General features: G+C 30.5%; 5 protein-coding genes and 1 long non-coding RNA gene across 8 annotated transcripts; 2 read left to right on the top strand and 4 right to left on the bottom strand.

The window, feature by feature from the left end:
- Positions 1-3,567: 3,567 nt before the first annotated feature.
- LOC140955254 (homogentisate 1,2-dioxygenase) lies at positions 3,568-6,958 on the bottom strand. The gene is given in 12 exon segments (XM_073407375.1): positions 3,568-3,651; positions 3,796-3,825; positions 3,910-3,975; positions 4,178-4,285; positions 4,287-4,348; positions 4,677-4,734; positions 4,864-5,013; positions 5,087-5,179; positions 6,095-6,173; positions 6,249-6,371; positions 6,451-6,509; positions 6,598-6,958. Coding segments are annotated over 12 exon segments (1,134 nt in total). The 5' UTR covers positions 6,820-6,958.
- A 14,470-nt stretch (positions 6,959-21,428) lies between these two features.
- On the top strand, positions 21,429-24,219 carry LOC118056916 (ras-related protein RABA1f). Its single transcript, XM_035069349.2, has 2 exons — positions 21,429-21,760; positions 23,436-24,219. The coding sequence occupies exons 1-2, from the start codon at positions 21,540-21,542 to the stop codon at positions 23,860-23,862; spliced, it is 648 nt and encodes a 215-aa protein (XP_034925240.1). The 5' UTR covers positions 21,429-21,539; the 3' UTR covers positions 23,863-24,219.
- Positions 24,220-37,042: 12,823 nt separating this feature from the next.
- LOC118056917 (probable E3 ubiquitin-protein ligase ZFP1) lies at positions 37,043-41,713 on the bottom strand. Of its 3 annotated transcripts, none has more exons than XM_035069353.2 (7): positions 41,413-41,713; positions 39,962-40,065; positions 38,852-39,712; positions 38,313-38,713; positions 38,019-38,117; positions 37,633-37,797; positions 37,043-37,461 (listed from the first exon to the last, which is right to left on the bottom strand). In XM_035069353.2, the coding sequence occupies exons 3-7, from the start codon at positions 39,693-39,695 to the stop codon at positions 37,315-37,317; spliced, it is 1,656 nt and encodes a 551-aa protein (XP_034925244.1). In that variant the 5' UTR covers positions 39,696-39,712; positions 39,962-40,065; positions 41,413-41,713; the 3' UTR covers positions 37,043-37,314. The 3 variants fall into 3 exon arrangements, with proteins under 3 accessions (XP_034925244.1, XP_034925242.1, XP_034925241.1); XM_035069351.2 differs by having other exon boundaries at positions 38,852-39,709; XM_035069350.2 differs by lacking the exon at positions 39,962-40,065 and having other exon boundaries at positions 38,852-39,709.
- A 5,852-nt stretch (positions 41,714-47,565) lies between these two features.
- On the bottom strand, positions 47,566-50,548 carry LOC140955199 (uncharacterized). The gene is made up of 2 exons (XR_012168968.1): positions 48,016-50,548; positions 47,566-47,868 (listed from the first exon to the last, which is right to left on the bottom strand). It is a non-coding gene; the product is annotated as an uncharacterized lncRNA (long non-coding RNA).
- A 3,565-nt stretch (positions 50,549-54,113) lies between these two features.
- LOC118056918 (uncharacterized) lies at positions 54,114-58,780 on the bottom strand. The gene is made up of 8 exons (XM_035069355.2): positions 58,385-58,780; positions 58,140-58,180; positions 57,478-57,537; positions 57,311-57,394; positions 57,185-57,219; positions 55,896-55,981; positions 54,601-54,666; positions 54,114-54,425 (listed from the first exon to the last, which is right to left on the bottom strand). Exons 1-8 carry the CDS (start codon positions 58,449-58,451, stop codon positions 54,418-54,420), a joined length of 447 nt encoding a protein of 148 aa, XP_034925246.1. The 5' UTR covers positions 58,452-58,780; the 3' UTR covers positions 54,114-54,417.
- Positions 58,781-66,120: 7,340 nt separating this feature from the next.
- Positions 66,121-71,856, top strand: LOC118056919 (RNA exonuclease 4). The gene is made up of 9 exons (XM_035069357.1): positions 66,121-66,360; positions 66,479-66,545; positions 67,243-67,321; positions 67,776-67,857; positions 68,615-68,723; positions 70,386-70,474; positions 70,571-70,635; positions 70,734-70,812; positions 71,282-71,856. The coding sequence occupies exons 1-9, from the start codon at positions 66,136-66,138 to the stop codon at positions 71,450-71,452; spliced, it is 966 nt and encodes a 321-aa protein (XP_034925248.1). The 5' UTR covers positions 66,121-66,135; the 3' UTR covers positions 71,453-71,856.
- Positions 71,857-72,089: the final 233 nt, after the last annotated feature.

Here is a 72,089-nt window from a genome sequence, read left to right as displayed (position 1 = left end):
TTTATATTTTTTTTTAATTCCTAAGTTTTGCTTTCATTAATATATTGTTTATGCTTTTCATTTCCTTTCCTTTCCTTAGTTAACTTGTATCTTATTTATGTTCTTGTTTTGTTTATTTATGTTTCTCTTCTTCATTATGTTTAGCTAAGTTTATTATGTCAAGGTGACAAGGTTACACTGATGGTGTAAGAATAAGTATAGTGTAAACTCAACATGGACCTTAATGTTTAATATTAACATGTCTTATCTTTTTATCTTACTAATTCTTAATACCTTGCTTGTTAAATAGTTAATCTATATTTGTGTTACATAACACTTGGTACAGCAAATGTTTGGCACTCTCATAGTCCAACCGTATGGTATTACCTACACTTGTGCTATGAAAAGAACTTGATTTGTTGTTAACATAAGTTAGCATCATGAATTCCTGACAATATTTAAAAGTTTGGTGTTACTTCAATAAAATAATTAATATAATCATGTTAATAATTTATAAGGAGCTATCAATAACAAATCATACGATTGGAACCTCCTTTGTGTGTGGTTTTCAGTTGAGTAATAAGAGTTTATATTATACTTGTTTGAAATACCATTAGTGGATCCTATAACCTTGACACTTGTTTTTATTATTGTTTAATTCTCACATTGATCTTCCATATTAAAATTCTCATCAACTTCTTCCTCTTCCTCTTCCTCTTCCTCTTCTTTATTATTATTATTATTATTACTACTACTACTACTACTACTATTATTATTAGTATTATTATAACTATTACTATTATTATTGTTGTTGTTATTGTTGTTGTTGTATTATTATTTTTTATATAATTTATACAATTAACCTCCCTATGGTTCGACCCCCGGTTTTGCCGGTTATTTTTACTTCAACACTCCTGCACTTGGGAGAAAACATCAATCTTTAGTCGTTGTCAAGTTTTTTGGCACCGTTGCCGGGGAGGTAAATTTCTGTACAAATTATAAATTTTGTTATATTTTTCTCCTTTCACTTTTCTTTTATCTAACTTTTGTTTCTTGTGTTTCATCTCCTTTTCTTTTTCTTCTCTTTTTTTTATTCTTTTCCTACACGTGCATGAGAGTTTGGTCGTACATTAAATGATAAACTTTGTAGGGTATCCTTATCTTTTTTAGAAAACATGGATGAAGAGGATAATCAGTCGCTTTATAATGAGAATAATCAGGTTAGAACACTTAGAGACTACATGAATCCAACAAGAACAATTGCGCGATCATGTATATTTTTTCCTCCTGATGCATCTCATTTTAATTTTAAGCCAGGCATTATTCAACTTTTACCTTTTTTTCATGGCTTAGATCTAGAAAATCCATACTTGCATTTAAGAGAATTTGAAGAAGTTTGTAATGCTTATAATGACTCAAATTGTAGCATGAACACCATTAGATTAAAGCTTTTTCTTTTTTCTTTAAAAGATAAAGCTAAAACATGGCTATAAGATTTGAAACCAGGATCTATTCGTGTTTGGGATGAAATGCAACAACAATTTTTAAAGAAGTTTTTTTCTCATTTACAGAACAAACTCTTTCAAAAGAACAACCCATCACTTTCACTCAAAAATCAGGAGAAAAATTTTATCAATGTTGGGATAGGTATCGAGACTTGCTTTATACTTGCCCTCATCATAGTTTTGAAACATGGAGATTGGTTTTATATTTTTATAAAGGATTAACACCTAAAGATAGGCAAATGGTGGAATTGATGTGCAATGAAACTTTTAAAGATAAAGATCCCGATGAAGCAATGAGTACCTAGACTTACTAGCTGAAAACGCTCAAAATTGGGACACTAAGGGCACTGATGAGGCACCGGGTAAAACTCAACCTCATACATCTAGTAGAGGTATATATACTTAGGGAAGATCAATGACCTCAAGCTAAATTTGCATCTTTAACTAGAAAAGTCAAAGCACTTGAATGTAAAAAGAGTGGTCAATTAAAATCTATTCAAGACATTGTGTGTCAAATCTGTGAAACAAATGAACATGCAACCAATGACTATCCAACTTTGCCTTCTTTTAAGAATGTTCATGAAACAAGCCATGCTTTAAATAGTTTCCAAATGCCCAATCATAACCTATACTCGCAAACATACAACCTTGGTTGGAGAAAATCACCTAAATTTTCAGTTGGAAGAGTGATAACAATATGCATAAACTTCACAGCCACCATTCAAGCATACCATAATTTTCAAAATTCTCATAGATATGCACCTCATTATGCTCTACCTCCTAGAAAATATCTTGAGGAAACATTGCATGCATTCATTGAAAAGCAAGAGATAATCAACACTCAACTTGCTTTGACTTATTTGTAAAGTAATGAATAAAATATAAATTTAATAAAAAAACTAATTCATGAAATTAAATGTATCCTTAATCTCAAATCAAATTCAATTTAGAATTAAGGCCTTACTCTCTCTAAAAACAAGTCTATTCGAAGACAATATTATAGCTAAGAAATTATACCTACATTTATGTAAGTTAATTAATTTATTGTGGTAAAAAAACAAAAAATTTCACATGCCACATCATTTATTTAGTAACTCACCTATGATTAATGCATACTGAACGCAAAACTTGTTAGTTTAATATTAAAATTGTGGCAAATAATAATTTAATTGAAATTGGCTTGCATTTTGACAAAGAAGATTGCTTTAAGGCGAACGTATTTTTCTCAGCATATAGAGAAGAAACCTTCTTAGCTTTTTTCCATTTACATTTTTTTAAAAAAGATTTGGTCACTTTTATTATCAAGAATATTAGGACAATGATGTATTCTCAAGCAAGTATTTTATATGTGGTTTAAAATTAACGATCATATTAAGATCTTTAATGAATAACCTGAAATGTGTAAAGAACTTAAAACTATAATAACGTTATTAAAAGAGATGGAAAAAAGAAAAAAAATAAGGAAGAAAAAGAAAAAAAAGAGGAAAAGTCAATTAACTAATTACTTGTATACCCTTAAAATTAATTAAAACACATTTACCTTTCTTCAAGGTGCACAAACACGAACGCTCCCAAAATACGCATTAAAAAACGGATCTTAACAAAAAAAAAATTTGTAGAGGAAAATTAAGACAAGTGCGTCTTTTAGCTGTTCGTGGGGATTAATCCTCCAACTTTGATTGGCTAGTGAACAAAGTAACAAGTGTGCCGGCCAGACAACCAATGTGCACACGTTAGACAAATGTCATTATTGGATAGTGTTGATACATTAAGATAAAAGGCCTACATTTTCCCCGATTTTGAATATTTTCTATTATTTATATATTCACTTTTTTTATACGTACAAATCTAAGTGTCAAGTTCACCGAATAAAGGCTCAGCATGCCCAAGGTTTATATTAAGCCAAATCAGAATCTGAGTTACCCTCCGCTTCGGGTTCCTTGGGTCATTCTATACCACGATCATTTGCCTTTGCTATCTGCTCCTCGCCGGAAAAATGGGATTTGATCACAGTCCAGCATTGGTAGTAAATCAATTATCCATAACGGTGACTTAAGAGCACACAAGGCTGATCTCTGGCGAATTAAACATCGATTCTAATACCATGAACCAGTGTATTAGTGATTTTGGATGAGTTCCCTGCATCATGCCCCCTCTCACATGTAGCCTGGAAACAAAATAAAATAAAGTGTTAGAACTAAGGACCGTCAATCATATCAATTGCAGCATAGAGTGGTTAGACAGCCAATCATTGGTCCGATTAGCAATGTAACACTTAATTACAAAGATTTCCAGCACAAAAAATGCTTACCAGTGCGTTTTGACCCCGATCACATGTGTTCTATAATATGGAGAATTAAGCAAGTAGGCACACAGAAACCAGAGTGCACACGGCGGTAAAAATTGCCTACACAAAAAAAGATACCTCGTATGTCTTTTGTATCAGGACCATGTTGGAGATCATGCAGCTAAATGAGCTTGCACCAGCGTCCTGGGAGAAGCGTCACGCTTTTGCCTGAAATACAAAAAATTTAGGACCGGGAACATTTACAGGGAGAGGGAACAAAATGGATAAAGAATTTCCTTCTCTTAATTTAAGCAGGAAATTGAGCCAAGGTTTAGCATATATCAAATGACCTGAATTATGAGACTATTAACTCAAACTAAAACTTAAAGGTGTGCAACAAAGTTACCTCATATCCACCATAAATCAGGCCCATAAATTGCACTTCATACAATTGCGCATGGTAGTGATGAGGTCGGAACGTATGCACTTCAGCAACCAACCATTCGGAGGAGGAAAAATAAACAAAACTCAAGCAATGCCACGCCAGAGTTTATATCGAGTTGAGTGCAGTTCAAAACTGCAAATCATTACAGAAAATGCAAATTAAGGAAAAGAAACATCACAAGACATGCATGGTATTTTAATTTCAATTAACAAAACATAAAAAAAAATATTGGAAGGGTGGAGATTGGTGTACACCTCCCTAACCCTACTCAATATGGTAGTGCTCACCTGTTGTCAAACTAAGACACCCCCACACCAACACAGTATATTTGCAAGGTGACGAAATACGTTATTGAGATCATACTGCAGAAAAGACAGATGCCCAATTACTAAAAAGCCAAATTTGCAGGCTAATATGTCATTCAACCAGAACAAAGTGCTATACATGAAGCTAGACTTACCTCTATATGGAACATTAATTACCATGCCAAGCAACCACATTGAAGGGAGAGAACAAATCTTGTTTTTGCAACAACAAAAGTTCCCAACACAAAATTTTTTGAACCGACAGTGTATCCTGTCTGGAACATCTTCAACCAGGCCTTGGGAACAAGAAAATCCTTGGAGCATTCAAGACCATTATATTACCTTAAAAGTAACCAAAGACATAAGATGTCTGTTGCTCTCAGCAAAATAGCGACGATTTGATATAAACTTCCACACTTTATCATCAGAAAGGGCGACGAAAGAGATATCAGAGTACCTATATGGCTCCAAGATCAGGATAAGTTGAAATGGCTAGTTTTCCCCAAAAATCTCAGAACATAACCAGTACGGGCCATCTGCAAATTCTACAGCAAAACGGAATTACTTGATATAACAACCATTCACCAGGAGGAGAGACTTGCAATTTCCCACCATTCCAAGTAGTGATCCACAATTCCTCCACACCAACCAGACCTCTCTCAAAAAATAATATGAAATCATTAATCATGATTCAATGCAATACTAATAAACATAACAAAAATACATTAGAACAGCAACAGAAATACTAATTATCAGATAAACATGAGTTCAAACAACTTAAGGTGCATCTTTTTTTAGTTTTCTCTGGTAATGCCTCTTGCGCCACGTGTAAAAAATACACTTGACAATCTGCTTTATTTCTATGTAAGTGTAAGTCCCTTACGCGTGTGAGAAACCAAGTGTTAAATCAAAACTTATTTTATTTTTTTCGTTTAAAGTTGAATTTGATTAAAAATCAAATTTAAAAGCCAGATAATACTATTATTATTGGTGAAAACAAAAATTATCTTAAAGTAAAAATAAAATGACAAAAAAACATATTGTAGTTTCTAGTTTCATGCAATTTGATAAATCATACTTTTTATCAAAATAAATTTATTTTTTAATTTTTATATTTTAAACCTTATAAAATCAAATTAAAAAGTCAATAAACTAAAATTAAGTGACAATAGTTGTGATAACAATTCAAGAATTCAATTAAAAAATGAAAAAAGCATTATTGCCATGCTTTTCGGCGGCACGAAAAGACTATTTGAAAAGCAACCGCTTACCACACTTCTCAAACACCCTAATTAAGTAGCAAATATGTACTGAGTTGTTACGATATGAATTGAGAGTTCTAAAAGCAGCATTAAAATTGCACAATAGCGAGGTGTTCGAAGAGAGATAACTCAATCTGAAAAAAACAGATATAACACTCTTCAAAAGCATCAACGGGAGACACAGATCTCGTAAATACATGAATTTACTTGTATGCCCGTCCAATGGTCCAAAGTTTTTTTTTAGAAAAGAAGAAGTAAGAAAGAAGAGAAAGCAATCGTTACATGGATTCCTAATTGAATAACTCACTCACTTCCTTTTTGTGAGAACAAATCAAGAAATCGCATCGCATTGCAAAAAGCACAATCATCCATGATTTATTGGCGGTATACCTAAACAAAAAAACAAATTAAGATCCAATACACCATTGTAACGGAAAAATGATTGGTAAAACTATACATGCGTACATGTGAATAGCAAATCCATGGCGGAGGAAGGAGCTGCCAGCTCCACAAACTGTATACAAGCCCTCAACAAAATCAATTGGTGCTGATTCTTCAACACGTATCTCTGCGCTTTTGGCTTTCCACCTAGTTGCAGTGCGGCGTTGATATAAACTAGTTTGATTTTATCAAATTACACTCCACAGAGTATCGTGCTTTGGGAAACCTTGCCTGAAACGGTTGCGGTGAGTGACCGAACTGGCCCTTGATTCTCATATAAACCAACTGATTACCAAAACAAAACAAAAAACAAAATTAAGAATTGGTAATCAAATGATTAATCTACATGATCTACGGAACAATTGATGGGAACCCTGCGTTGTTGAGTTTGTGATGGGGAAGTGAAAGAAGGTGCCGGAGATCTGTTACTGCGTAGAGACCGTAGGGGCAATAAGAGAGGGCTGTTCTCGTCCACCGATGGCAATGATCCAGGGATGGATTCGGATTCGTAGGTGTTGCCGAATCCCGATAGATAATCATGATCGTCGGAGGGGAAATCATTGGTTTTGGTGATCTGCTGCTGCTCCTGCTCCATTGGAATATCTCTTCGATTGATTTGTGGGGAAGAGTAAGGCCATCAACGGAATTAATTTTATAGCTCTTGTCTCTTGCAGAGAAGAGGATGGGATGGACGGTATTGACGTGGCATCATAATCTATTTGTTTTTGCGTTCAAATTATCTTAAAACCTCTGACTTAAGTTGGTTAAGCTGTCATCTCCACTTCTCCACAACCAAGTTATGAATTATATTATCATATTTACGCATTAATAATAATTTTTATTTTAAATATAAAGTTAGATTTTAAGTTTTTTAAATTTGGCTAATCCAATATTTTTAGGTCTAACTTGATTTCTAGACCTAATATTTTTGAGTCCTGCTTTTTTAATCTATCATCACATCAAAAATATAAAAAATATTAAAATATATTAATTTAAAATAAAAAAAAAATTAAAAAAAATCAATTTTTTTTAAACACAAAAACAAACATATTTTAGTAACAAAATTCAACTAAATCTAAAATGATAAAAAAATTATCATCATCCAATTTTTATACAATATAAAAAGTCACATCAATTTATTTTCTCTTTATAATAAAAAAAAATCAATGAGAGAAAAGAAAAACAAATTAAGAGAAAAAAAATAAAATTAGAAATATCTTAAAAGGAAAAAAATAAAGGGAAAGAAATTAGTTGTTGTTGTATTGAGCATTGCTTTGCTATGCGTTATTTATAGCGCTACTATAAAAAATATTTTATTTGAAAATGGTAATGATGTAAATATATTCCATACTTTTAACTCAACTCGGCATTTTTACATTTGAAAAAAAAATTGTTGTTAGCCTACTGCGGAGCGCAAGCCAATATGTTAGCTATTATATCATTATGTAATGATTATTTTTTTAAAATATTTTAAAAACAACATATGTATTGAGATAAAACAATTTTATTTTTTAAAATTTATTTTTTATATCATTACATCAAAATAATACAAAAACATCATAAAAAGATTAATTTGAATTAAACAAAAAAAAAATCAATTTTTTAAAAGCATTTTTAAAAGGTAAAAACAAATATATTTTAATAAAGAAATTCAACCTAATCTCAAATGAAAAACAAATTATCATCATCTAACTTTTATACAATATAAATTAAGTCTCATCAATTTATTTTCTCTTTACCATACAAAAACAAAATATGAAAAAAGAAAAAAAAATCTAAAAAGGCAAAAAAATAAATTAAAAATATTCGGCTGCTCAATTAAACCCAATAGCATTGGGTCCAGCTACCCAGCCAGACCCAAAATCAGTGGGTCTGGCTGAAAGGCGGACCTAAGAGTCTTAGGTCTGGCTACGATTCAGATCCAATAACATTGGGTCTAGTGGTCAAGCCAGACCTAGTAGTACTTTTTTACTAATAAACAGAAAAGACAACGCCCTTCAGATGCTATAGTGTCGTCCACAATATAAACATTTTATATCTACAGTGTAGTCCACAGTGCAATGAGTTATATTATTACGTAATGGTTATTTAAAAAATATATATAATGAGATAATATTTTTTTATTTTTTAACATTGATTTTTTATATCATCACATCAAAATAATACACAAACATTAAAAAAAATATTAATTTGAAATAATAAAATTTAATTTTTAAAAGTATTTTTGAAACACAAAAACAAACATGTTTTAATAAGGAAATTTAATTCAACCTCAAATGAAAAACAAATATCAACAATATAAAAAAAGTCACATCAATTAATTTCTTATTTACTATACGAAAAACAATTAAGTAAGAGGAAAGAAAAAAAATCTAAAGAGACAAAAAAAAATAATATTAAAAATATATTGCTCAGCTAGACCTAATAGCGTTGGGTGTGGCTGTCTAGCCAGACCCAAGATCAATGAGTCCAGTTGAAATTTAGACCCAACAACACTTTTTGACTACTAAATAGAAAAGACAGCGCCCCTCAGGTACTATAGCGTCATCTATAGTGTAAACACTCTATGTTTATAATGTAGTTCATAATGCAATGAGACTATGTCAACAGTACATACATAGTTTTTTTCCATGCTTTTTAAAGTGTAGAATAATAAATCAAATTAATTTATTTTATTTTATTATATCATAAAAAATATAAAAATTAATTTATCATGAATCCAATATTAAATAATAAAATTCCTCCATTAAATAATAGAATTGACAACAACAAAAAAAAAAAGCAAAAAAAAATAAAGTGCAAAAAAATCTCAACTCAACTTTTTGATTAATATTTAATCAACTTGTCAAACCCACAACTTAGATTATAGACTCCATTTAGTCAATTTAATTTTTTTTATTTATTATATGATATACAAAAAATATTTGGCATCAACTTAATAATGAAGAATAAACTTGAATAAAAAACCCCTCTAAGTAGTGGACTTGGAAAAAAATTAAAATAAAGTTGAAAAAGACAAAATGGCTAAGAAGAAAAGGCTTAACCGCCCTAGGCTAGGCTTTGCTTGAGGCCCTAGTGTTTGGCTCATCTCTTCTTCTTTTTTTTTGTTGCCCACCCCTTTCTTTTTTCTAAAAAAACAAACAAACAAACAAATAAAGACAAATAATTCATTTGTGTTTGTTTAAATCAAATAATGTGTCTTGCATGACTCAAGCTCGCAATCTTCTAAGTGCATTACATGTTTCAACCAGTTGAGTTAAGACACCACTTTGTTCTAAGATGCTTAAAATAATATGCTAATTGTTTTTTTTTTTTTTATGGTTGAGAAAAAAACATGGTGCCCTAAGTCTCAAACTTATGACCTTAGGTTACTTCCACCCGTTAACTAATGAGTTATGACACAAAGCTTGTAAACAAATGATTAAAAATATATATTAACATGGTTTGTTGTTCAAATGAACAATCAAATTGACTCTCAACTTTCTTAATTATTAGTATAATGGTGTTAGTTACTAGCTTCCTATTAGTTATTTCCTTAACTCAATTGAAAAAATAGATAAATAAAAGTATGAAAGAAATATAATAAATTAAGATATTCTTATTACTTGTGGTGGGTTATGAATTTTATTATTTCTCTATTTATGTTTGTTTTTTTCTTTACAATGCACCCATTAAACAACTAATATGATATCACTAGTTACCTGAACATCCTAAATTTTTCTGAAAAAATTAAGGATAAGATAAAGATAGAAAACAAAGATGAAATTGCGTTTAATATTGGTATACAACACATGATGAATATTCTTATGTTTTATTTGATTGATAAGAAAAAAGATAAAATAAATTACATAAAGTTTTTTATTATTGATATGTATTATTATTAAACTTATAATATTTAAAATAATAAATAGAGATTATTATTTTCATTTTAGTTTATAATGAGTATTGATTAATTTTTTAACTAATTTAAAATTAATAATTTCTTTACTAGTCAAAATCATGCTAAAAAGAATTTGTAATCATTGTAAAAAAAAGATAATTGACTGCTAAGAATATAATATAATTATAATTTAAATAATCATTAATTTTTGTTTCTAAATAAATTTAATAATTAAATGAATAATTAAACCAACCATATATCAAATAAAATATTTGTACCAACACAAAGTTAAAATCTAATATAATTAGAAATGCAAGACAATAATTTCTTCACAAATACATATTTTTGTTTTCATTCGACCCTTATATCTTATGTTAGCCCAAAAGTCTTTAATCATCTAATTGATTATTTGTTTCGATGATAACAAATATTATTGCATTTAATGTGTATGCTAGAGTATTATTGTTATAGGTGTTTTTCTATATTAAATTGAAGCTATTGATTCTTTGGATGCAAACCTAACTTGAAGATTCTCAAACTTATATGCTTTTATAACCAAGTCTTTATAGGATTTAATTTGATATCATAAAATAAATTTTATTCATAAATATCTTAATTGCCGAATTTCATCAATCCCAAATGATTTTATTGCCAAAACCTATACTTAGTGGAAAAATATCTTATTAGAAATTACTCATCATATGCTTTAGTATTTATCATTAAAATACTTTTTAATGGATAATATATATTTGGTCAATCATGTTCATGAACTTTTAACCACCTTAAAAGTTTTATATCTATTTTTAGCTATGTGGCACTGTTTTAATTTTGAAAGAAGTGTGCTAAATACTCCAGAGCTATTTTACCTAAGATATCAACTCATCTTTTTAGCATACTCTTACAATAACTTATTTAATTTCTTCCAAAAACACCTCTTAATTGTTTCCCATGGAGGGGAAAATTACTTGGAAGAGCATAACTTTTTTTCTTTTAAAAACACCTCGAAAAGCACAAATTTTATTTATTTCTTCAAGTATATGTAACGCCTAGTTTTGAGTTTTCCATATAAATACCCAATTGATTTCAATGTAATATTACTCTCAACTCTATAACTCTTCAATCCTTTAATCTTACATGTTGGTACTTTGATTTTGTTTTTCTCATTTCGAAAGCTTTGATCATTCTCTTGAAAAAACTTTGAATTTTAATTGCATCAAAGTCCCTATTTCACCTTTGTGAGTTAGATTATATTTTTATAGTGACTTCAGTTTACTATTTGTACTTCTTTTATAAGGAGTGATCATTTTTGTGTGAAAGATAAAGACATTGTAAAAGTGTAAGTGACATTTGAATCACTTGGGTATGTATCCTTTGGTATATAGACAAAGAGAGGTTTACAATCTTGAGCCTTGAAAAAAATTATATGTAAGGTTTTCTAATCTTGAGCCTATAAAAAGATTAGTTGATATGTCTGATCTTAAAGTTGTAAAAGGAGTGGATTTGATCCTAAGCTCATAAAAGGATTAGATTTGATCTTTAATCGTAAAAGGATTGGGTTAAATCTTAAACCTAGAAAAGAATTGAGAAAGGATTTCAATCTTAAATCTTTGAAAAGAAATTATGTAAGGGTTTGGTTTCACCCATTAAGAAGATTGAATGTGATAGTTAATACTTGAATAGAGTTTTAAGGAATGGAGTAGGTGAGTGTTAAAACTACTATAAATTTGGTGTATCTCTTTCCCTGTATCTTAATGTACTTACGTGTTGGTTAATAATCGTTTATTGTTATTGTTGTGGAATTTGAAGGGATAAAATTGCTCTTAAATATTGTTCGTGGATTTCAACATTCTTGAAGAAATTAGGATTAATTTTTAAAATACCATAAAATTAGATTAAGACCAAAATCACCTCCTCCATTTTAGACCCCGTTTGGGGTTGTAGTGCAACTCGCTTTTCATCAAAATTTAATTTTTTAAAAACTAATTTTTTAATATATTTAGATCATTTTAATGTGTTGATATATATATATATATATATATATATATATATATGAAAAATATTTTATGTATTCCCAAGTGAAAAATACTTTAAAAAGTAACCTCTACCATACTCTGAACCACTCCCTTAGTCTTTTTAAGTCTTTTGATTGGTATCAGAGCTTGAACTTCTTGTATGAGGTTTAATCGCCTATGAGAAAAAATCATGGCACAAGAGGGTCAATGTTTAACTAGGGCTCCCTACTTTAAAGGTAAAAACTATGCCTAGTGGGATATTGTTGAGAATGGTTATATTCGACCCACTAATATTGACTTAAATGAAGAACTTATTCAAACACAAATAAATGAGTGAGATGATAAACAAAAGAAAAGTCATAGTTATAATTCTAAGACAATGGATGCATTTTTTTATGCTCTCAATTATGTGGAGTTCACTAGGGTTAAGAATTGCAAATGGTTTATGAAACTTGGAATTTTTTAAAAGTTATCCATAAGAAAACTAGTCAAGTTAAAGATTCTAGATTGATAAGTCTTAGTAGAGATTACAATTTTTTTTAAATGGAGCCATATGAAAGTATTCAATAAATGCACACTAGATTCATTACCTTTGCTAATGAACTGGTTAGCCTAGGAAAAAAGATCGCAAATGATATCTTTACCCAAAACTTGAGAACTTAAGGTCAACAATAATTGATGATGCCAAAAATCTTAAAACTCTTGACTTTGATGAGTTTATTGGTTCATTTATTACTCATAAATGAAAGATTATAGAGCTTGAGGTTGAAGATAGTGGTATCAAAAGGAAATCATTGGCTTTAAATCAATAAATGATAATGAGGAGAAAAACAAATATAATGATAAACATGATAATAAGATAGCCATGATTATTAGACAATTCACCAAGTTTTATAGGTATAAGAAGTACAATGAAAAACAAAGAAACTTTAGAATAGAAAAAGGGAACAATGGAAGATGATATGAGATAGTGATGATTACTAGACAATTCACCAAATTCTATAGGTATAAGAAGTACAATGAAAAACGAAGAAACTTTAGGGACAACTAAGAATCAAGTATTATAAGAAGTGACAATTCTAACTATAACTTATATACTTAATAAACTACCATATAAAAAAAGTTAAAAAAGACACCATATAAATTATAGAAGGGTAAAAAATATTCTTATAAATATCTCAAAGTGGTGGATGTCTTACAAAAATGACAATACCTAATTCCAAAAAGGTCAAGATATGATCTAAAACCATGAATTGTATTTTTATCATATATGCTTACAATAGTAGCGCATATTGATTTCTTGTAACAATTCAAGCATTGAGAACATTTATTATAATACTATAATGAAATCAAGGAACACTATATTCTTTAAATATGTCTTTCCTTTTAAGAAAACACAAGAAAATCATTCATTTAAAAAAAATAATTGAAGCTAGCTAAAGTAATTATCATTAATTGAAAGATGATGAAGTTTGGCCTAAAAGAATTAGAAGGACAAAAACAACTAAAATGTTTGGTCCTGCTTTTTTAACATGTTAGAAAATAAATCTAGAACCTATTTCAAGAAAATATCTTGTCCTAAAGCTTCTTTCTAAAAGGAGGAAATCAATAGTGAAATTTAATCCATTATGAATAATTATATATGAAAATTAGTGGATCTTTCACATGGAAGTAAACCATTAAGATAAAAGTGGATTTTTAGAAAGAAGATAAAAGCTTATGAAACTATTGACAAATACAAAGCAAGATATGTTAAAGGTTTCAAACAATAAAAATGTGTGAATTATTTTGACATATATTTTACATGTGCAAGAACCATTTGAATGTTAATAGACTTGTTGTTAAAGGTTTTAAATAATAAAAAGACTGTTGTTAACGGTCTAAAACAATAAGTAGGTATGAGTTATTTGGACACATATTTACTTGTACAAGAACAAATTCCATTTGAACATTAATAACTATTGCAACTATTAACAAACTTGAAATACATCAAATGGATATAAAAGCAACTTTCTTCAATGATGACCTTGACTAAGAGATTTACATGGAATAACTCGAGGGGTTTGTTGTTAATGGACAAGAAAATAAATTTTATAAGCTTGACATATCATTATATGATTTAAAACAAGTACATAAACAATGATATGAAATATTTGACAAGTTTATGTTATCAAATGATTTTAAAATCAATAAAGTTGATAAATATATTTATTTAAAAAACACAAATAGAGGTTATGTCATGTTAGAGAATAATATTAATCATATCTTGAGACCTTACCTAACAACTTAAGCTATTGGGTTGAGATGATTCTTTGACATAGTATGGAGCCTTAATAACCAAGTGGTCACGAGTTAGAATCTCACCATCCCCATTTATTTTATAAAAATTAAACACAAGATAATGTGAGTCTGTGCAAGTTTCAAGTCCAAATGGCTTTCACTTGAGGGGGTGTGTTAGAGAATAATATAAATCATATCTTGGGGTCTCACCTAATAGTTTAAGCTATTGAATTAGGATGATTCTTTGACATATCATTATATGTCTTTATGTAGATGACATGCTAATTTTAGATAACAATAGGACATCGAATGGATTGGTATTGTTTTAATCTCATTATGTTGAGAAAATTCTCGATAAGTTTTTTAAAAGTGACAATAGCACTATGAATAAATCAATAGACATAAGTGTACACTTGTCCAAAAATAAAAGTAAGGAAATAAACAATTAGAATATTATTGAATAATTGAGAGTTTGATGATCGTTATAAACTATACAAAACTAAATATTGCATACTTATTTAGCAAATATTGTAGATTTACTAATAATCTAAATATGAATAATTGAAAATAAATAAATAAAAATGATTTAAATACTTGAGATACATATTAAATTATGAGTTATAATATATTAGTTATCTAACAGTACTAAAAATATTTAATGATATCAATTAAATATCTAATATTAAAAATCTGAAATTCATTAATAAATATGTTTTCATAATTGGCATATCACCTATGTTTTGAAAATCTTCTAAGCCCTGACATGAGATGAGAATAGCTAAAATTTTTTCTAGGCCGATTTAAATATGAATTCTGACACAATTCTTCCAAATAAAATGGAAATCACATATTTTTCTCCCCGCTGATTTAGCTCAGATGAAAATCAACAATCATACTTTAGATGTAAGAGAGAAAATTGATAGCACATTTAGGCATAAATTAAAGGTGGCTCGTCATTACTCTTTATACTAAAAAACCTAGGTGTTATGTTTGGTATTGCGGTAATTTTTATGGTTGTAGTTTGAAAAAAGTTGTTTTATAAAAAGTATTTTTGGTTGAGGTTAGTTTGGTATTTATATATGTGTGGTTAAAACTGTGGTTGAATAAAAAGTAGTTTAATGTGTTTGGTTAAAAATGCTTTTCAAATTGAGATTATAAAATAATTAAAATATATATATATATATATTAATATTGATTGTTTTTAATTTAAATATTGTAGATTTAACTATTGATATTACATCATGAAATAAATAATATTGTATATTAAATATTTTTTATTGTTACATTAAACTATCTATAATTTCATCATATACAAAATTCAACCGACAATAACTACGTTTCATTGAATTCTTAAACGTGCAATAAAATCAGGTAAATTGTCATTAAGAACAAAATTGAAATTGTGATTAAATTCTGCAAATGTTACGTCATCATATAATCTTCTTCTAATCTATATAGTGTTATTGAATAATATTAAAAACTAGTTTTTTGAATAAAATATAATTAAAAAAATTATATTTTTTTTATTGAATCGAACACGGTTTAATAAACAAATAGTGAAGACATTATTCAGGTTAATAGTGGCAAGTAAATTTGTAATGTTTACTCTTTTGAAGTGAACAATAAGGAGTGAATCACTTTACTCCGCACTATTCAATCAGACCAATCTTTGGATATATTCTAACATATACTAAAAGGGATTAGTGTTTTACTGTGGACTGCACAGTGGAGTCCACAGTAAAACAGTGATCCCTATGCTTTTTTTTTTTTTTTTTTAAGGTTGTGTTATTTTTTTAATTGTTTTTTATGCATTTCAGGCTTTTTTTTTTTTTTTGCTTCTTTTTTTTTTATCTTTTAACAATTTTTTTTGTTTAATTTACTTTATTAATATTTAATTTTTTTTATTTAGTTATTGAATTTTCATGAAATATTTTTTGAGTTTAACAGGTTAACTTGGTTTGACAAGTTAACTCAGAATTATTTTTTTGTTTTTTTTTTTATCGTTTTAATTACTTTTTTTAGTTTAGTTTAGTTTAGTTTGATAATATTAAATTTCTTTCTATTTAGTTATCTGACTTTCATGATACATATCCTGAGTTTCACGGGTTAACCTGATTTCATGGGTGAACCCAATTAATTCTAGGTTGACCCGTCAATTTTTTTTATTTTTTTATTTTCATAATTTTTTTTTGGTTAATTTAGTTTGTTAATGTTAATTTTTTTTTATTTAGTTATCAGACTTTCATGACACAGATCCTGAGTTTAACGGGTTAACATGATTTGACGAGTTAACCCAGATTTTTTCTATTTAATTATTTTTTTTTTCGTTTAGTTCAGTTTGTTAATATTCACTTTTTTTTTATTTAGTTATCGGACATTCATGACAAGGATCCCGGGTTTAATGGGTTAACCTGGTTTGACGAGTTAACCTGATTTTTTTTTTTTGCTTTTTTTTTTCTTTTTAATTATTTTTTTTCGTTTAGTTTAGTTTATTAATATTAAATTTCTTTTTATTTTATTTTTTTTACTTCATAGAGGTTTTTTTTTTCTTTTTAATTAATTGTATTTAATTAATATTAAATTTTTTTCTATGTAGTTCTCGGCTAATGCCTTTAGTTTTTCTTTTTTTTTTTTGTTGTATTTTATGCATTTGACTATGGACTGCACAGTGCAGTCCACAATGTAAAGGCTGATGCCTTTTGTTTTTCTTTTTAATTAATTTTTTTTTGTTTGATTTAAATTATTAATGTTATTTTTTTTTATTTAGTCATCAAACTTTCATGACACGGATTCCGAGTTTGATGGGTTAACCTGGTTTGACGAGTTAACCCGGTTAATTTTAGGTTAACCCATTATTTTTTTTTCCTATTTAGTTATCAAATTTTTACGACACGAATTTAAGGTTTGACGGGTTAACCTGGTTTGAAGGGTTAACCTAGTTAATTCATATTTTTTTTTCTTCATTAGTTTTTTTTTTCTATTGGTTTTTTTTCTTTGTTTTTTTTTTTTTTTAATTAATCTATTTAATTATCACACTTTTATCATACGACCTTGCAACCAGACTCACGTCCAATGCTATTGGATCTGGTATTGCAATCAAACCCACTTAAATTTAGGTCATGCAAGTTTAATGTTATTATTAATATTATAGATGCTACTATTGGGTTAGGTGTTACAACCAAACCTAAGACTCTTGGGTATAATTTTATAGAAAAACCTAACACTTTTAGATCTTAACTTTTTTTTTTAAAATATAAAAAATAATTGACCCGCTGCATCGCGCGGGTCATTTAACTAGTATTAGGTATAAACCAGCTCAAAAGTGCTCATGATCTCGAAGGCCTGGCAACTAAGAGAGCATTTGGAGAATTTCTCAAGCAGCCATAGAATAGAGAAGGAGAGCTGATCTTTCTAATTACAGCTGGTGGCACCTTTCTGTCATACTGGTTTTTCCTCATCCCGGCTCCTCTCCCGTGAAAACGCTAGTGGCTCTGCACTAGGAAGAGCTGGTCTTTCTGCCTCGACGAAGAGGGGACGGGGAAAGCTAGAGGTGTGAACAGTGCACTATGCACAGACGCGGCAGAAAGGGAGAAGCAGATGGATATTGTTTTTGGCTAAACCACGTTTGAAATGTAAATTGTGATGGGTCCATATACAATAAATAATGTTTTATATTTTACCAAAATATGTTGTTCTTGTGATTTGTTTAAAACGCATAAGCAACTACGAAAATAAATACACTTCAATTTCATCTTTTTTTTTCTTTTTTTATATTTAAATTTCATATATTTTTATTAGTTTCATCTTTATATATATTTTTAACACTTATTCAAGTTATTGTTTGATTTATAATTTATCAAGTCAACTGAATCAAGTTGGGAATAATTTCTACATGATTTACTTTTAATTCGAGCTATATAAGGAATCATTTCTAGATTTTTTTTTCTTCTAGATTCATCTCTTTTTTTATAATTTTGTCTTTAGATTTTTTTACTAGTCAATTAAATTGATTTTAAACCGAACAAGTTGATTATATCATATTAGAATAACTCTCCCATGTTTTCATTTTAAATTTGAATTAAACAAGAAGTTGGATGGAAAGATTTTCCTATCAATTTCATTATCAAATATTTTTTACCAATTAATTATATTATTTTCAGGCTGGCCAAGTTATAACCTATAGATAATTTAATTTAACACTTAGAAAAGGAATCAAATCAGAAAATTTTGAGATTTAATATTTTTTGCTGTGCTTAAATAAGTTTTGATGTAACTCATAGCGTAAGGCAAACCTATAAATTGTTCTGAACTAATTCTTTATTTTCGATCCCCTTGCTAAATGTTTGCTGGCAAATACATTCGGACCTCATGATCCAACCCAGAATCGGCAGTCACAAGTCAGACGACGATGGTAGCATCTTTTCATTAATGACTTGTCCCTAAAACTGGACCATTGTTTATTTGTTGACACATTGTATTGTTTCTTGTTAGAATTAAAAAAAAAAATTGTTGTATTTATTTATTTTATAATAAATTAATATTATTGAAATAACTCTCACATATAAATCTTTATATCTATTTTTCGGTTCGATTAAAAGTATGTCGAATGGAAAATAGAATATTACATCTAAGGCCATGTTTGTTTCCTGAAAAGTAGTTTTTAGGAAACTATTTTTCAAACTTTTCTATGTTTGTTTGCCATTAAAAAAATTAGTTAACAGAAAACATTTTTCAGTAGAAAAAAAATTTAGCTTAGTTTTTAGGAAAGTAATTTCCTGAAAAATTTGGGAGGAAAAACATTTTCCGGAAATTATGAAAAATTTAGAAATATCATTATTTGCTGATTATATCAAATTTAATCATCAAACTTTTGATTGCTATATATATTTTATTTTAAATATTTATTTTTCAATTTCATCTCTTAAAATTTTATTTTTATATTAACTTTGATCCTTATTTTTATAATTTCTATTTGCTTTTTACTTATCATTTTTTATTGAATTTTTTTTATCTATCAAATTTGGTTCTCATTCTTTTGATTGTTACTTATTTTATTTGAAATAATTTATGAAATGTTGATTATTATTATTTTAATTTCTTCATCTTTCATTTTTTTTAATTTTTTAGATTTGATCTCTATTATTTTGATTATTATTTATTTTATTTGAGATAATTTATGAAATTATATTTTTTTTTTCAATTTCATTCTCATTCAACTTTTTAATTTGTAGAGATTTTTTTCCTCATTATTTTAATAAACTTAAGAAAAATAAAATATTAATAAGTTATTTTTCCAGCTCATTTTTCATGACATAACCAAACACTAGAAAGTGTTTTCCAAGTTATTTTCTATTACACTACCAAACATTGAAAAATATTTTCTCGGAATTCACTTTCCCCAGAATTCACATTACAAAAAAAAACTACTTTTTAGCAAACAAACAGGACCTAAATAAGACGTTTTTTCTATGTGAAAAATTGAAAAACACGATTTTCCAATTTCTCCACTTAAAGCTAAGTTTAGAAGATATTTTCTTATGTTCTCCAAGATTTTCCCATTATAATTTATGTATAGAAACATACATTTGTATTTTTGAGTGTTTGTTTTAATGGTTGAATTTATTTTTTAAAATATATTTTGTTTGAAAAAAATATTAAAATAATATAATTTTAGATTTTTTTTAATGATTTTAATGTACTAGTATAAAAAATAAATAAATAATTATCTTAATATGTTTTTAATAGAACTTTTTTTTTTTTAAAAAAAAAAAAGCACCCCACATCAAATTTCAACATTACAACTTGAGTCTTTTTTTTTTAAGATAAACATATTTTATTTATTTATTTATTTAATAAATATCAGCTTATAAGTTATATCTAAGTAGCCTAAATATCTTCATGGAGCTGATTTGGTTATTAAGGAGGTTGACTCCATTCATTGACTTTGTAGATTTAGATCTTTGTTTAAAGAATGTTTGGAATACAGGATAAATTGTGTTTTAAAAAAATTAAATTTTTTTTATTAAAAAATAATTTTTTTATATTTTGGATCGTTCTAATACATTGATCTCAAAAATAATTTTTAAAAAATAAAAAATAATTTTTTAATGTATTTTAAAATAAAAAAATTTTTTAAAAAAAAATTGCAACCACAATCCCAAATAAATCTGGTTTATCATTGAAAAAAAAAAACCTTTACTTAATAAAATATATTAAATTCTAGCTAGCAGATCCATGTACTATTTTTTATTCTTTCACTTGTAGTAAAAAAAAAAATTATGATAAAAGAACATTTTGGTGTTTTGATTAGTATTATACCACAATGAATGAGTTGGAGAAAATGATTTACTAATAAGTTTTTTACACTAAACTTCCCGTGCGCACGCGTATGTGTATATATATATATCAATTGATTGGTCTTCAAGTATGGATTTTAAAAACGATAATTGATTGGTTTTCTATTAAAAAAAATGACTATCATATATGTTTGTATGAAAATTTGCTTGCATATATTACTTGTTGAATTAGTTGATAAAAGAATAAAAACTTTATGAAGAATATAAATTACTTATACTATGTAGCAAAACTACACGAACAATTATAAAATTAATTAGGGTGATTAAAATTTTCATCTAGTTGGGATGTGAATTAATTTTAAAAAATTTATTTTTCACGATTTAAATTTTAAGTTTAGAATTAATTTTTGTAACTTGAAAAATATTAAGTTGATAATTTTTTAATAGTTTTAATGTGTTGATATAAAAAATAAATAAATAATTAAAAAAATTATTTTAATTTATTTTAAATAAAAAAAATTATTTTAGAAAATACTCTATATTATAATATCAAAGATGCGTCCAAAAATATCTTTTATCAGCTTCTGAAAAAATAAAATAATTGGATAGTAAAATGAACGGGAAAACAATTTTAAGGAATAATAAATGGGCCTATGAGCTTTAAAGCCAGCCCATTTCCCAACTCGATGCTTTGCTTTTTACGGGAGGGCATGGACATCCTTTTGATTTATAATTGACTAATGACTGCCTGTCCCTGTTTGTGTGTCAAGGCGCAAAATCTGTAATCTCCCAACTGTACCAGGTCCAGAAGCAAAGTTAGGCTCACAAAACCTTTCGTCTCTTGAAAATGAGTGCGTACAGAGCAGATGAAGATTACGACTATCTGTTCAAGTTGGTGTTAATTGGAGACTCAGGAGTTGGGAAATCGAATCTCTTATCTCGATTCACGAGAAACGAATTCAACCTGGAATCCAAATCCACTATTGGTGTCGAATTCGCTACTCGTAGCATCCGTGTTGATGACAAGATTGTCAAAGCCCAGATTTGGGACACTGCTGGTCAAGAAAGGTTCACTTTTTTATTCAACTTTTCTTTCATTTCAAATTCACAACTTACTATATACTTGAGATCTCTTTGGTTGCTACATACTTGGATTTTACTGGCTTTGAAATAATGGGATTTGTGTTTTGTAGCTGGGTTCAACTCTAAGCTAAAAGATTTTTAGTGTTTTTTGTACTAAAGGTTTGGATTTTTATTTTTTCAAAAGGGTATTTTTGGTTTTGTTGAAGAGAGGTGGATCTTTGATTTGGTATAGTTTGAATTAGGATCCGAGATATATAGCATAGACCCACTTTTAGTTTTTCTTTTCTGGTTATTCAATTGGGATTTTGTTCCAAGATCTTATTCTTTTTAATTGAGGCTTAAGAGGGTATGTATACTCAGTTATTTGAAACTCTACTTGCAAGTTGAAGATGAGTTCACAAGAGTTGTTATACTACGCTGATGCTTTTGATTCAGAACATGTCATGTCTCTCTCTAAGATCGGTGATATTTTGTTTCCACTCTTGTCTACGGTGATATTTTGTTTCCACTCTTGTCTAACGTATTTAAGGAAGATTGCATCAAATATGGAAGAAATGAAACGTTCAGCTTCTGATATATGTTGCCTATAGGAGGGTATTGAGTAACTGTGTGTAGGTATTAGCATATGAATGGACAACTTTAGCAATACGTTACTAACCAGTAGGCGTTCTACTTAGAGATCTTTTAACTGCGGGAAGATGCATTTTTTTGTCTCGCCATCATGCTCTGGATGAGTCTCGAGTTGAAGATAATGTTTAAAGATGTTATGGTGCAACTAATTAGTTTCTATTTTATTATTAAAGGATTTAAGATTCAAGATTGTTTGAGGTTAAGTATAGCAAGAAAGTCATTTGAAGGTACTTATTGGCTACTACCGAGGCAACTTGCTTCAAAATGTTAGGAGAGTAGCTTTTCCAGTTAAATAAGGTGGAAGTGTGTGTTATTCACAATACCGAAGTTGGCACGTGTTTGCATTTGGTGTAAAAGCAACGTCATTATTGCATCATATTAGCCAAGAGGCTTCAATGTCTTAGTGAGAAGCTGATTCGGTACTGAATAAAGACATATAGATGTGATGCAGTGAAATTGTTAGCTATATGAAGTTTCAAAATTCAAAGTATTTTTGCCTAGATGTCTGGGAAGTTTTTATTTTTTTCATACCCTTCAAAATACAAATTGGTATTTGGAATCCTGATGTTCCTTTGTCACGCGACCTTTTTTATTTTGGCATGATCTCTTTTGATCTGCATTCTTTACCCTCTTTTTGTTTGTTGTGGATTTTCTTGGATTGGGGGGTAGTAGTGACATTTATCACTTCCTCTAGGATTGGAGCTGCGAATCGCTCGAGAACTATGTCTTGAGCTTCCAAGCTCAAACAGTGCATTTGGTTCACTCACCTTCACCATCTGGTTGCTGAACTTTATAGAAGAAACAATAAAAATGAAATACAATGCGCATATTTTATTGTTAGTGTCATTTGGTGCTTGGGAAAGACAAGTTCTGCATTTATTTTTCTTGTTATCTTTGTCTTTATAACATTATAAGTTGAAATTAATAACAGTAAAAACAATGAGCTTACTTTCGTTGTTAATATCATCATGACTCTGAATCTCTGCATTCTGAAACTTAAAGTGATTGCTATCTTTATGCTTTACCATAGATACCGGGCAATCACAAGCGCATACTACCGAGGAGCTGTCGGTGCATTGCTTGTTTATGATGTCACTAGACATGTCACGTTTGAAAATGTGGAGAGATGGCTAAAGGAGCTGAGAGATCACACAGATGCTAATATTGTGATTATGTTTGTTGGTAACAAGGCAGACCTGCGTCATCTGCGTGCGGTTTCTACTGAAGATGCCAAGGCCTTTGCTGAGAGGGAGAACACATACTTTATGGAGACATCTGCTCTTGAGTCTCTGAATGTTGAAAATGCTTTCACTGAAGTGCTAACCCAAATATATCATGTGGTCAGCCGCAAAGCACTTGACATAGGAGATGATCCAGCAGCCTTGCCCAAAGGAGAAACCATCAATGTCAAGGATGATGTTTCAGCAGTCAAGAAAGTTGGTTGCTGCTCTGTTTAAACCCAAGTGAGAGGATGCAGTGGACAAATACTCCAATTCTCTGCCACCATGAACTCAAGACTTCCTCATTTCAAGTCACGGGCCCTCCCCAAATTTTGTCATTGTCACAGTCATAATGGGATGGACGCGAAGTTCTTAGAGTTTGTAGTCTGATGAAAATGTCTGCATCTTCCAGGTTTTTAATTTTTCATTTGATGACAGTTTCTTTATAGTTTCTCAAGGCTCGTATCTCATATGTCTTTAGTGATATAGCTTTTGTTGTATTTTATTGCTCCTAGCATAAGACATTGTTCCAGACAATTTTATTTCTGTACGTGATTGAATGATTTTTATGATACAAACTGATACTTCCTATAATTATATTTGTGTCCACACGATCAAGGAAATCTTGATATTCCAATCCAGTTTGTAATTGTTCAATGTTGGAACTTGATTACGAGACAATTAGTTCTGTCATGGTTCATATGAAAAAAGTTCTTTCCCACGGGTAAATCATGCATACGGTGCATGCAGCAGGGATTCTGATGACAAATGCCACACAAACCAGGTATATATGCATGGACTTGCGAACATATTGTTGCTACATGCAGTTGTGCCCACATAATTGTTGCTCGCAATGTTATGAAGCATCAGCCAAAACAGAAATTTGGAGAAGGCGGTGCAAAATAAGAGATCATCTTCCATTATATTATCATTGGGTGTAATAAGAAAAGAGACAGGGAATGTGTTTCGATCTCCTCTCATGTCAACAAGAAGAAGAAAGGAGGACGAAATCTTAAAAAAAAAAAAACACAAAACACAAACAAAAAACTAACCTCTTCCAATCGTCTCTATTTTCAAGCCTGAGACTTGTCCTTGCAGTGCTCACAAGACTTTCCGAAACAATGCATGAACTTCCTGAGACTCCTAAAAGTACAAGCCTTTTCCAACATCTCTTTCTTGAAATCCCTCGATCTATCCATGTCGGCACCTATGTCTTTCCCATCAACATCCTCAATTAAGCAATGCAATACATTTAGCTCATAGAGATATTTCAATTTCCCATCTAAGACCATAAACAAAGCCTTGCTTGACAAGGTAGAGTCAGAAAAGTCTAAAATCCTAAGTTTAGGGAAGCCTTCTACAATAGCCAACACTTCTTTCTCAGTAATCTTCCCATGAAATCCAAGCTCACTGATGTTGCAGCAAATAACCAATTGCGATATGATGTGCAAATGCAACCCTTTATCAGGAGATAATCGAGCATGAAAAACTTTAAGCTGCTTCCAATATAACAGGGGTATGTATATTGATGAAACCCTAGAAATTGTATCACAAGGCAGAACAACACATGAAACATTAGGCGTTTTTTCAGCTATGTAAATGGTAGCGAAGTAGCCAAAGATATGTTTACGTGGGAAATATATAGACACCCAGCCGTTGAACCGATTTATGGCCAGTCTGAGAAGATGGGTGAATCTCAACTGCTGTTCTTCTTCGTCGAGCTTGTCGAGCAAACGAAGGTCAAGTATGGAGTTTTTGAAGAGGGTGTCCAAGGTTACTGAAAGCCACGCATGACATACACGAGGAAGAAGAAACAACTGTTCATGGAGGCTTAGACATGAAAATATTAGAGATAATATGGAGAAGTTTAGGTCTTCCCATGATGGATTGCTGCTCCTGGTCTCCTTGTTTTTCTTCATGTGGGCGGCTTGTATTTAAATCTCTATGGCTGCTTGATTAATTAGGGTTTCGAGCTGGGGATAATTTGTGCTTGGTTGCTCTGGGTGATTATAAACTTATGTGCGCGCGTTTTGTGATGCATATCAGAAGATTTTAAGAGTTGCAATTTAGCATCTATTAGCAAGGGACGGGGTGTCGTCGAAGCCCCGGAGCTATGTGTGGCCTTCTTCTAGGGTCGGTAGGAATTTGAACCGGGGATAATAACATATTCATAAAATTAGAAATCGTGTACTTGGTCAATAAAATAACTAAAGAAATTTTAATTTAATAAGTTAAACTATTAAATAAAATCTCATAGGAAAAACGCGTATGTAAATAATTAAAGAATCTAAAAGGCGTGGGAAAGCACTGTAGCTTCCCACGCCTTTTAATTATATTTAATATAATAATAATAATAATAATAATTATTATTATTATTATTATTATATATATATATTTTTTTTCCTCTTCTGTAGCAGTTTTATTTTTCCATTTTTTTCTGCTTTTTTTTTTTTCTGTTTTTTTTTCTTTTGTTTTTTTTTTCTGGAGCTTTTTTTTTCCCACTTTTGTTTCTTCATTTTTTTTACATGTTTTTTTTTCTTTTTTTTTTTACTCAAAATTGACTTCTTTTTTTTATTTTTTTTTTTTTTCAAAATTATCTTTACTAATTTTTTTAAATATTGAGCTTTGAAAATTTAACTTTGTAGCTTTTTTCTTTAAAACATTGTAGATTGCTATAATGTTCTCATATATTGTTTTTTTTTTATGATTTATTTATTTTTTTTTTTTTCAAAATGATCTTTGTAGATTTTATTTTTTTTATATTAAGTTGGTTGAAAATTTAGCTTTGTAGTTTTTTTTTTTAAAAAAATAATATGGATTGCTATAGTGTTTCCCCTACATGGTTTTTGTTTTGCTGCAGTGTTTCCCCATATATTTTTTTAAAAAAATTATCTTTGTCGAATTTATTTTTTCAATTTTGAGCTGGCTGATAATATAGCTTTAGTTTTCCCCACATGTTTTTTTTTTTTTTTTTTCTTTTTCTTTTTTTCCAAAATTGTCATTTTTTACATATTTTCTTCTTTTTTTTTTGTTTTGTTTTTTTTTTAATTATTTTTGTTGAATTTTATATTTTTTTTGCTATTGAGCTGGTTGAAATTTTAGTTTTTTTGGTTTTTTTCTTTAAAAAATTGTAGCTTTCCCCGCGTGTTTTTTTTTCTCGCTTTTGTTTCTTTTTTTTACATGTTTTTTTTTTTCATTTTTTTACCCAAAATTGACTTTTTTTAAAAAAAAAAGATAGTCTTTGTCAGTTTTTTTTTAATATTGAGCTGGTTGAGAACTTAGTTTTGTAGCTTTTTTTCAAAAAAAAAAAAAAAACACTATGGATTGCTACAGTGTTTCCCTTACATGGTTTTTGTTTGTCTGCAGTGTTTCCCCCACATGTTTTTTTTTTTAATTATCTTTGTCGAATTTATTTTTTCAATATTGAGTTGGTTGAGAATTTAGCTTTAGCTTTAGCTTTCCCCATGTTTTTTTTTTTAAATTTTTCCCAAAATTATCTTTCTTCTTTATATTTTTTTTTCATAATTATTTTTGTTGATTTTATTTTTTTGCTATTGAGCTGATTGATAATTTAGTTTTTTAATTTTTTTTTCTTTAAAACACTAGATTGCTGCAGTGTTTCTCTACATGGTTTTTTATTAAATAATTTTTTTTTTCAGAATTATCTTTGTCGATTTTTTTTTTTTATATTAAGCTGATTGAGAATTTAGTTTTGTAGTTATTTAAAATACTGTAGATTACTACAGTGTTTTCCCACATGATTTTTGCCTTGTTACAGTGTTTCCCCACATGTTTTTTTTCCAAATATGTTTTTGTCAAATTTATTTTTTTCATACTGAACTGACTAATAATTTAGCTTTTTTTCCTTAAAATATCGTTGATTGCTCAGTGTTTTGCCATATGCTTTTTTTTTTGTTATGTTTTTTTTTTTAAATGCTCTTTGTCGTTTTTATTGTTTTTGATATTGAGCTGGTTAAAACTTAAAACTGTAGATTTTCTCATGAAACACTATAGAATTGTTATAGTGTGTTCCATAGATTTTTTTTTTTTCCTTTCGTTTTTTTTTTTATATTTGTCAAAATTATCTTTATTGATTTTTTTTTTAATATTGAGTTGGTTGAGAATTATAGTTGTATATTTCCTCACAAAACAATATAGATTGCTACAGTGTTTTCTTAAATGATTTTAATATTTAGCTGGTTGAAAATTTAGCTTTAACTTTTCCCACATGCTTTTTTTTTCCATTTTTTTATTATTTGTTTTTTGCTTTCTTTTCTTCCAAAATTGTCATATTTTTTTTTTCATTTTTTTGTGTTTTTTTTTTATATAATTGTTTTTGTCGATTTTTTTTTAAAAATATTGAGCTGATTGAGAATATAGCTTTGTAGTTTTTTCCTTTAAAATATTATGGATGGTAACATTTTTTTTTATATGATTTTTTTCACAAATCCACAATAATGCACAAGCATGCCACAAGCCCGCAGCATCGCGAGGGCATGTCACGCCTTTTACTAATATATTTACTTATTAATATATTATATTATTATAATTATTATATTATAATTATAATTATAAATTATTATTACATTGTATTATATTATATTATATTATATAACTATTTTTTTCCTTTTTTTTCTTTTTAATTTTTTTTAATGAATTTTTTTTGTTTGATTTAGTTTGTTAATGTTAATTTTTTTTTATTTAGTTATCAGATTTTCATGATACGGATCTCGGATTTGATGGATTAGCCTGATTTGACAAATTATTTTTTTCATTTAGTTTAGTTTGTTAAAGTTAATTTTCTTTCTATTTAATTATCAGACTTTCATACTTTCATGACACGTGTCCTGGCTTGACGGGTTAACTTGGTTTGATGGGTTAACCCAGTTAATTCTGGGTAAACCCGTCATATGTTTTTCTATTTAGTTATCAAATTTTCATGATGTGAATCCTAGGTTTTACGGGATAACCTGGTTTAAAGGGTTAACCCAATTAATTCAATTTTTTTTCTTTTTCTTCATTAGTTTTTTCCTTTATGTTGTTTTTTTTCTTTGTTTTTTTTTTAATCAATCTATTTAATTATCACACTTGTATGACACAACCTTATATCTAGACCCATATCCAATATTTTTGGGTCTGGTGTTGTAGTCAGACTCACTTAAACTTGGGTCATGCAAGTTTAATTTTATTATTAATATTATAAATATTACTCTTAGGTCAGGCCTTGCAGCCAAACCCAAGTTTCTTAGGTATAACTTTGCAGAAAAACCTAAGATTTTTAAATTTTTATTTGTTTTAATATTTTTTATGCAAAAAAAATGACCCGCAGCATCGCGCGGGTCAAGTGTCTAGTAATAATAAAAAGCGTTGAATAATACTGATGGAGGAAAAACTTGAACCTTGGTTGTCCAATTTAAAATTACAAATACTGATCAGTACTGAAATTCATACAAACATTTGATAAAATTATAAAACTACTGTGTGTGGACAATATAGAACAAAAAAAGAAAAAGAAAAAGAAAAAGAAAAAGAAATAAAAGCAATAACTAAGTTATAAATTATTCAATAAATGGGTTGCATTCAATTAACTTTGAGTCTGATTGGGAACGCGGTTCAAACGGCGTTCCCTCACATTTTAATTTATTTTTATTTTTTTGTTAAAATTTATTTTTTTTATATTATCAAATCATTTTGATGTCTTAATCTCAAAAATATTTTTTTAAAAAAAAAATATATCATTTTGATATATTTCTAAGCGAAAAACACTTTGAATCGCAACCACTATCACAATCCCAAACAAATCTTTAATCACGTTGTACCAAATCTACCCAGTTGGGATAGGAATATATATATATATATATATATATATATATATATATATATATTTACTAGTTTATTTTTTACCCACATTATGTTGCGTGTTGGATATGTTTTTCCAATCTTAAAAAAAATATAAAGATATTAGAAAATAATTTTTTTTTTAAAAAAAAAACTTTTTTTTTAAAACACCGAAGTATTGACATATTGGGTTGGAGAAATTTTAGCCGAATGTAAAAAAAAAAATTAAGACAAAGTATGAATTTGTAAAGAAATAAAAAAAATCCTAGACTCGAGTCATTAAGTCGTTTGGGTTTCATAAGCTTGTATAATGTAATAATATATATAAAAAAAGGTAACAATAATTTAATAATATGAAAAATCAAGTAAACCTGAGCAAATCATCTAAATGAGAGTTAATCATTCAAATTCACAACCCGTAAAACCTTAGACTCAAGTTTAATAAAGAAGCCCAACTCGCAACCAATTTAATATTCAAGGATGAAATAATAATAATAAAACAAATCCTAGACTCAGGTCATTGAATAACCGGTTTAATAAGTTTGATTATTTTAATAATATAAAAAAAACTTTAATTTAATAATATGAAAACCAAGTAAACTCGGGCAAATATCTTGAACCTGAGTTAATCTCCTAAACGCGCAATGCATGAAATCCAATACCTGAGTTTAATAAAGAAGCTCAATTTCTAACAACACTAATGTTGAAAAACAAAATGGAGAAAAAAAAATCTATGTAAAAAATTTTCCAAATACAAAAAAAAAAAAAAAAAAAAGGAATGATGATTAAACTTGTTGGGAAAAAACTGATGGAGGATAAAATTTTTTTTAAAAATAATATGAAAAACCATCACTAATATAAAAAAAAAAACAAATAAAAGAATAGGGACTAAACATGAGAGATGAAAAAATTAAAGATAATGAAATTAAAATAATGTCCAATTTGAAATAATTAATTGAAATAAAAGAAATGCAATTAAAATAAGAGGGGATAAATTTCAAGAAGAAATAAATTGAAGGGTTGTTGTGATTTTTTTAGGGGTAGCGCATAAATTGAGGTGGAGAGAGAGAAAAAGAAAAAAAAATTCCAATGGCACCAAACCAGTTGGAATTACAATACACACACCGTCCATATAGGTAGCCACACCTTTAAATGCGGTAGGGTGGCTACCACTTTTTTTTATATATATATATATTATATTAATGAAAATACTAATTTTCCCCTAATAAAACGTGACAATTATGAATAAAAACCAAGATAAAAGTACTAATAAGCCCCTAAAAAGTAGACTAGAATTTTTCAATTTGAAAGGCAATATAGTCATTATACTTTGCTTAAAAAAGTGAAAAGTTTAATGAGCCCTCGTACCAAAGTTAACTAATCTTTTTTCTTTGAGGGCAATCAAGTAATTTCATTGTACCAAAACATGGAAAAAAACCAAGCCACCTCCAATTAAATCAATAATGTCTTATCTGTGAAAAGACTCTATTGTTGTTTTAGAATTAAGGTAACTATAACACCAAAGAGAAATTAATTAGGTGTTTTCATAATATTATCAAATAATGAAATTTAATTCAATTAAACACAATAGCCAATAATATAATTAAAGTGCTTAAAATAAATAGGTAAGGGAGATAACTTGCAAACTTGATTTTTAACATAGTTCGACAAGCCTACATCCACACCTCAAGCACCAAACTGGTCTTGAGTATTGTATTCCTTCTCTAGTCCGAGTTCAAGAGTACAGTAACCACATGATAAATCTACATCAAGATTTTTACATCACTAGAAGATATATCCTCTACAAGATTTTTCCTTGGTGAAAATACTTCACAAATGCCAAAAGTTTTTACCTATCTTTTAGAGGTTTACAATAATGATTTTGTTATCACAATTAACTCTCTCAATAGAGTGAATAATACAATTCAAATTTCTAATATTTCTATATCTCACAAGATAACATTTAAAGGACTTGGAAGGTGTTTAAATGTGGTGAAAATAAGATTAAATATTCTTGTGCTAGAATATGAAGCTTTTAATAGCACCAATTAGAGTATAATCAAAGATTGATAAATTTTTAATGTTTTTGCACTTAAAATAGCTTGTATATCATATAGGATTGGATTCTCTTTTTAATTTTACAATTAGGTAAGATATATATATATATATATATATATATATATATATATATATATATATTTTTAGCAAAAACTAGTTGTTTATAATTGTAAAAGTCTCACTAATGACGGCTAAAACGGTTGACTGATTCATGCAAAATTAAAGATTTATTAGTTTTTAATTAGGTGAATTCTTAGAACTGTCTATGTTTTTTTATCAATCCTTTTAAATGTATGCATAGTAAAGTGCGTGCGCATTCATTTTAATTTGTGCTATCAAGGTGAGATATAGGATTTACTAAGTTTGGGAGCCTAATTTGGGCTTAATTGAGAATATTAAAATTTTAGAAGACCAAACTTAATTTTTACAAAGTCAATTAATTCAAATCAAGGGTAAAATCGCCAAAAAAAAAAAAAGTTATAAAGAAATTCATAGCTAAGGACCATTTTGAAAGGGACTCAATTGATTGAAATCAGTGGTGAAATTAAAGAAATTTAAAAGTTTAATGGTCAATTAATAACTAAATTGAAGAAATCTAAGACCGAGAACTAATGTGAAAAAGGCGCTATAATTCAGTGCTGATATTGAAGTGTAACAGGGGAAAAATTATATAAAATTAAAAGTTTGTAGCCAATCAGGAGTGTAATTAAGAGAAATCACAAATAAAATAAATTGAACTTTACCAAAACAATGCCATTTTGATTATTGTTCATCTTCTTCTTATATTTTCATCGAAAAAACTGTTTAGGGTGCTACTTTTCAGGGGCATTTAATACTTCATTTCTCCACCAAATTTGACAAAACTTACATGAAAATGATTATTTGACATCTGACTACACCCGGTATGGTCCTTTCTGGCCGATTGACACCATAGTGATTGTGGCGCCGACCCAAATAGACCAACTCAGGTAGCCTTCAATTGCCAAACTTGACAATTCATGATGTCCACTTTGGGCCAATGGTTGAGATCCTTCGGGGCTGAATCAAGGGCCAATATTTGATATCATTAAAGATAAAATGTCCCTCTTCCATCCCCTATAAATATAGATGGATTCCATGTCTTAAGTAGGATGAAAATCGGGTGCAAAATTGATAAAAAATCAACTTTCCTCGCCAGTTTTTCTCTTTTTGATATTAATTCTCTCTCTTTTTTCCTTCTCCCTGTCGTGCCTTCATCCTGGACGACCTCGCAAAAGCCATTCTCCTCCACCAATTCACCCTCTTCTCCTCCAACAACCAACACTAGTCGCCGCTCCACCGCTAACGTTTCTTTTCTTTTCTCTTTTAATAACCAAAGTCGACCACCAATTCCTCCATCGGCACCACCATTAGCCTCACATCGGCCTCCCAGGCCACCAGGCAGGCTTCCTGACCTCTGGTGATCCTCTCCCTTTGCTGTAGCCATAACCACTGTATGCAGAATATGAATTCGTTTTGCATTCATAAGTTAAATTAACTAATATGGTTGTTGGGTGGTCCAAGAACCATGTGGATCGTGGGTTAAACCCGTTTCAGCTAACCTAGATGGCTAGGTTAGATCCAATTCAAATAAAAACAAAAAGACCTAGCCTGCTAGGCTTGTCGGCCTAACCCGAGCAGGCTAGGTTCGACCTAAATGGTTGGGACGGGCCCAATCTAATATATTTAATAATAATATAATAATATTAAAAAAATAATAAATTTGTTTTCCAAATTTTCCAAAATGCATTTTAAAAATATTTATGGGCCTTTCGCACATTTTTCCAACCATTTTGCACAATATTGGGTTGAATATTTACATTGTAATATACAGATCTAGTATTAAAATACCTGATTTTCTTTGAAATATATTTTTTCAAATTTTTAAAATTCAAAAAAATCTCAAAATTTTTTTAAATTAATTTCCTCTTAAAAAAAAAAAAAATTTTTTTTCATGCTTACAGTTGAATCCTAAAAGTTTTCCAAGCATATTTTTATAAAAAAAAAAAAAAAAATTGCATCTTTCTCATGTTTTTATAAATGCAAAAAAAAAAAGATACAAAAAACAAAAAGAGACCTTCTCACGAAAAGATATCTACCTCGAACCTTAGAAAAAGACCAAGAAATAGAAACATGACCTATAAAAAACAATCAAACAACAACGCAACTTATCTCAAGTAGGATACATTAAGGGTGATGTGTCTTTTCCTTGCACAACCAGTCCCTTATCCAGACTCCCGTAGACCATAAGTTTCATAATGACCATAATATTAGGTGGCGACTTCTGAACTTCATAATCATAATTTTATAATTAAGCCAGAAACTCATTTTGAACACACCTCTTAGGAGGTAAACATCGTCATTGATTGACGCCCCCCGCGACACCCGTCTGTTGAAAGTTATGTGTTCCTTAAGTAGGAGATTGCTTTGCAGCCAACTAGTTGGATACACATAGCATTGATTTTATTCATGTAAAACATATCTATTATTAATAAATGCTTTCTTTATTTTTAATATTTAATTATATTTGATTGATGAATCTAATGTTTGATTAATGAATCTAGAGTAAAGATAAAATCCATTGAACAAAAATGTTTTGTATATAAAATTATAAAGTTGTTATAATTATGAGATTCCTATTGTATCAAAGCATTGTTTCTAAATATTCCTGATTAATGTTCTACTAATATTAATATTAATTATAGCTATTGAGATTAATGTATGTTATATTCCTTCCTTTATAAAAAGAAGCAGTTGCTCTCATAAACTAAGGTATTATGGATACTTGAAACTAATATGCAGATGTTTGTTAAATGACATGTATACTAAATTAGCCTATAAGAGAATTCCATGTGGAGAAATCACATACGTCTATGGAAAGGCTCATGTGATAGTTGTGTACGTGATCCTTATATTTGAGATCACTATATTATCTTATATATAAAGTGTTATGCTTTGATCCTGATCACATGTTGTCATAATCAATGGTAATAAACAGATAGTTATTGGGTATAACATAAACTATGTGAAGATATTTAAGTAATTAAGAGAGGATTCATCACCTTAGGTGAATTAGAGAAAATGTTTTATCTGTTCTCAAATAGTATTGATTGTGAAATCCTTGACCATAGTGGAATGAGATTTGAAAAAAGTTTTAAATTTTATTCAAAGAATCAATTATTATAATTTTGAGAAATAAAATGATTTAATAAAGTAGACATATTTTATGTTATAAAGTCTAAATTGGAACATTTTTAATAAAGTGATAATAATTACATAGAGAAACTGGTCACTAAAAAGTTAAGCGAAACTATTTATGATTATCCTAATATTTAAGGGATTATGACAAGTTGCAAAACATTGTACTTGATCTTCAAATATAAATCAATCCATTTTTAAATTAATAATAAATTAACTTGTTTAATTTATTTAATTTTATTTTATTTAAAATTATGATTTATATTTAGACCAACTTATTAGAAAACCTAAATAGATCACACATAGAAGAACCATTGGTCATAAATTAAAATGAAATGATTAATCAAGTGTGACTTGATTGTAAATAAATTTTAGAAATTAAAGACTAGAATGTAATTAATAGAGGATTACAATTCTAAACCTAAAAACAATCAAATAAGGACTAATTTGATTGAATAAATTTCTAAAATTAGCCTAAAATAATATATGAGATGTTATTTAAGAGGGCAAATTGATATTTTATCATTTATAGGATTTTTAGTTTTCTATAAAGAGAAAGTTATGCCTCCTATTTCTCTACGAAGAGAAGAGTACAATACAAAAACATCGAAAACACATACAAAAAAAGAGCTAGAATTCTAGCAATCTCTTTCTCTTAAAAGGGTTTAAAAGATTTCTCACTAGTGGTTTATATGGATTACCGTTAGAGACTAGACGTTTGGACAATTCATGGTTTGCATAACCCAACTTTGAAGAAAATATTTAAACTAAAAAGAATATTTAATCTTTAAGTAATTTTCACATAAATCCTAAATAACTTTAGATCTATTTGAAGGAATTACTGGGACTCCTAAAAAAATTAAATTTATTATTTTTACTATACTATATATATATATATATATCAAAAACCCAACAAGTTCTTAGTTCTAATTGTTTGAAACAGGAAAGCTATGTGAGATTTGTTAAAAATCCACTCCAAAGATGTTCCACATTGCATATAACTTTAAATGCAGTGGGTCCATACCTGACATCTAAGAAATTAGTAAACCTATAAAATACCCAACTCCAGAACTTTCCAAGCAACTTATCTGGCACTCCTAAAAACTGGTGCATCACAGAAGAAGAATACACAGAAAGTATTTTGCAATGTAACTACAAAGCATTATGGAAGTAGTTCATCATTATGAAGAACATTATGTTTGTTCTCCTAAAGTATGACAGTGGCCTGATCACTTGTGCAAAACCCAAGATTTATATGTCAAACCTAATCACATTTGTCATGATTGAAATGTAGAGCTTTCAACATCGAAAGTAGCACAAAAGCAAGGATCACTTGTGCGAAACCCAAAGTTTTGTTTTCCTTTACATGTAATCACATCATAGACACCACCATCAGCCACCCAATTCAGCTTAATTCACCTACATCCCACCCTTCATCTTCATCAAGTCTCAAAAAAGGAGGCTTCATCAAGTTTTTTTTTTTTTTTTTTTTTTTTTTGTCTTGGTTCAAGATTATCTGTAGCCTAGATAGAACCATGATTCCTAAACGACATAAATAAACTTACTAAACAACCCTAATGCTCGTTCAATTTATAGTACTTTGTTTTGACAGCCAAAGAATACTAAGGAGTAAAAGAGCAAAAAATCCAAAAGTAAATCAAATAAGAAACTCACCTCTAGACTACCTCTTGAAATTGCAGTTAAGCACCAAATAAATAAAGAGTTATTTATATTATTCTATCTTAGATTTAATTGTTAATATAATATCAATTGAAAACTTACATAATCATTAACTTTAAAATTAAAATTAATCATACATGGAACAATACAAACCGACCCTAACCCCATGTTAATAAAAAAATATTATTTATACTGTGAGTATAGTTCATAAAGTTGGAATAGAAAGTCTTTTTGAGAGCAAGAATTATACGAGTGAAAACCTTCCTTGCTAGCTATTCTAGAGAGCATGAACATGGATGCTCTGAGAAAAAGCAAGTAACCAATTCCTTAATAAGCACATCAAAGCAACCAAGTAGGCCATCCAACAATTCAATCAACCATGCCAAATGTCTTGAACATCATGAACCAAAAGGAGAGATGGGTGGTGGACAAAGCTGCTGCGCATTCCTAAGCAAACATAATATCATCCGATACAAACCGATAGAAAAACCAGCATGCGCTTATAAAAAAAATTCAGAAACCTCAATTCAAGGAAAAGCAGACCGTTATATCCATCAGATTGATGATCCAACATTCCAATACTGTGCATCTCAAAACACAAAGGGAACCGGAATGGCACTTTAACTGAAAGTTAATGATACAGCACACGAAATCTATAATGAATGTCTGTACAGGTTTTGATACATTCAGAGCCAACAAATAAATGACTTCGTGTGACAGTTAGTCGTATATTTGCAAGTGCATGTACAAAATACATGTACCAAAATATCAACTTTGTTATAATAAACAAATTAAGAGAGAGAGAACTGGCTGTGCTTTGAATGCTCGCCCATAAAGCTGTCACCCCTTTCCTCCGCTTTATTTTTCCTTTTATTTTATACATGCAGGATCACCACCTTAAACATCCTTTCCTTCCATGGTTAAGGCTTCAGATTTGCAGATGGGGCAGACATTCTTCACACGTAGCCACTTCTTCAAGCAATCTGCATGATACTCGTGTCCACAATCAAGAGATGCAATTTTCTCCTTTCTCTTATAATCATCCTGGAAAATCCCAAAATATCAATATAAATTCCATGCATTGCGTGAAGGAGAGAAGATAACATTTCGGTCAATATATAGAAAACAGGTGAAAAAATTATAAGGCATTCTGAAAAATTGAGCACAATTCAAAAATGTCCAAATACTAAATTCACAAGGTAGCTTTTACAATACCTGGCAAATAATGCAAGAATCAGCTTCTTGATCCATAAAAGATACTTCCAGATTGATTGAACAAGGAGATGATAAATAAGTTCTTGTTTTTAATTGATTTCTGATAGTTGCATCTGATAAGCCAGTATTTACATTACCAATACGCTCCCCAAGTGCAAGAAGCTCCTGTAGACAGTTGAAAATTTCATGTTATAAAATAAAAGTGGGCGCAATTCCAGGTTTCTTGTATCAGATGCTTAAAATTAAGACATGTCAATCCTCCATTCATCTAGACAATCCAAACCCAACTGGATGCTCGTTCATATTCTCCATACTACTGATTACATCACCATCTAGCTTAATTGCATGTTAAAAGAAAGATTGTTGCCAAAGTATCTCAAGCTTACCTCATAAGACATGTCCTCTATATCCAAGCGCATATCTCTGTGGTGGTCAGCATAATTCTCTACTTCATAATAGTCAGGGAACCCTAGTATTGCTACCCCCTACACACATGAATCAGGAATATTAATATTTTAGCCAGTTTATTAACATTAGAAATGCAGTTAATGGAAGATAGAAGTACATAAAACAAAGTGATCTTTTTCACCAATAAAATCCTTATGAACCAAAGATAACCACTCATAATAATAAATGATGGAAAAGAAATAGCAGAAATGAAGATGAAGATGGGAACTTGCATCTGTTGGCAACACTCTCAAGCGAGGGAGGTTGCGATGTCTTAGTGTGGTCTCAGGTGCAACTCCCTCATGGTGAGGCCTGTACATTCGAAGGCCGGTTGGTTGAACTGATCCCGGATTCCTAAGTCCAATATCTAAACCATCTTGAGATAGATTCATGGTGCTTTGTGAGGCATTGGCTGTAGGAACTCTGAATGAAGCTGCTGGTGCTTGAGGAAGAATATTAATATTGTGACCTCTAATTCCTTGAATTGGTGGAGACAGGTGATGAAAATTATGGTGCTGAGGGTTTATTGGAGAAGGGTGCGAGAAACTGGCATTACTTCTGTTGCTAGCTGGCTCATGATACCGCTGTGGACCCATGCTCCCAGTTTCTATAGGAACTCCATTGACATTGTTCCCTACAAGAAGATGAAACAAGGAGCTTAATATTTCCACAATTGGCCCATTTGTGGTACTTAAAACAAATTCCAAGAAAGTAGGATTTGTCATACATAAAGAGACCAAAGAGTAGAAGTAATGTGGAACATAAAAGTTACCGTGCATATAAGGAATAGTAGGGGTCTGAGTCCATCCTGAAGCGCCTGCATCAGTAGAACCATTGCTTAAGTGTTGATCTAACCAGAGAGAGCCACCTGGCTGATAGGGTTGGCCCAAATAGTTTCCTTGAATAAAATGGTTTGGGTTGTGTGTCAAGGCAGGATCGAGCCCCACAGAACCTAATCTATTCCTCACACTTCTTTGAGATCCTACTTCCCTGATTGATGAAGCACTAGTCCCCCTGTAATGTGGCGGGGTGAATGATGTAGCATCCATCAGAGCAACCCCTTCAGGATGCCTTGTATTCATTGGGGGAACTGAGGAACTTGAGCTTGCTGAGGCATTCAGATAGTGGAAATTCCCTGGATTTCCTTCAGCATTCTTTCTCTTGTATGAACTTCTAGCATTATCCATGAAGTGACTGTTTGTTCCATACTCATCAGCAGAAACTCCAATCACTCCATAATTGTTGGATGAAGATAATTGATCACAAGATGCATGACTGATAGGAATACCAGAAGATGGAGTCATGTAAGGAACATAGAAGTTGGGTGCAGTAGCAACACTTAAATCAAGATTTGGGCTGTGATACTGAGGATGAGGATGAACACCATGGTATTGGGGCATCCCATAAAACATAGCACCATCATAACGATCAGCTAGATGGGCATCACGATTGATAGTGTTCCCTGAAGCTGTTAACATGGTAGGAATATCAGGTGGTCGGAAGTTTGTCACACCCCCTAGAAGAATGCAGGACTCGGGATGTAGATATCCCTGGCTTTGTTGATCCATTTCTAAATCAATCATCTGATTGGTGCATAGCATGTTTCTTTGTCCCATATCTCAAATTATACCTGCTTCATAGCCAAGATATTAGCATAAAGATGTTAGAATTGGTTGGAATGATAAACTGTGCTATAAGTTGCAATTGAAAGATGAAAGGCAAAAACAATACAGTAATGATCCACCAACCAGAACAAGGATGGCATCTGTAATGAATACATATGCATATGCATATTCGAATATATATAAACCAAGAAAGCAATACAAAATACCATCTCAGACATTAGGAACGCATGATGGAAGATATTAAATAATACACTTACCAACATTGCATATCAAGCAATATGCACAAATTCCATCCATATATGTACACAATTCATTCTCATCAATTTAACACCATTTATACTACAGCTTACTGAAAAGCATCCTGTATCAGAAAAACATAATACATGAGACCAAAAGATTCCCCTGTTATTGTCATTTCAATGTTAAATTGCAAAGCATACCATGGAATGCCACATCAATGCATCAATCTGATGTGCGGTATGATAAGAGAGAAGAAGAGACAGGGAGGACGGAGAAGATCCCAGAGGCAAAACAAGAATGAGACATGAGAAAAATACCGCAGTGAACAAAGAGAGAGAGTACGTGTACGAGAGAGATGTACAACTGCTGCAACTAAGATGGCAGTATAACCCACTTCAAGATTGCTAGAAAGCCTTTGGATGAAAGACTTTACATCTACCCTAGATGATGACACTTACCTCACTAATGCAGAAAGTCTGCAGAACTTTTTTCTCACTGACATCTAAAACGGAGCTGAACTCGAAGTCTCATCACAACTGAAACTCAAGATGCAATGAACTCTGGCTTCTGAAATACCTTCTCTAAAGGAAAAGACCCCTAGGTCAAAACAGAATGCAAAGCCTCCAAAGAGTACAAGCAGAACATTCTCACTAGTCGACAAATACATGCAACCTCAATGCAATCAGCCCAGCCCCACAATTGAAAAGCAGATCCCATTTCTTCTTGTGCAGCATAAGATTCATGCACCAAATGGATGCCAAAACAAGATGCTCAAGCAAATCAACCTTAGAAATCATAGGAATCCTGAATCCTCCAATAAATTTGAGGTGGGCATGTTAGGGACCTATACATTTTATTCCCTCAACTGTATTTAAATTAAGCCCCAATCTTTAATTGCTCTTCTAGGAAAACTTTCAAATTTGCCCCATAAGAACAATTACCAAACCCTCTGGACAAGATTTAAGAGTAAAAACAAAACGGAATAAACAAAAAAAGTAAGATCAGTATGCTGCCAGATAACATGTCATGCAAATAACAAACCAACTTTTCATAAAAAAATGACCAACCATTGAAGCAACTCTACAGGATAATATTATAATCGAAGGTTTTTCCTCCTGATGTAGCAAATTTTGGTGCCACCAAATCTAGGAAACACAGCAAGAGGATCTCCATTCTTCAAGAGAGCACTTTCATCTATCACGCCAAGTCAGCTTAAACTAAAACTAAAGGGAAACAGACTCCTCCATGCACCAAAAGAATTCAACATCATGCTAACAGAAAACATAGCCCCGCTTTTAATTAGATTCAATTATTTTCAAAAAAAGAAATACAAAGAGAAGATTAAAAATCATTACCGTACACCCATTATTATTTATCAACAGAAGGTGAAAAATCCCACTTGTGGAAAAAACTGTGCATAAATTTTGAGACTTTTTTTACGAAGAAAAAAGGAAAGATGACGACGTACCTTGTGATCATGTAATTATCAACCAAGAGCAGGAATTTCACCAAAGGTTGTTTGGTGAAATTATGCAAAATAAATAATACCTGCAAAAACAAGAAAAGGATATAAAAGAAGCCAAAATTAAAGAATTGAAACCCTAGATTTCAAAATCGGTTTAAGACCAAGAAAATCAAGAATTGAGAGACAGAGAGAGAAGAAGGGAAGTCTAGAAATTGAGAGATCTCTGTGTTATGATTTGGGCGAGAGAGATAGATGGAGAGGTTGTGCTTGTGCTTTTGTAAAATATAAGGTAAGGCTGCGAAACGCAGACGGACTGGAAGTTTTCTTATTTTATCTTTTTATTTTATTTTATTTTAACCGTTGGCGTTGAGGTTATTACAGTCACTGTACTTGTGGGATTTTTTATTTATTTATTTTCACAATCGTTGTTGTTTAATATATATATAAATATAGCTTTAACTCAACGCGTTTCGGAATAACTTGTACCGTAAGTTTATTACCACCCAAATACATAACACACAAATATCTGGATAATAAATAATTTATGATCACGAAAATACATAAAAAAATAAATGTATTATTATTATTATTATTATTATTATTATTATTAAGACAGATGATAATCATAGATTTTATGCCTCTCCAATACCTAAACATATGAAGGTAGAACATCCACCGTCATGTGTTGTAAAGTCAACTTGAGTATTACTACATTGGTATATTTGATGATTTAATAACTAATATGTAGATTTGCTTAAAATATATAAATTTATTTTTTTTATTAATATAAATGTTCGGGTTAGTTTGCACGACTTTAAAATTAACGACTATATAAATCTCTAATGACTATCATATTAATAACTTTAGGATTAAAACTTGAGATTATAGGAAAAACAAATCTCTAAATCTAAACTTTTATCACTAAACCATATACTAGATAATTAAAAATATATAAATTTATTTATATTAATGTTGTGTGACATTTAACATTACCATTTAAACTATTCTTAAATTAGATTAAGAGAATGAAATCAAAGAATCATTTATTTATTTATTTTTATCAAAGAATCATTTATAATTTAGATATTAATTTCCAACTTGATAGTGTATTAATAGTGAAGTCCTTTAATGTAAAGAAAGATCACAATAAATTATTTAATTTTCCTGGTTACAAACACAACGTAAAATGAAGGGATGAGAATCAAGATCCAAGTAAACATGATTTGAAAGAAAAGAACTTTAACTTGAAATCATTGAATGTTGATTTTCATGTCGTTTTTCAATGATGGCTTGCCACTTAATCAACGCATGCAATTAAAAAAAACATCTACTTTGTTCATTTGCGGTAGTATTCGTAGTGGGTTCGGCACAATTACATGTCTTCACCTTCTTTTTTTATTTTTTAAGATGAATGAAAGTTAATATAGAATTAAATATCAGAGTTATATCCATTATTTGGAGCTGTTTTTCAGAATTCTTTATATAATATCGGCGACGAGGGCATAATTCTGGATAAGTTGAGAAGAGAGGAAGATGGACGTAGAAGGCATGGAATGGAATAGAAACGCAGTAAAAGAACCCTAAAAAGCATATTCTTGTTCTTGGCAACGGGCAATATTGCCATGCAAAGCTGGAGATGACTGTGGTTTTTTTTCTGGGGTCCTTGCAATTTCTAGCCACAAAGCGTACAGGTAATGAATCCAAGGTGGATCCCACGCTTCCATGGAGCATGGATGGTCTCATAAGACAAACATATTAAATTCCTTTTTTCGACAAATTCATGTCAAATCTTCAAGCTTTGATCTGCAAGTTATGCCACCATTTTCTTTCATTTAGTTCACTTCAGGATTTGGAATGCATTAACAGATCCTCCACCTCTCCTTTTTTTTTTTTTTTCCCTTGTCGAGAAGGGAGAATCCTTTTTTCTTTTTCTTTTCTTTTTCTTAACGTGGTTCTATTTGAATGCTTTGCACGACTGAGCAACGAACACAAGTGAAGTTACTTGACAACCAGAACTTGGAAGATCCATTTTCTTGCAATTTTCCACTTGATGAGGTTTAGAATAAGATCGGCTGTGCCATGATCCATAGATTCTGTAGCTGTTTCTTAAGGCAGGTCCTTTCTAGGGGTAAACACATGCTAGAAGTAGAAGCCATTCCTAAATGAGGGTGTAAAGCATTCATAAATAAAGAACTATATATTTCCATGGCAATGATCAAGGTATCTTTCCTTGTCCTGCTTGTAATTTACTTAAAAATGGTAGGCTCAGACGAGACTCTTTTAACTTTCTTGTGCCAAGAAACAAAGTGTGCTGGCTCTTGTCTATATATACATCATAGGCACGCCAACATCCTCAACTTCCTCCACCCTTCTTATCTCTTTCCTATTCAAGTATTTAAAGAATTATATGATCAATCATTGCAAGCTTCCTCTGAAGATTCCTTATTTATCTTTTTGTTCACGGGATAGATAATTGTTCTTAATGCTTTGCACCAACAATTGTTCACGGGGAAAAGCACTAGTTACGGATGATATAATGGGCTCCAACTTCATTGTTGATTTTTTATTTTTTTTAACATTTAGGAAAATAAGCTTGGACCACTTATTAGCAAGCACAAGTTTTGGGGAAGCCAGAACTCAACATATACCGAGGAGGAATTGTGAACAAAAAACCTAAAATTCGTGAAGGGATCTTTTTTCCAAACATTATTTTCCAAGTTAAGAAATATTTATTGTTTATAAGGAAAAGATAATTAGATAATCATTGGTTTTTTTAGATAATTAGATAACTGGAATTAGAAAAGGAAGGAGAAGGAAAGCAAGGAGAAGAAAAGAGAAAGAAAAAGGAAAAGGAAAGAAGAGAAAACAGATTGAAGTGTCATGTGTCTTACTGTAGAGCATACACAAATATGAGATAGATAGATCAACTTCCCAACTGATTGTTGATATCTTTTTTAGTCCACTAGCTCGCCTACATAACCTTTGTCGATGGTTGGTTTCTAAAGGAGAATCAATAGGTCTGCATCCTAATATTTCAATCTCTACAAGTAAATCATAGATATACTTTCTTCAAGAAATAAAGATGTCCTTATTTGATCGAGAAACTTCAATTCCTAAGAAATATCATAATTTTTCCAAATATCCTTGATCTCAAACCTCTAAATAAGGTAATCATTCAATAAGGTTATTTCTTCATAATCATTTTTTATCACCACAATATCATTAACATATACAATGAGAGTTATGGTCTTACTATTGTAATGTTTGATGAATAAAATATGATATGCATTACTTTGTTTTGTACCCAAAACTAACAACTTTACTAAATTTATCAAACCATGCTTGTGGAGATTGTTTCAGCCTAACAAGGTTTTTTTTCAATTTATAAACTTTTCTTTTTGTTCTTTTACAAGCAAAACCAAGGGATATCTTCATGTAAAATTTTTCTTCCAAATCTCCATGCAAAAAGATATTCTTTACATCTAATTGTTGTAAATCACATCCCAAATTTATAGCTCAAAATAAAAGAACCTGTATAAAGTTTGTTTTTTTATACTAGAGCAAATGTCTCCTAATAATCAATGCTAAAGGTTTGAGTGAAGCCTTTTGCCACTAGTCTCATTTTGAACCTCTCAATAGCTCTATAAGGTTTTTGTTTAACAACAAAGACCCATTTACATCCTATTGTTTTCTTCCCAATAAGAAAAGTGATAAGCTTTCATATGTCATTCTTTGCCAACACATTAATTTCCTCCACCGTAGTTGTTTTTCAATTTAGGTCACCTAAAGCCTCCTTCCAATCATGTTGAATTGATGTAGAAAACAAGGAAGATACAAAGGCTCTGTATGAAAGAGACGAGTCATACAAAATAAAATTAAATATAAGATACTTAGTACAATTTTGAACTCCTTTCCTAGAATCTATAAGAAGATCATTAACATTAAAACTATGAACAAGAGACTCGAGAACATGGATAGTAGACATACCAAAAGAAAAGGATTGTGACATGGAATCGAAGGTTGGTTACTAGCTTGGTAGAGAATGCAAAATAGCTTTATCTATTGGCTTCCTCTAAGAGTAATTCAAGATCTTTTTCTCCCCTCTTTTGAGCTATTATATCAGCAAGACAACTCTGAAAGGTTCCATCCATATATTTTGTATCATTATTACTTCTTAAAACTTGTACTTTAGAATTTAGAATTATATGCATATCATTTTAAGAAATTTATGGAAACATGAGTACACTTCACTTTTATTATGCATCAAGTAAACCCATATGGTACAGCTATAACAATCAATTAAGGTGATAAATCTTAAAACAAAAAAAAAAACAAAAAAAAAAACTAGACAAGAAAACATTTTGACTAAAACCTTAAACATTATAATGAATAGTTGTAAAAAGCATAATACCTCTCTTATTAATAGGTGAAAAAATAGCACGTGTGTTTTGCAAATTAACATACATCACATAATAAGTTCTTTACATTACAGTAAGTGGATAGATTTGAAAAGATTTTATTTAAGGATACAAAAGAAAGACACCCTATACAATTATGCCATTGATATAACCATTGTTGAACAATCATTAAAGAATCAAATTTTAGAGCATGGTTAGCTATACTTTCCCCAACCAAATTAATAAAATCCATATTCCATAGACATAAGTCATTTTCCACTCTACCATAGTCAATCACCTTCCTTGTCTTCAAGTTCTTAAACACACAATAATTTGAAGAAAAAAATTGAGACTTTACAATTAAAATCTTTTGTTTTTTTACCAATAAACAACAGATTATTAGAAAAATAAGGAACATAAAAAATTAAAGAAAAAACAAGGTAGAAGTGCATTAAACTAAACATTTCTAAGACACAGAACATAAGGAACCATCTATACAAACTTTATCTTTATGTAAGAAAAATTTAAAAAAAAAAATGAAACATCTAATCATGTGATCATTTGTTTCTGAATCTATAACTTATGGACTAGAATCAGCTATTGTAGAAGTATTCAGATGTGTGATATTTATACTTATATGAGCAAAATTAGATGAGTAATTAGAGGGAGGTTTAAGCTTGGCTATCAAATATCTAAGGGTTCACAACTCCTCTTTAGAAAAAGTAAAAGAACTTGAGTCTCCACTTGAAATTGCAATTTCAATCACCTCAAATATATGAGCTTGTGATCGGGTAGGTCCAACCCATTTTCCTTCTTGTTCCCTGGTAGAATGCCCATGAAGTTTCCAACAGGTTTCTCTAGTGTGTTTAATATACCTAAAATAATCATATTTCAGTTACTCTTTGTCTAAAACTCCTTGATCACTAAACTGAGTTTGTCTTATATTATCCTATTAAGAAGAATGGACAAACATGGTTGATCTTTGTGAAATTACAAATTATAAGACAACATTCCTCTTTCTCTATTAATTTTGAACATGTAAATAGGTTTGCCTTAATGAATGAAAAGAATATTTACCAAAAAACTGAACCTTAATTTGATTATACTTCATATTGAGTCCGGCAAGGAAGTTAAAGACTCGTTATTTATGCATTAACTTCTGGAATTTTGTTGCATCATTTAGACAATCAACTTGAAAATCTTGATAGAAATCCAACTCTTGCCATAAACTGTTGAGTTCTGCGGAATATTAAGTTACATTCATCTAACAATGTTTGGTCTCATGTAACTTCTTACTCGACTCAAAAACTTGCGCATCATTACCAAGTTAGGAATATGTAAGATTAGCAGCACTCCAAATCTTTGATGCAGAATTAAGGAGCAAATAACCACAAGTAATATAAGGCTTCATGTATTTAACAAGCCAAGACCTAATTAAGGAGTGTTTTTAATATCTTCAATTAAATGATGGGTCAATTGTTGTTGGCCTTACTTGTTCGCCTGTGATGTAACCATATAATTCTCAAGCTTTGATAAATAACAAGCATGAACGCGACCAAACTGACAAACTTAGAAAACTTTAAGCAGGAAAAGTTGTTGCTTCCTCCTTGTAGAATCGCTACTTATCATAAATATAATTCAAGCTAAACTTTGGCTCCTATAAAATAACTAACCTATCATATACATACTTTCCTAACAACTAGCCTGGTATCCTAACAAAGAAAAGAATAAGATATTTACAAATACAAAAAAGGTAATTGTCAAAAATATCTTTAAATAATAGTTAATTCCTTTGACATCACCCCTCAAATTAATGTTGGTAATTCTACGAGCACTAATTTGCTAACAAGAAAAAAATGATGCTAATGAGTCATGGATTTGGTGAACATACCACGATCTAGATAGTAATAGTGATATGAGATAGGGTAATAACCTAATAGTCTAAGACCTCCTATTTGGAGCAATAGTCAACCTCCATGTGCTTCGTGCATTCATGGTAGATAGGATTGGCACCAATTCGGATGGCACTAGTGTTGTTAACATGTAATGGTGTAGGTTAAACCTGGAAAAAGTCAAGCTATATAAGAAGATCACGAAACCAAATGATCTCAAATTAGGCAACAAACATGGCACGATACTCAATCTTGGTAGATGACTTGGAGATAAAGTCATGTTTTTTTTTAACATTTATAAGAGATAAGTGCATTACCAAGAAACATACGCCAACCAATAGTAGATGTACTTGGGCAACCGACCCAATCAACATCATTGTAAGCATGGAGCTATAGTGAATAACCAATAGGAAAAAAGAAGTCATGACTAGGTATGCCAAGGAGATATCAAATAATATAATGAATAATAGACAAATATAGATGTAAGGAACTTGCATGAACTTGTAACAATATGTATGACATAAAAAATGTCTAGTCAAGTGTTGGTTAGATAAATAAGACTCTCAACCATCTTCTGTAGAAAGTAGGATTCTAAAGAAACTCCATTTCATCATAATGAGACTTTACATTAAGTTCTATAAAGGTGCTAACAGATGTAGTATCTATAAGTCTAGATCCTAAATATACATGTGTTGATTTAAAAAAATACCCTCAGGCCAATAATGCATTTTTAACCCTATGAAATAGGTAAGCTAACCAAGATCCTTCATATGAAAAGTAGAATGCAATAAGTTCTGAATTGCAGAGATGCCTTCCATATCAGAACTAGTGACAATGATTTCGTCCACATAAACATAGAGAATAACTATACCCTTAGATGTCCTTTATATAAAAAAGAAAGAGTCATACTAACTCTGAGTGAAGGAAAAACAAAGGACAGTGGATAAAGACTTTCCAAAACAAACTCGTGGTGCCTACTTCAAACCATAAAAAAAAGCATTTTAGTTTACAAACATAACAGGTAAAGAAATAGACATACAATAGGGAAGTTTCATGTGAACTTTCTCCTTAAATCACTATGTAAGAATGCATTATTAAGATCCATCTTATGAAAAAATCATGACTAAGATGCAACAAGAACAAATATGGTTCACATGATGGATATTTTAACGACCGGTACAAAAAGATGCTTTTACTTGTTGCCAAGAACCACCAAGCTAGCCTTGTATCAGTCACTAAACCCATCTAAATAAAGCTTGCTATAGAACATCAACTTATTACCTAAAGGTTTCATAGTTGGAGAACATTAAAAAATATTTCAGGTTTGGTTTTTTGTAAATGCTAGAAGTTTTGTTTCAATAACTTTTCATAAACACTCATGCTCCATTACCTAGTTATAAAAAGATGGAATAGGCATAGAAGACAAGGGTGGTGGTCAAAGCTAAAGAAGAAGGAAATCATCCATATCAAAGGGTCTACTAACCCAAGTACTATAACGAAGATAAGGGGCAAGTGTTATAATAGGATCAACAATCTAGGAATGAACTTGAAAGGGTATAGAAGGCGTAAAAATCTTATATATATTGGTGGAACGTTGTTGATATACTAGTAGAGGCTTAAAATGTATATGATATGCACTATAATTAGTAAACAAAGGAATAACAAAACAAAAGGAGGAAGAGGATCATAACGAGTAGAGAAAAGGTATTGGTTTTCGAGAAGATCACATTTCTATAAACTCGTATACAATGAAGGTTTAGGTCATGGCAAAAAAAAAACCCTTATGATGTATGAAACATCATAGAAATGCATAGTTGACTGACTAAGCCAAGAGTTTAGTGTGCTCGCGTGTAAGAAAATGAACACCACATATAACTAAAGATACAAAGATTATTATAATAATAAAGAGGATGACCAAATAACCGAGTATAAGGAGAGACATGGTTCGACAAAAAGGAACGTAATATGTTAATGAGATGAACAATAGAGGAGAGAGTTTCACACTAGAATTGAGAATGTACAAATGACTCTAAAATAAAGATTTGGATCATATCAAGAAGGAGATAGTTCTTTCTTTCAATCATCCTATTTTGTTGAGGGGTCGAAAGACAAGACTATTAAAAGATTATGCTATTAGCTTGCAAAACTCTTCAAAAAAAAAAAAAAACGAGACATTAACTCACCCTTAATATCGAAGGGAAGATTTTTTATATTAGTTAAAAATTAGATCTGAATAAAAGCATGAAAGAAATTGAAAACACAAAGGACCTCATCTTAGGAATGCATGAAATAAATCCATGTAAAATGATTATAGTCATCAATAAAAGTAAAAGTATTTGTAATTAGCATGGGAAGTAATTAATACAATACCCCCATACATCACTATGTATCATGTCAAAAGGCTGAACTACTTTTGGTGTGAGTGGAAAAGGGCGAAGTTTCATTTTTCTGAAGTCGACAAGAATTGCAATCAAATTGAACATGACTAAAAGATTGTAACTCTTTATTCCTAAGTAAACTAGAATGTAGAAAATAATGAAGTACATTAAAGTTTGTGTATCCAAGACGTTTATGCCTTGCTCAGTAATCAACATAAGCAAAATTACAAATGACAAATATAAAAGAAGAACATGAATATAAAGGAAATTGAAGAGGAAAAAATACCCAACTTTAGCTCCCCTCACGATCATATTTCTTAATTGTTAATCCTACATAACACAACCAAATTTAAAGAATTTCATGTTACAATCATTATCAACCAATTAACCAACTGAAATAAGATTTGTGTAAAACTAGAAGAAACAAAGACATTGGTTATAGGAAACATATCACTAGTAGCCATGATAGACAATTAGCTGTCATTTACGGTATAAATCTTGAGATTGTTAATATAGTTATGTATATTGGTAAGGTAATAGGCAATGTTTATCATATAGTTAGAAGTTGTATAATCAAAATGCCAATGAAATAATGTAGAGAAGGGTTTACTTGAGAGTCTTAAAACATAGAATGTTGAAATGATCATATGTTAAGGCATGCATCCCCTCTAGTGTCAGTAAATATAAAAAACAGTGCGAGGTGGAGTTTTTCCACATAGTTTGTGGCCAACTTGTTAGGCCTTTGTGAAATATGTATTTCATGTAACAATATATTTATGCAAATAAAGTTTATTAATCCACATGTTGTCCAACAAAAAACATTGGTTCTATTATGGTTACAAAGTGTCCATTTTTTTCATACGAATCCCTCTCATGATGGTGTTTATTTATCTTATCTTCCCAAGATTGATCAAGATTGCATAACATAACTATTGGGATTCTACCCTTGATATGACAGGGTTGCCATATTTGACGCCTAACACCTAGTCTCTTTGTGCTCCTAATAATTCCTTCTTATGCTTGCAAAACTCGTATGGGATGTCATCTATGATGTTGTATTGGGCCTGGTTGTCATGACTCTTCAGATTGATGTGGCCTGTATAATAGTTGTGAAGGACCAGACTCCTGGCCCATAATGTTTTCCCAGTACGGGATATGCCACATAGTATTAGGCTGAGAGGCTTGTACCCGAGTTCATGTCCTTGCAGTAACACAGATTGCAAGAATGGTCAAAATAGAACAGGAGCATTTTATTGTTTAAAGAATTGCAGTAAATCATCTACAAACAAGGGCTCATTAATGTACAAAGGGACATAACCAGATACAGACGGTGATAGGAGTTGTGCCATCTCATAACCCACCTAGGCGTAATCCAGTGTGGGGATTAAATTATTTTCATTTATTATATTTTCATCTATTTGTTTGTGATTAAACCCTGACCCCATTTCTTCCCCCTCTAAAACTCCTTCACGACAGTCATTGATATAAGGGAATGGGGATTTTTGTATATGAGTCGATTGCACTTTAGTACTAACTTGTAGCTCTCTTGTTGCCCACGAGGTTGCAAGTTAAGGTACTTGATCAAACGTCTCTGGAATGAATGGTGAGACATATAGGTCAATTGGGGGTGGCCATCTTTTGGAGGCAAAGTACTCCAGATTTTGGTAATTGTTCCTTCGTGTCACGTGGGAATCTCTCCAACATTTTTTCCAAAAAAAATTGAGGCACTCTGTGACTCCTTTATAATTGCAATGTATTTGGAGTTCACTGTATCAGGTGAACTCGTCAACCTAGGGATTTTTGCATCCTGAGGTTGTGCTGTCATGTTCCCTAGTAGAGGACCATGATCCTTAAAATTGCCTTGTTTGGCAATATATTGCAGACATGAAAGTGTACTTGTAACAGCTTGTATGTTCGGGTGATTCCCATCAATATCTAACAATTTGGGATTTCTTGAGCAGATTCGGAATGCAGCCTGTATGTGGAATGGTGTTGAGGTAACTCTTTTGTGTCGTTCTTTTACAACACGCATGAAGGTGACCTTCTGTGGAAGCTTGTCACATATATTGTTATACATGTAATCATGCTCACAATCAAAACGGGGGTACATTAAGAAGTACCTGGCGTTATCCCAATGTATGTCTGCCAGGATTTTATAGGCTTAAAGTCGTTTGGATGTTTCTCGTTGTGGTTTTTGCACCCCAAGTTTTGTCGTTTTCACAACGCAGGTGGTATGGTTGAGTCCATTGATTCACTAGGTTTTGTGTTGGAGTTGGAAGAACACGCCATAAAGATAGTTGCTTAATATTACCTATCAACCATCTCTATGTGGTAGGTGCGGGTTTTCCTACTGGGTTGGACTAAGGCGTTATTGGGTCTTATATAGGCCTGGTGCGGCCTAGGACCACATATTCTTATGGAACAATTGGAAGCGATTGTCCGTGAATATACTGCACGTAACGATTTCTATTTTGATACACGTTGTTTTTTCTAGATGCTTCGTGATAGTGGGGTAATCGAATCATATTCCTTTAGGGGATATGGTGCCCCTACATGGGATACTGACATCATTCGTAGACTGTCCTCCTTATAGCAACAGGTGTTACTCTATGGTGATTCGTCTAGTTCTAGTGACGATGACAGAGTGAAAGAGTGAATTTTTGACAGAACCCACCTAACAACAAATGCATAAGATATAAATTATTTAATTAGTAATATATTTTCATAAAGTTACAATTTGCTCACTCTTGAGGATAAACAATCAAGCAACTTCTATGAGAAACCATCTGATATTTCTATGAGAAAAACTATCATGTTGAAGATTAGTCGAGCCATGTTCAAGCTAGAACCAACAAGTAGTTTTATGCTGGCTAAAAAGCCTCTTAAGATAATTCCACACCTCAGCTACAATCGTGAAGGATCGGAGATTCAAGATGATGTTGGATTCGACAGATCCTAAAATCCATGTCATATCTTAAGCAATTATGACCTCTTATATGTTGTTCCTTGTGTTTGTTTTTGTCAAAAGTTGAGTTGATGTCATCAGCATAGCCCCATAAATCCAACCCTTTAACAAATATCATGAAGTGGAATGTCCATGTTGAGTAATTTTTTTCATAAAACAAACTAGAAAAGTTTCAGACTTTTTCTAAAAAAATGATGCTAAGATTAATTGATCTATAATAATCGAGAATAAGGAATTGTGCTAGGACTAAGATGGACTTAAGGACAAGATACATGGAAGACAAACAATGATAGAACTAGGGTTAGGCTGAGGATGGCTTCGATATCATGACAAACTAAGAAAACTTTGAGTTGGAAAAGTTATGTTCTCTCTTTATATAATCATTATTTATCTTAAATACAATCACAAGCTAAACTTTTGCTCCTATAAAATAATTAACATGTCATATACATAATGTTCTAACAACTAGCCTATAGTTAGTATCCCAACAAATGAAAAATTAAGATATTTACAAATATAGAAGGTAATTGTCAAATTTATTTTTAAATGGGCAGCTAATTCCTTTAACACAGGCAAGATAATTCGACTTTTGCTAATCCTTAAAATCCAAGACAAACTCAGCTAAGCATATCTTCAAAAAAAAACCCTGAATACCTTGATCAAACAGTCCCTAGCAACTGGATAATGTAAAAAATTCAAGTATGACCTTTTTATCAAACCATCTCTCTACAAATTAGCAAAGTAAATGACATAAAAAATCAAGTATAACCTTTTTATCAAACCATCTCTCTACAAATTAGCAAAGTAAATGACATCATTTTTGGTTGAAAGCATGGGGCTTTTGTTGTTGGGTAAAGGAGCTTTCTTTCAAAAACAGGAAAAGGACGTTATCTGACACATTTACATCATGCTGGCATTAACGTGATGTCATCATTGATGTCAACACAAGGCTAACTTTTGTTAGTGTGTAGAGCTAGGATACCAAGTTGGTTTTCTTAGATTGAAATAACTGAAAGCAGAGAAGGAGAAGGAGAGCATGAAGAAGAAAGGATGAAAAGAGAGAGAGAAAAGAGATAGAAGTGTTGTGTTTTATTATAGACCCACGCACATATATATAAAGTATGTATACAATTACATAAATATCCTAACTATAATAATTCATCTCTTTTTTTCACTATATATGAGGTGAGATACTCCCAAAACAAAAGGAAAGTGCAGTAATTTACCTACTTAAAATCTATGAGCTCCTGTATACCATTCCCTTTTCTTTTCTTTTCTTTTAACAAGAGCTGTTGTTTACACATCAGTAAGAGAAAAAAGCAGACAAAACAAGAGCTTTGATAACCTGTTCATCTCTGAGGTTCTGCCTTTTTCTGTTATTTGGCTGACAGAATCGATGAAACTAGTATTAGCTTCCAGTGAAAAAAATATTTAACACATATATAGCAATGGCCCTAAGTTTACTCAACAACTTTATGCTTCCAACTTACTTTCCATGAATGCTTTAATAAAAATGTGATGAAGTGAAGCAAAAAAAGGGCAGGCAAACAGGACATTACCAGCTTTATCTTCTTCTCGCTTCCTAGCAGCTTCTGCCCTTCGTTTGCGTATCAGGGCCAAGCGTTCTGCAAGGAACAATGCTGTATCAGTAGAAACCATGAAAAGAGAGGACATCTAGAAAGAAAAATGGGTTCAAATCATCAAAACCAATGAACAAGGGAAAAATGGGAGAGGTTTGTCAGGTGCTTTCCAGAAATAATGTAGAGAAGGAAAATGGGGTGGCTACAAAACACAACAGAGAAATCAACTGGTACAAATACAGAGAGAGGAATGGGACAAGTAAAGGAGTGTGAAAATGGGTTCCGAAATTGCAATGTACGGACTCCCAAAAGAAAAGTTATCAGATAGTCCTGGATTTACAATTTTTTCTTTTTTCTTCTTCTTTGTTTCATTATGCTTTTTGGTGAAAAATATATTGGGTCCAAGCTAAGCCACAGATTCAAGACCAACTAAAATTTTCAAGTGAAAGATTGCAGTTTCTTTGCGTTTAAAATAAACAAAAGCAGATGATGGTATAAGATCCTAACTTCAAGGATAAGTTCATTAGATCATTCGTTCAAGTATCAACTAAAACACACAATTATGATATCCTAGTCTTTCAGAAACCTTGCTTCTTGACAGCAACATTGTCATTTACATCATTCTGTTTTCAATCGAATCTGTTTCTCCATTGATGTAGTTTCTGAATATCCTTAATGAACTTAATTGGAAGATCATGTTCAACAAACCATACCATAACACTCCCTTCTAGTCTGGGTCAAAAAACCAGTAGTACTCTTGTAAATTGGAGGAAAAAGATCTTCCAAGACAATGATGATTTGATACAAACCTGTGGAGTTGATTCCATCTAAAAATCTAAAAAATAGTTAACCAAATCGACCTTCAGACAGTCCCCTTCACCTTCTCCTAATACATATTCTATTTGTATGCCTAACCAAGCGATGCCATTATACAGAAGCAGGCATTCATATGTGCCCATAGGTATTTTAATTACTAGGACCAAAAAAAAAAGGGTCTTGGTCACCTTTAATCAAACTTATCAGACTGGTGGGGAAAAGCCAAAAGGAAAGAATTGTTAAGACACTAGACCTCAGCAAGTTATTTATTGCAACCCTGATTTGATGCAAATCAAAAAATGGATGACAGAAAACCCAACATATAACTTCAGGACAAGTTTGATTCAATATGTACTAGCATTTCCTACGGAGGGCTATGACAAAATTATGTAAAAACGAAGTATCAGGAAAAAGGTAAAAACGCAAGTTGGTAATGATATTCAATAGACAGTAATTACCTAAATCTTTCCTTGATTGTTCAGTTTTTCCTTGTTCCTGCAGCTTCATATGTCGTTCATGAGCTTTCTGTTTTTCTATTTCCACTCTACAAGCAAGAGTACTCAAAGTAAGTCAACAATGGAACCCCTCAAATAGACACTTGGAAGCATCAGAATATACAAGGGACAAACAGCAGCAACAACAGGAAATCAACCACAGAGCCATGCAGTTTTATTTTTAATAAAAACATACAGTCAGGACTTGTTCTGCCTTCAGGAGAATGAGGTTTATATTCACAATCCAAGGATATCTAGGGTGTACATTAAATAATTTGAGTCTGTACATTCCAAAGAGGTGAACATCATCCAGACAATTTCACCATAACACCACTTCATACATGAGCATTTCTCTATTAATGGAGCATATGTTCTAAAACCCAGACCATAAAGCACTGTTCAGAATGATAAGTGGTACAGCTTATCGTGATATAATGTACAATCTTATTATATGTCACCCACTATTTCAATAAAAATCATTTTCCTTGATAAAAGAAAACTATTAATCATCCATTCAGATACGTAACAATGGATTCGAATAATATTCCTTGTTACTTCTTTTTTTTAGTGTGGAGAAGAGGGTGGCTCATGGCAAGTAGACTGAACAATTTCAAAAAACAATTAAGCAAGAGGCTTGGCAGGACATTTAGTCCATGTCGCTATTCCTGACAGTATGTTTGATGGAATAATTTCTTAGATGTATCACTGCATCCCCTATGAGAAATTGAAATCTGGAATCAGACCACCTATAGGCATTTACACAGTGAGTGTCATCTGCTAGAAAGCCGTTTTCAGTTATCACAATAAAAGGGAACTCCTTGGTCCTTTCTTCACCTTCATCACATTGAATATTGATGGAGGCACCCTAAATGAATTGGAAGAGAGAGAAAAATAATAATAATACTCACTGGGTGAATAAAAAAAAATATGCTTGTTGTGCTCCACCAGATCCCAAAATCTCTAATAACTGGTGTGAAAGTCTTCACATTGGATTAACTTCTAAGTTGCAAAACTATAATACTAAAAAATGTAGGGGTAGCAAGGTAAACATGGAAACTCAAAAATTCAAATAAATCCTAGCACTTTTAATAGAATGTGGTCATGAGCCATATCGCTAAGGTAAAAACAAATTGAGTCAAAAAAATTAATATAATCGAATCAGTGTGCAGAGAATTAGTTTCCACACTCACACAATGATCACATGCATAAGCAAATTACTGCTTAAAATGGATTGAAGCAAGAAAGTAGCTAACCTCTCACGCCTTGAGAGTTCGGTTATTTTCCCAATCTGGATAATGAAATTTTGATTTTTTAAACAATTAAACTTAAAAAAAAAAAAAAAATGAAACGGTGTGCAATTTGAAAGTGTGACAACTTACATCAGCATCTTTAGCCTTCAAATTCTTTGGTTTTACTAAATTAGGGTTGTTGATTTCAATGAGTCCCAGGGTACCTTTCTGCTTCTGCCAAAATTGGGAGCCAATTTCAGGCCAAAAATTAAAGAAAGAAACCCAAAAGCATAATTGTGACACCCAAGGTCACTGACCTCAGATGGTTCCCCCAACTCCTCTTCAGACTCTTCTTCTACATTCTCTGCTGCTTCTTCCTGAAATGTTCAAACAGACTTCTATATCATGTACTGAAGCACATTTACAACTTCCAATATGTATAATCCAGCATGCTCATATATATGTAGAGAAGAGAGAACCACTATAAATAACCGAGTACAGAAAATTCTTAGCTCATTGACTTGTTTTCCAATAAACAATCCGAAATAGGATCATATAGACATATCAAATACAAAAGAACAAAAACTGAGAGAAAAAACATGTTCGCACTTTCATGTTCACAATACTAGCTAGAATGGACAAAAAATGAGAGATTGGGATATTAATGGTATCAAATATAATTGTCAAAAAATCCGTACTCATAAAATGGAGAAGATGATAACTCTCTGCCATCTCATCCAACTTTCATAGATATGGAGCTACATGAAATTTGTCCATCAAGTATGCCAAAACAAACCACAGATCATATTTCGACAAAACAGTGAAACAAACATAAAACTACTGACTAGCACAAGGAAATTTGTTTTAAGACCTAATATCTAAAATTGAAAAATTTAAATCTATTATGCAATTCGTAGTCATAAAAACCTCTGAAGTATGAGGTACTATATGCTGAGTACAGCAGCTCGGAGGGTGATACCTGACTAAAAGTGCGAGGGCGAGTGGCGGTGGTACCAGCAACTGCAATCATTTAAAAAATAAAGTTCTAAGATTGGGCTTCTAAAGAAGCAATGCTATAGAAACTGCGAGGCTGAGGAAATATCAAAACTAGATTCTAAAGTTAATAAATTGACACTAAAATGCAATAATAAATAAATAAAACATGAAAAAAAGGACATAAAATGCATTTAAATAAGAGAGGAAGGGCGAGGGGAGAGTACTGACTGAGTTCTTCAGGCGTAGAGAAATGGCGACGACCAGTAGGTTTGCCTTTGAATTTTCCTCTAACCATATCTTTCTTCTTCAAGACAAACAAGAAATGCTGTAGCTTTCTTCAATTTGATGAGTTGCTCTCTCACTGCCATTGCATTCAATTATATATAGAACAGCATGATTTTGGAGAACCAAGAACCTAGCTTTTTTCTTCTTCTTTTCTGTTTTCATTGGTGAAATGCAATTGCTTTGAGAATCCCTCCTCCACTCACTTCACAAGAACCTATAACAGTTTCTGTCTGTGGTAGAGAAAGTGATAAAAGATGCTTGACCCATGATCATGATCTTCCAAAACAAAAAATGTTCTTTCTTAGAGGAGTCGGATGTGATCCAAGACTAGATGCTTCCAGATCATTATTTATCGTCGACAAAGAAGAGCACTCCCATCTACAACTTGCTACTCTTTTTTACAAGTTTGGATTCTCATGAGAATTTGTTCTTGATATAAAGAAAAGCATGTTATTCAAACCTCAAATTAACCCCTCGCATATCCTTTCTTACCCATTTGAGTCTCGAACTTTTTTAGTTTATAAATTTTATCCTATACGTGATGAACATTAAACAACAATACATCACTTCATAATTCATCCACGGTGATAGTTAAATATTTTCTGGTGCACGTTAACGGCCTCCATCCAAGGCGCTATTATAAGTATTGATATGCCCTCAAAAACAATTTTAGCATTAAATCATAATTATTTTATTTTATTTTATTTTATTTCTCCCTTTTTATGGCTCTCATGAAAGAAAAATTTATCTTGATTTGATAGTAAAAAAATATTAATTATGATATATTAAAGTCAGTCAAAATTTTATATTTTTTTAATAGTGTTTCATACAAAAAAAAATGAAACATAAATATTTTGTTAAAAATAGAGATATATTATAGGATGGTTTAAAAGAACTACAAAGATGATTATTCTCTAAAACTAAAGCTGAGATCAATTCTAAAAACTACTCTCCTCAACAAATAAAAAACATTACATGTATGTAGTTGAGCACATCGACTTGAAATATGCTTGAAATATGAAATTGTAATGGATAATATTTGTTGAATGAGACATTGTTTGTTAAGTGGAAAAGGGAATCACTGCATATAAAAGTTTTTAAAATTGATATTAACGGTTGTTTGCCATATAAAAATTATTGGTATCCTTTAAGAATAAGATTCTTAAAATTATTGTAATGTTTTGTCGATTTATCAAAGTGGATGCTGACATCATGGGTGATGTTATAAAGGAATCAAAATTATTGAACTGTTTGGTGTCCCTGTTGATGCGAATGAGCATTGATGAGTCTAAAGCTCATACAATTGTCCTATCATAACAGGACCATAATCCTGGATCTTTGTTGGCTAGCATATGATTTTATTCTTCATCAAATAAACTTGAAATCTATAACAGGGCTTCTTGAAGTTTCTTTTTGTATTCAGATTTAGAATTGGAAGATGTAAGATAAACACAAATTTTGCCTTTTGAAGTTAAGAAGGTATATTGAGTCGAGGTTGACAATGATTGTGCAGGTTGAGTTTGGGAGGACTATAACGAGGATTAAACGACTTGAGAGTAGGCTTGGTTTTCATTGAATTAAGGCTACCATTTTACCTTAATATCTCTCATGAGATATGGGCAATAGTTAATTTCTCCATACACGTCATACATTATCATAAAATTCTAACATTATACAAACACAAACACACAAAGACAAAGTGTAAAGAGGCAAGAACATATTTTAAAAGTTTCTTTGAAGCAAATAGTTTCAAAGCTTCTAAAGCCTTTTGAGATAGAATTTAATTTGTAGGAGAGAAGTATTGCCACCATCTATTTAAAAATCATATTGGAATATTCTTTGGATAGTTTTTATCAAAATGAATAAACCAAGAATGATCAACTTTTTTTAGTAAAGATTATTGAACCATGTTTATTGATAATCAAGATAATTAAATCTAGGAGGTTGAAAGTCTTGAGAAGATCTTTTTTAGATATAAGCACTTTGGTTCTAGTATTAATAGGTTAAAACCTTTAAAATCTTTATTTTTGAATATGCAATTCTAAAAGAATTATTTGTATTATGATTATGAGTTATCTCAATTCAGTTAACATCAATCAAGTTGAATTCATAAAATTGCTTGGTTTTTTGCATTTTTTCTATGGAAAATTGGAATTGAAAATGAAAAATATGAGGGATGTGGGGTTTGCAAAGCCTAAGAATAGTTTGATAGTGAAAATAGAGGACTAGGAGAGTTTGACATGATTGAAAACTGGTTGATTGAGGTAAAAGTTGGTCTCATAGAGGGAGGCTTAACCTAGGTTGAATTAACAGGATTTGTGGTTGAGTGAACTTGTCTTGAAAGTGTAATAACATATGTCTATTTAATTTTTTTTTAGTGATGTGCTTATCTTGAATCCTATAAAAATTCTTTAGATAGAAAATATATAAGAGAATTAGTTTCACCTTTTATAAAATATATTTCAAAATCAAAATTGGAAAATATAGATTGCTATATGGTAAAAAAAAAATTATAGAACAATATTTTGAACATCCTTTTCAATGACATATTTTATTGATTAACAATCAATTATTAAAAGAATGTTTTTAAGAAATAGATCATCTTTAAAAGAAGATATACATAAAACAATTAATAAAATCTTTTTTTTTAAGAGTTGAATATTTTGTTTGAAGACCCGACCATATACTAAAATGGTACCGAATAACCTATTTATGATCTTGAACTTTTTATTTGAAGATCCCTTTATAACCTATATTTGAGGCATCAATTTTTATAATGAAAATCTAGATAATAAAGACTTTTAACATGACTTTTGAAAGACTTGATGATTTTAGTCATTTAAAGACTCTAAGCAGGAGGATTTTTCTTGAGCCTCTTTTAGAGGAGTTGATAGATTGTTTTAAGATTTGAAATAAATTTAAGATATAATTGAAACATCCAATAAATCTTTGAAGTTGAGTTTTACCCTTAATTTCATTAGGAAATTTAGCAACAAGCTCAATTGCTATCTAATTCAAGTTATTGATCCTTGATAATTGTCATATCCTAAAAATCTAATTTTTGTTTGATATAATTTGCTTTTTTTAAGGTGAGATATCTAGTCACTTTGTTTGATAATATTGAATTTGTTTTGTAAATAACTAAAATGTTTGCTAATTGATTTTGAAAACACTAGGATATATATATATATATATATATATATATATATATATATATATATATATATATATATATATATATGAGAATTTTGAATAAAGGTTGAAAATATCATTCATAATCTTTTGAAATTCTAAAAGGGTGTTTTTAAGACCGGAAGGCATTATATTCCATTTGTAATGTCCAAATGGGACAATTAAGGTTGTTTTATAATGATTCTTTTTATTTACTTTAAATTTTTCAGAAAACCAAATTTCATATCAAATTTTGAGAGTATTAAAGCGCTATGAAGTTTTTTAATGAGATCTTTTTTATTTGTATTATGATGTTTAATCCATTGAAGAATTATATTGAGTGGTTTATAATTGATGATGTGCCTTGGAACTTCATGTTCAATTTAAGCTTCGTTTTGAGCTTAGAAAGGAGCACAAGACCAATGAGACTTGTCCTAATTAAATCTTTGTTAAGTAGTTCATTGATTTTTGTTTTGTGATATTTGAGTAATTCTTGATTCATTTGAAGAGGTCTAGATTTTATAGAGATTTTTATTTCATTAAGTCCCTTTTTTATAGGGTAACTAGACCATATGATGTTGGCGTTTGGTAAATTGGAAAAAAAATCTCATTTTCAAATAATTCTTGAAATTGTTTGACTTTTTCTTGATTTTGAAAAATTTTAATATTTTCTTTAATTTTTTTATAATATACTTCTTGATTTGATTTAATGAGTGCAGGTATTTCTTCTTCTTAATTCCAAAAATTGATTTTATAAATTGACTTGTTTTAAAAAAAAAATATTTATATCAGCCTAGGAGATAATATAAGTCTAAAAACTATTTCTTGACCAAATATTCTTGTGTTGAATCCTTGACTACTTACTTTAAAAGAATATATTTGAGTTAAAGAAAGAAGTTTCTAAAATGATTTATGGAGTTGTATCTCTAACAAATATAAAAGTATTCTTGAAACAAATTCATTGATTGTGTATGTGAACATTTGATGATTTGTAATTGATTTAAAGTTTTTTTTTCATTAGCTTCACTTGATTTTCTTATAGTCATTTCATAACATTTAGTTGTCATTAATCCTTTTTTAATACAATTTTGATTTGCTCCAAAATTTACAAGATCAATGGTTTTGATTCGATGTTTATTATTAATAACTAATGTTATTTTAATATACTATTTTTAAAATTCTATTTTTTGTATTGTGTATGTGAAATTTTCATATGGAATTTGAGCTACTATATTGTGCTGGGTGTTGCAAGTCGTTCTTGATTTATAAAATCTTCCTTATCAGGAAAATGATCTTTAGCAATAATAATTTTAGTTAAGTTTCATTATGATTGTTTTGAATTTGTCTTAATATTTTGTATTTCTTTAATTTCTTGTTACAAATATTGAATTTTAGGTGGGCTTTGGTGTTTATGAAATCAATCTAAAATTTGTTGAAGATTGTATGGCTTTATATCTTTTAGTCTATTTTCATTTGAAACTAGGTCTCTCGGTTTGAATATCCAACAATCTAGATATACAAGTTGATCTTATTGTAATAATTTAGATACTTGAATATTTAAATTATAAGCATTAGCTTCTAAAAGGAGTGTTTGATCTCTAGGTGATTTTTTAGGACTTTTGGAGTTATATTTGTTGCTATGACTTTATAATATTTTTTATAAATGATTGATATATTTCAAGAGTCTTGAAGTATATCACTAATGAGTTTAAAAGATTGTAAATCTTGCATCTCTAAACATACGAGTTAGGGGAGTCTAAGCTTAAATAATAAAGAGGTTTGACAACAATTTTAAGGAGACCTACATGAAAAAATTTATATATTTTTTTAATTTATCTATTTTTGAGGATTGACAAATAAGGTTTGTTCAATAATTTTTGTTGAATAATCCATCCATCTTTCAAGTGTTTCTATTTTATATATGTTTTTCTTTAATTCTTTAAGAACATTCTAGTTTTGATTCTAGTTTTGAAGTCGCTGCTAGATTGAAGCTATTTGATATATTTTTTTTTTATTGATATATTGGATAATAATTGGTAACTAAGGGGAGATTAAGATTTTTTTTTTATTATTATCATTTATGAATGGAATGTGTATGAATTTTGTTGAGTTTTATAGCAATAATAAGGGGAGTTGAGTGGCTTACATTAGTTTTAATATTTAAATTTAATGGTTGTTGCTTTAATCATTTATGCAAATTTTTAGTGTACTTGGAATTTTGTGATGATTTGTTTTGATAGTTCAATTCATTGTTAGGCAACACAACATACTATGCAAGAAGTGTATGTATTTTGATGATTGAAAAAACCCCATTACTCTCGATTTAATAGTTTTTTTTTTTTTTTGCATGGATGTAATTATTCAAATTAATTTTCAATATTTTAAATCTAATTATAAATTATTAAATGAAAAAAAAAGGATCAAGTTTTGAGTTATTTGATGTGTCTATACTTCTTCAAAAAACAAAAAATCAACAACCACCTAAAAAGAATAAGGAATCACATATTTAATACATGTCAAAAGAATCTTCAATTATCAAATCTCTATTATTGTAAAAACAAATCCATAATTAATCATTATTTGTTATGATAGTAATTATTTTTTATACTATTTTATAAAAACTAAACAAAAATGAGTTAAGATTATGGAGGTTTCATTAAGAATAAAAAAATAATCAATAATTATTTAGAGAAGATTTATATTGAAAAAATATAAGCAAGGAAAATAGCTAATTCTTTTTATAATCAAATGGTTGCCAAAATAAGATTTATAACCTCTTCAACCCTCGAAACCCATTTCTACATTATTTTTATCAAAATTTACTTTAGAATCATCCCAAAAAAAATGAAAAGCATAAACAAGATATTAATGAAAGCAAAACTTAAGAATTACAAAAAATATAAAGAAATAAATAAAGAGTATGATCTTGATCTGAACAACCAAGATGCCTAAATACATGGCAAATGTCTCCTTTCATAGGCCAAAATTTAGAACTATTGATTTGATGACTAATTGTTGAGTGGGTGACCAACTCTTGACTTGGTGAAAATCCTTATCTTCTTGTCTGAATAAAACGTTATTGCTAACATTATAACTGGAACCAACTGTACTCATAAAAGATATATGAATTGTCTTATTTTTTTAGGAAAACAAATTGAGGTCATTTGGACTTTTAGAACTCGAGATATGGGTTGAACACTGAACATTGTGTGGGCTACATGACAGATTCAAACTTCTCCGTTGTTGTTATAATTTGGACTTGAAAACGACCTTTTTAAATCTTGGACTCCATATGAAAGTTGTAGGCCTATGTCTTACCAAATCTGTCCAAAATATTAAGGTCATTTGGATGTCTAGAACTCGAGATATGACCTAATTACTGAATAGTGTTTCAATTTGTACTACATCAACATCTTTTTTTTCTAAGTTTGGCCCTCTCTTTGTCCTTTCAATTTCAATACTTAAACCATCAATCAATTCTTTTATTTATGTGATAGGCCTGCATTTAAGATGAATATTTACCATAAATTAAAGGTATCTTATATTATTAGGTATGTTATTATAAAACATGCTTTAGTTAAGGAGTTATTGATACTTCAAGTGCAAAATGATGATATAAAACCTTAATCAAAATGCACTTTTAAGTATTAATTAGTTTATTTATTTATTTTTAAACATGGGAAACATGAAAAAAGAAAGAAAGAGAAATTGGGTTTTACTATTATTTGATTCTTGTATTCTTCTAGTTTTTTTTTTTTTTAGAAATTAGAACCTCAAAGTCTTTATTTATTTATATTTATATTGATTGATTTGCTCTTTTATTTTATTTTTATTGTATAAAGGTGCTTTAGTTATAAGGTGGTTAGTTCTAATGTCTACATGCACATTTCTATTAGAATAATTCTTTCATTTATTAAATTATGCAATTAAAAAAATAATAAAAAATAAATATATGAAATTTAATTCATATTCATAAACTATATTATTTTAATTATTTATTCTTAATTAATATACTTTATTTTTATCCTTTAGTTTTCACTAAAAGAGAAAATTTTAAAAATAAGAGTTACTGTTGGTCTATATAAAAAAAGATGTCAACAATTCAGTTTGATATAATAATAAAAACGTTTCGTATAAAACATTTTAAGTTATGAAAAAGAATTTTAGATAATGTTTGTTATTATAATAGTGATTATTTTGAAAAATATTTTTTATTTAAAAATATATTAAATTAAAAATAATATTTTTTATTTTTTAAAATTTATTTTTGATATATATTAAAATAATATAAAATTATAAAAAAATTAATTTAAACAAAAATATACTTTTTAAACACAAAAACATTCTCAGCTTTTATAGAATAAAATAAAGAATAAAGGCACTCAATTAATATAAAAAGAAGCACGAGGCTTTAATTAAAAAACAAAAAAGGGTAGTTGGGGAAAACCCAATGAGAAATTTTGCATTTTTGCAAGAATGGCCCCCATCTTCAGGCATTGATGCAAACGACAGGGTTTCCAGCGATGCTATCTGGTCGTTCTAAACGACATCGTGTACGAAGAGACAGACATTACTCACACACAGAGGCTGAGTGGTCTCGTCAAAGAAAAACCTATTTGTGGTGTTGTGTGCAGAAACTGAAGAAGAAGAAGAAGAAGAAGAAGATGGGAAGCGAAGAGCAGAAGAAGAAAAACTCCAAGAAGAAGCACAAGTTACCAATCAACCCCAACTGGGCTCAGCTCCAACAAGTTATCCTTCTCTTCTATCTATCTATATCTCTCTACCCATACATCTGCTTTTGTCTATTTACTACTGCACATGTTCTTGATTTTATTCTATGCTTACAGAATCTCTTGGTTTATGCAGACGCTACACATTCATGGCTCTAGGCCTCCAAAAACATCAAATACAGAGACCCAAGATTCTATTTTAGGTAATGCAAATTGTTGTCTTGTCTACTTCTTGTTTTGCATAGCTGAATTACTTTATTGTTATTATTTAATGAAAACAGGTTATATTCTTTTATTGGTTGAATGCACTTTCAATTTACAGGTGTCTGTATCAAAATAGTACTTCTGTTTCATGTTTTTTAGGTTTCCTGTAAGTTAACTTGTGGTTGCAAGAGCCACAAATTCAGTTTGCTTTTTTGTTTTAAGAGCAAAGTATCTGTCTGTTTCTAATCATATTTTCCCCCTGTTCATATATATTTTTTGGTTTAAAGATTGTTAGTAGTTGGAGATTGCTTGACCATGTTTGTACTTTTGTAAGTTGAGTACTTTTTCATTCTGCACACGTCTATGTTGACTTTCGACTCTTTCACCTTTTCAATGTGTTTAAATGGTCAATTGTTTAAGAAAGGGGAAGAATTCTAGAATTCAAATGTTGTTTGCTCAGCACTTTGAAACTGTTTCTAACATGATTGGCATATGCTAGTTAAGGGCTGTTCTTGGTCTCCTTTATCTTTTTTTTTCTTTGATTGCTCATGCTCTCTGATTTTGGCATGTTTTTAGATGCAAATGCATCTGAATGATGTTTACCTTTCATAAGCAAGAAAAGTACTTTGATTATGCATCAATGATGCCTTCATTTCACTTCCTATCATTATTTGGCTGAGACTATTCTTCTAATAGGGAAACGTAAAGAAAGACCTGATGCAGAGTCTGACAAATCTCAGATAAATCCTCTCATTCCAACCAATGATGACTTCAGGTGCTTTTTTGTGACACCATTGCATTGCATGACATGCTATAGTATGTGAATATATTATCTTAAAAAAACTCAATCAGAACTTGTAAGTGTGGCTTACACACTGCTCAGCATCTTTTGAATCACAATTTATTATTGTTCTATATGCTCCTGAGTTGCTGATCACCCCTTGTTTACTTTGTAAAATAAATTTCTTGCCTCTGACCTTCTCCCTGTAAAAGCTAACTAATCAATTTACATCTCTTTTATGCTTCTAGTGGCAAGTGGACATGATATATTAATTTCTGACATCATAACATGGATATTAATCAATGTACTGTCATTTGCGTAATCAATGTTACAGGCTTCTATTATGCAATTCACAAAACAAAGAATCTCTATTTATCATGGCTCATTACCATATTTCCTATTGATTTTCTCATGTCACATGTCTTACTTAACTAATCAATTACCACAGCATTACAGATGCAATAGCCATGGATTGTGAAATGGTTGGTGTTGGTCAAGGAAACAGAAGTGCTCTTGGACGGGTCACTTTGGTATCCATCAATTCCCTTTCTGGACTCTTTTTATACATTTTTTCCCCTAGAGGTTACTTGTATACATCACTAAGATTGTTAGGAAAACTATAAATACTTGCAAAACTTGAAATCATAGTGGGGATTTTCACATATCAAATGCCGCATTGTTTATAATAAAAAATTAACACTGATTTGTTCATGGATTCCTTGTTTAGGCTACAATTTCTATTTATCTTTTCTAGAAGGCAGTATCTTTTAATATCAATTGATCGACCTTAACTGACCTTTTCTTGTTTATTGGCAATCAAGTAGGACCCAATATTGTTTAGTTTTTTTCCTTTTGGCACTTCAGAGTTCTCCATAGGCAGCCATCAATGTCCCACAAAACTTCTTCAAATCCTAAGACTTGATCTTAGATCTTGTGTGAGTTAGACACTGCTAAGCCAAACAAAATACTTTGCTTACACCTCAGGGAATTCAACATCTTCTCAGCTATTATTTTCATGGTGTGCCTTGCAACAATTCAGGGAGTCTAAATTCAAATAAGTGAATGACTTGTCACCTTTTTGTGTTTACCAGCCTCACTGACGTATTCATGGATTCATGTTTTAAGATATGTAGGGTGAAAAGTGATGTTCAGTGATACTTTATTCTGGAGAAATTAGACATTGTCAATTCCGTTGGAACTTTTAAGACTACTTTATATTGATTTTATTTTTATATTATACATTTCTAAGGTTGTGAGTAGAAGTAACATTATTCCACTGCATGCCAGGTCAATCAGTGGGGAAATGTTTTGTATGATGAGTTTGTTCGTCCAGTAGAACGTGTTGCTGACTTCCGTACACCAATTAGTGGCATTCGACCCCGGGACTTAAGGAAAGGTTGGTATTGTCTATTCTCTTTCTGCTATCTTTTTGATATGCATGTGATTTGTTACTCACAGATTGGATGAAACATCTTTTGTATTTTGCTGGAGCTCTTTTTTTTTTTCCTTAAATTTTTTTTATAGGAATTGTTTCAACTGAGTTCCCTGAAAAAGATTGTTCCAAGCATTTTTGGAGATGCTTTATTAATCACCTAAAATGAACTCTGGACAGTAGATAATTTTTTTTGTTTCTGAAGTTTGATGGTTCAAGGTCCATCAAGACATGTAAAGCCATAAAATATAATACTTTTTTCATTTTTCATCCCTGCAAATATCTCCTACTTCTTGAACATGCAACTTGAATGATGGCTCCTTTCTCTCCATGAAGTGTGAAATCAATGTCTATTGCAAACAAAGTGAACAATTAAAGCATTGAGAAGTGCTAATGTGACCGTTTTCGTTGAAATCATTTTAACATATATGGATTTACCACCTTATTATGTGGAATGGTTGTTCTAAACTATTTTCTTTGAATTTCCATGAGAAAGGAAATCTGTCAACAAGTTAGAAGATTATTGATAAGGTCCCATTGAGCATTGCTAAGGTCCCATTTGTTTCATGGAAAGGTCCCATTGAGCATTGCTAAGGTCCCATTTGTTTAATGGAAAGTGGTTTTCTAGAAACTATTTTTCAAACTTTCATGTGTTTGTTTATTATTTGAAAAGTTGGTCAATAGAAAACACTTTCTAGCCAAAGTAAAATGTGGCTTGGTTTCCAGGAAAGTGTTTTCTATTTATTTTGAGCGGAAAACACTTTCTAGAAGTTGCAAGAAATTTAAAAATATTTTGTTATTTGTTGATTATATTAAATTTGGTCCTCAATCTTTTGATTGCTGTATATTTTGTTTTAAATCTCTTTTTTATTATTTTTTTCTTCAATTTCATCTTTTAGAATTTGATTTTTTTTTTTTTTATCAATTTGGTTCTCATTCTTTAGTTTGTTATTTTTTTTCTCTGATCCTTTTCTTAATTGATATTTTTTATTTATCAAATTTTGGTCCATATTTTTTTTTATTATTTATTTTATTTGAAATAATTTATCATTTTTTTTTTATTATTTTCATCATCTTTTAATTTTTTTATGTGTTAAATTCGGTCTCCATTCTTTTGATTGATATTTGTTTTATTTTATTTATAAAATTGGATTTTTTAAATTTCACTCTCCAACTTTTTTATCTGTCAGATTGGGTCCCTATTATTTTAATAAACTTGAAAAAAAACTAAAACATTAGTAAGTTTTTTTTTCTCATGACATAGCCAAATATTGAAAAGTGTTTTCCAACTCAGTTTTCAATACACCACCAAATATCAAAAAATAATTCACTTTTTAGAAATCCACTTTCAAGAAAAAAAAAAAAACGACTTTCCAGCAAACAAATGGACTAAATAATTGTTTGTTTTAGGTCATATAATTAGGAAGATGACATGGATTTTGAATTTAATTATCTGGTGTATTTATAAGGTATGTGATATTTATACATAGTAGAAGTTTTTCTTAACACCAAAATAATGTAAGTTATTAGGATACAAGAAGAAGAAATTGGTTTTGAATATAGTTTGTAAAGACAATAATTTAAAGATACTCCAACAGTTATAGAATGCTTTGATGTTGTTTGCAGCAAGGGATTTTTCAACCGCTCAGAAGAAAGTAGCAGTGTTGATCAAAGGAAGGATTCTTGTGGGTCATGCCTTGTCCAATGATCTTAAGGTTTAGCACATCTGGTTTCTTATGTGTTTACATATACCGTGAATCTACAAATATGGATTGAATTTTTTCTTTCTTTTATTTTTGAAAACAATAAAGGCGTTGCTGTTGAGTCATCCCAGGAAGGACTTGCGGGATACATCAGAATATCAGCCATTTCTCAAGTACCTATCCTCATATAATAATGAATGAATTTTTCATTGCCATTATTATATTCTACATGCCAAGATGACCATAATAACATGGGTGATTGTGAAAGCAGGGGACGACGCAGGAAGGCACTCCAGCATCTTGCAGCTGAGTTTCTTGGTGCTAAGATCCAGAGTGGAGAACACTGCCCTGTAAGTTCTTCAACTTTTTATTGGAGATCACATCATATTTTAGTCACATGTGAAGTATATTTGCAAGTTTGCATGGATTGTATAAAAAATAGTTCTATATCAGAGTGAGGCTATTGATTTTGGGTCTTCAAATAAGACCACTGGTGTCAGGACCAATGAGTCCCAGATATTGTTTGAATTACTTACATAATAATTGGAGTGATGTTCATAATGAATTGATGTTCTTCACAGTTTAAGCATGCATGTATTTTTGACTGACTTCCCAAATTCGTTAATGGGTTTATTAATTTATTTCTGAGTTTTCATTAGATTCTGTGGGGAATCACTGGGTGGGATGTGTTCTCTAAATTCTTTGCTGATGGACTAGATTGCACCAGCATTTTAGGACACCACAGAGTAATATCAATTGAATCCTTGAATTCACTCTATGAACCTTGCGTGACTGATTGTCGATATGAATTTTGATTAGATTGAGGATGCCCGTGCTGCAATGCTGCTATACCAGAGAAACAAAAAAGAATGGGAGAAGAGTATCAGAGATCAAATGAGACTCAGACAGAAACAGAAGAAACGCAACCAAAAAGGAAAAACAAACGAGGGGGGTGCTCTAGATGCCAACCGTGTTGCAATTATATCCTAGCATTCACTCCCCGTTGATGGTTCTGCCAACATTTTCGAAATGTGCATGTACAAATTTGAAATTCACTTCAAAGTTGTTCAGCACGCCAGCCTCCAGATTGTGAAAGAAGATGAAGCAGCCGGCACAATTTTATCCAAGAACTAACTCCTATATTAAACAAATGGGATACGTATAATCTCACTAGTCAGATGGTGATCCTGTATGCCACCCTCTGTAAAGAAAATTTTGCTTGTATTGACTCAGAATACGCGTTTTTGTTTTGTTTTTGTTTTTTTTTTCCTTACCTTTCCCTTGATTTGTTGAAAGAGAACTGGAGCTCTGGGTTAAACAATGTTAGATAGCCATAGGGCAACTGTCCCTAATTTTAAAATGGAGAAATGAGATCTTTATACAATATTTGGTTATTGTCTGGATAATAAAGACAAAGATAGTGGAGATGTGATAAAAAAAAAGCGAGAGAGATAGAATTGTTTTTGGTGATGATGTATAAGATAAAGTAATTTTTTTTTATATATTTTTTTTGGTTATGGTGGATAAAATAATAAAATATAAAAAATTATTTTATTTAAAAATATGTATTGTTGTTAAATTTATATATTAAAAAATAATTAGTTTTATTTTATTTTTACTTTAGTTC

This window comes from Populus alba, chromosome 1, assembly GCF_005239225.2.
Source record: "Populus alba chromosome 1, ASM523922v2, whole genome shotgun sequence".
NCBI lineage: Eukaryota > Viridiplantae > Streptophyta > Magnoliopsida > Malpighiales > Salicaceae > Populus > Populus alba.
Note: the sequence above shows the minus strand (reverse complement) of the source record. Positions and strands in the feature narration are given on the sequence as shown.

Excerpts from the sequence above, each read along its gene's own strand:
- LOC118056916 (XM_035069349.2), top strand. The coding sequence starts at position 21,540 with ATGAGTGCGTACAGAGCAGATGAAGATTACGACTATCTGTTCAAGTTG. Across the intron at positions 21,761-23,435 it reads GACACTGCTGGTCAAGAAAG|ATACCGGGCAATCACAAGCG; the intron begins GTTCACTTTTTT and ends GCTTTACCATAG.
- LOC118056917 (XM_035069353.2), bottom strand. The coding sequence starts at position 39,695 with ATGGGACAAAGAAACATGCTATGCACCAATCAGATGATTGATTTAGAA. Across the intron at positions 38,118-38,312 it reads TGAGAGTGTTGCCAACAGAT|GGGGTAGCAATACTAGGGTT; the intron begins GCAAGTTCCCAT and ends TCATGTGTGTAG. Across the intron at positions 37,462-37,632 it reads ATTCTTGCATTATTTGCCAG|GATGATTATAAGAGAAAGGA; the intron begins GTATTGTAAAAG and ends GGGATTTTCCAG.
- LOC118056918 (XM_035069355.2), bottom strand. The coding sequence starts at position 58,451 with ATGGTTAGAGGAAAATTCAAAGGCAAACCTACTGGTCGTCGCCATTTC. Across the intron at positions 55,982-57,184 it reads GAACTCTCAAGGCGTGAGAG|AGTGGAAATAGAAAAACAGA; the intron begins GTTAGCTACTTT and ends TCTTGCTTGTAG. Across the intron at positions 54,667-55,895 it reads ACAATCAAGGAAAGATTTAG|AACGCTTGGCCCTGATACGC; the intron begins GTAATTACTGTC and ends TGTTCCTTGCAG.
- LOC118056919 (XM_035069357.1), top strand. The coding sequence starts at position 66,136 with ATGCTATCTGGTCGTTCTAAACGACATCGTGTACGAAGAGACAGACAT. Across the intron at positions 70,475-70,570 it reads CCTTGTCCAATGATCTTAAG|GCGTTGCTGTTGAGTCATCC; the intron begins GTTTAGCACATC and ends AAAACAATAAAG. Across the intron at positions 70,813-71,281 it reads AGAGTGGAGAACACTGCCCT|ATTGAGGATGCCCGTGCTGC; the intron begins GTAAGTTCTTCA and ends AATTTTGATTAG.